The sequence below is a fragment of the Vipera berus genome, assembly GCF_964194415.1.
Source record: "Vipera berus genome assembly, chromosome: W".
In the NCBI taxonomy this organism is placed as follows: Eukaryota; Metazoa; Chordata; class Lepidosauria; order Squamata; family Viperidae; genus Vipera; species Vipera berus.
Window position 1 is genome coordinate 42240838 of NC_138210.1, and position 60948 is coordinate 42301785.

The 60948-nt window shown below is 44.2% G+C and overlaps 1 protein-coding gene across 1 annotated transcript; it reads right to left on the reverse strand.

Moving 5' to 3' along the window:
• Window positions 1-23557: 23557 nt before the first annotated feature.
• Window positions 23558-48322, reverse strand: LOC308676586 (NEDD8-conjugating enzyme Ubc12-like). Its single transcript, XM_081342465.1, has 6 exons — window positions 47919-48322; window positions 46717-46811; window positions 31784-31822; window positions 27872-27975; window positions 25703-25766; window positions 23558-25186 (listed from the first exon to the last, which is right to left on the reverse strand). Exons 1-6 carry the CDS (start codon window positions 48025-48027, stop codon window positions 25046-25048), a joined length of 552 nt encoding a protein of 183 aa, XP_081198591.1. The 5' UTR covers window positions 48028-48322; the 3' UTR covers window positions 23558-25045.
• Between the last annotated feature and the right edge of the window lie 12626 nt (window positions 48323-60948).

Sequence of the window (60948 nt, forward strand, 5' to 3'; positions counted from 1 at the left end):
TTCCAAAACTCACCATCTGCCCTTGCTTGGCCATTTTCTTGATGTCAGTAATGATTTTTTCCTCCTGGGTCTCCAGCTTCTGCTGCTAATTCTCACTTGGCACAGTTCAGAGCCCGCTGATTTTGCTGTAGCATCTCCTCTGGATTTTTCTGGCACTCATCCTGACAAAAAATGAGTCAACCTACAACTTTTGAGAAAAAGGAAGACTTGGAAATATAAAACACATAGGAGCAAAGTATCTTTGGATAAAAATTAAAAGAATCTCTGGCCAATACATCAAGAAACTATAAAAGACAAAACATTCACTGTTCTGGGAGTCAAGTAAGTGTGTGTGTGTGTGTGTGTGTGTGTGTGTGTGTGTGTGTTTGTGTGTGTGTGTGTGTTTGTGTGTTTCAATTCTATCATTTGGTAGCAGGCTTAAACCAGAGTTTTTTGCTGCAGTTTTTGTAGCAACTCTTTTTATTGTCTTAACTATGTATCAAAAATTCAACAGAACTACAAAAAAACTTCTGTTCACTCTTCAAAACCTTGCATTATATTGTTTTCATTTTATACTCTATGAATTGTTACATTATATTTTATTACATTGCTCTACATTATACACTCTTCAGTATATCTGATTTACTGTTCATAACCTATCTCACCTTTTTCTCTGTAGTTTGCTGCTTAGTGAACACAGTAGGACTGTTATAAACTGAGCAAATAAAAATGATCCAAATTAAGAAACATAATTTATATTTTAAGAAAGTAGGCAGAAGAACAAGAATGCAATTCCAGCTTGAGTTCCTGCCTAATTTCAACCAGCCTTATCCAGTTATCAAATATTTTAAAATCCATTGTTACCACTCTGAACATTTAGAGAACAACCTACACTTCTGAAGGAAGATCCCTCTATGGAGGCACAGATCTGCACATGTCTCACTGCATTGTACTGCATATACCATGTTGCTTAGTTTGTGTCTGGGTGTTTTATCCTTGGGGTGGACAAACTTCTGTCTTAGTATATTCTTGGGTTTAAAGTGTGCACATATGTTGTGTTGGCCGAAGATCCTCCTGAGCTTTTCAGATATTCCTGCAACGTATGGAATGACAACATTGCTTTGTTTATTGTTCTCTTCTGTTATGGTGGAGCTCCTGCTGGGTCTTTTTGGGGATTTGATGAATGCCCATTTGGGATAGCTACACGTTCTGAGGGCTTCCTTGATATATTTTAGTTCTTTTTCCTTCCCATCTCTGCTGGTAGGCAGGCCTTCAGGTCAGTGGTGTAGGGTTCTGATAACTCCCATTTTGTGCTCCAGTGGGTGGTGAGAATCAAAATGTAAATATTGATCTCTGTGTGAGGGTTTTCTGTAAACTATTGATATTAAGGCTTCTGTCTTCCTTAATGTGTATTGCACAGTCCAGGAAGGCTATTTTCCTTAACATCTTCCCACGTGAATTTGATATATGGGTCCATTGAGTTGATATGTTTGGTGAACGCTTCCAATTCCTGTGTTTTGATCTTGACCCAACATATGTGCACACTTTAAACCCAAGAATACACTAAGGCAGGGCTTTTTTTCTCATAGAACGCTCAGAATGGCGTTCCGGCACCTTTTTTTTGCAAAAAAAAAAAAAGCTTTGGCACAAGCTGTGCTGCTATTGGCTTAAACCTATTGCAGGCTTTGCTCTTTTATGACTCATGGACTTCAACTCCCAGAATTCCTGAGTCAGCTATGCTATTGGCTTTTGGAAGCCAATAGGAATTGCTGCTGAGCTTGCCAAGAGACCCGGCAGGCAAATGTTGCACAGGCAAGTTGCAGTGAAGGCAGGAAGTTTGCACTCCTCTCTGCTCCTCAAGTACACCATCTCAACTAGGTAAGTAAGATATTATTTGCAGATAGGATATCCAAGTATGACTCAAGGAAATTTTCCCTGCATGGAGGGAGTAGTGGTTTGTTTCACTTTGTTTTACTTTTCAAATTGCTGTAGGGAAGAAATGATGATTAGAAAAAGGCAGGAAGTTATTTTTATTAGGAAGAATTCATTTATCCCATGCTAGATCTTTGGGAGCTTAGTACCACCAGCACAGAACATTTGCTTTTCTGAAACTTCATTCAAATTCAATTCCTGATAGGGGCATTTGAAAAAAAAAAGTTATTTATTAAATTTATATGCTGACTATCTCACCAGGATGACTCTGAAGTCAAGGAGAGGGCTTGCAACTTCTGTTTGTAGTTATCCACGTTTCTGCACACTGAGATAATCGGCCATTGTACAAATACAGAGTATATCATGCTTTTATATTTATATGGAACAGATACATTACCGAAATTTTTGGAATGTGTAAAAAATTTGAACCAGCCCAGAAACTCATTTCCCATTGTTTGTGTATATAGAAAGTAAACCCTGAAATAGATTTGGAAAGAGCAAGGACTTTGATTAAATGGAAATGTTGATAAGCATAGAACTGTTGAGTTAATTTGCAGCTGTTTCTGCTGTTTTCTTTTTATGTGCTTATGATTTTACATCACATTTTAAAATCAGCCAAATTGAATAGGAAAAGATTGTGACTGAAAGAATACTAATTCTGAAATGTAGTAAATATCTTTAACAAGTAACGTTAAATTTAGCTTTAGTGTAATTTGCTTGTTTACTGTAGCTAAAACTGGAAATTATATTTCTAAAGCATTAGTTTGGATCATTGGAAAGAAAAAAGATTTAATATTTATTATTCAAAAATAAAAATATGTGAGAAACATGTTTTTAAAGACCTTTGCAGCTTGTTCTCATATATAAAAAGGTAAAGGTTCCCCCGCACATGCATGCTAGTCGTTTCCGACTCTAGGGGCCGGTGCTCATCTCCGTTTCAAAGCCGAAGAGCCAGCGCTTGTCCGAGGACGTCTCCGTGGTCATGTGGCCGGCATGACTAGACGCCAAAGGCGCACGGAACGCTGTTACCTTCCCACCACAGTGGTCCCTATTTTTCTACTTGCATTTTTACGTGCTTTCGAACTGCTAGGTTGGCAGAAGCTGGGACGAGTAACAGGCGCTCACTCTGCTACACGGCACTCGGGATTCGACCCGCCAAACTGCCGACCTTCAGATCGACAAGCTCAGCGTCCTAACCCACTGAGCCACCGCGTCCCTCATTCTCATATATACCCTGCCACAAAAGAATAACTAAAATTATGAAATTTAGAATCTACCAAGCTTCCCTCCCATGGACAGAAGACAATCCATGGGAAATGTGAATCCATAATCCATAGCTATAGCAGCAATAATAAATCTAATTATGCTATGCATATTTAAGTTAGCCAAACCCTGGAGCAGTGGTAGCAATCTTCTATCACAATGGCAAGCCCTTTAAGATTATATATTGTTAATCATATAAGTGAAGAAATGAAGAAAACTGTGGTTAAAGAAATTGTTTGATCCAATAATAAAATTTCATTGATAATTGATGAATCAACCACAATAAGCAAAAAAACTACCCTCATAGTATTTGTTCGATGCTGTATCGAAGGTATGGGAATAAATTCACTAGTAAATTTGGTTTTGGACTTGGTAGAACTTGAAAAAGTAACAGCAGAAGGAATATTTGATTCCTTACTCCAATGTCTTTACTCTTATGGGATGACAGAAGATTATTTGAAAAAAATATTTGATTTCTCTGGCATGTGATGGCGCTGCTGTGATGATGGGATGTAAAAGTGGAGTGAAAAAATTGCTGTCAGAATGTTTTCCTTCTATTATAGTTTGGCATTGTGCTAATCACAGACTAGAATTATCAGTAGGTGATGCTGCCAAGGAAACTTCAGGAATAAATAGATTCCAATCATTTATTGATAAACTGTATGTCATATACCATGCTTCACCAAAGAATAGCAGAGAGTCATGTGCAGAATTACTGGGGACTGAGCTGCTGAAAATTGGAAGAATTTTAAGTACCCAATGGGTGTCATCTAGTTTGCGTACAGTTTTGGCTTTATGGAATAATTTTGAATCCCTTGTGTATCATTTTGAACAAGCAATGCATGATCCTACAAGAGATAAAAATGATAAATGCACTTATGATGGCTTGAAAAGAAAAATAACATCTACAGAATTTTTATTGGACCTAGGATTGATGTGTGACGGTTTCCAAGAATTGTCAGACTTAAGTTTGGATCTACAGGACTGCAACATCGACTTGTATAAGGCAAATAAGAAAATAAAAATACTGGTACAAGTTTTTGAAGAAAGAAGACAGAACTTTGGGCCCTATTATAAATGTGCTGTTGCTGCTGTAAGTGATCTTCGCTTTCGTGGAGTTTTACTTCACAAGAGATTCAAAAAAGGATCCTCCCATTGACCCAAGTATATTTTATACAAAATTGAAAGAGTCAATTGAAAAAAGATTACTTGATAGCAAAGACGATGAGTTGGCGTATTGGTCTCGCGTACTTGATCAAAAACATTGGCCTGAAGATGTTAATACTCAACTGACATTTGGAGAAGTGGAAATTAGAAACTTATCAATCAGACTGCAACTAAATGAAAGAGAAATGATTTGTGGATTCCGTGAATACATTCTCGAAAAGACATATCCAGAAAAACTGTTGCATCTGAATACCATTCCTAGATGTGAACGTGGGTTTTCACAGATGAATCTAATTGCCACCCCAACAAGAGCTTCGTTAAAGACTAAGACAGTTTCAGCACTTTTGTTCATCAAACTTGTCGGACCACCTCTGAGACTTTTCGATCCTTCAAAGTACGTTGATCTGTGGTTACTCAGAGGACGACATTTGGCCATAGATACTAAGAGCAAGGAAAGGAGTCAAGAAGATTTGCCAGACGAGAATTGGACAAAAGTTTGGAATTTTCTATGAACATTTGCCTTAAATATAATAAATTAAATGTATGTTAAGAATTGTTTATATAATTGTTTAATTATATAAATATATAAATAAAATTATATAAATAAAAGATTAACAAGATGAGAGTTCCGGCACCTTTTTTTTTTAGAAAAAAAGCCCTGCACTAAGGTAGAAGCTTGTCCACCCCAATGATAAAACACCCAGACACAAACTAAGCTATGTGGTATATGCAGTACAATGCAGTAAGCCATGTGCAGATCCGTACATTGGGGAAACAAAACAACCACTTCATAAACACATGGCACAACATAGAACAAACCCATCAGGAAAAGATTCAGCAGTCCATTTGCATTTAAAAGACAAAGGTCACTCTTTTGAAGACAGCAAAGTCCACATTTTGGACAGAGAGAACAGCTGGTTTGAAAGAGGGGCCATCTATCATGTTTCCCCGAAAATAGGACCCAACCAGAAAATAAGCCCTAGGATGAGTTTTATGTTTGCATCTAATATAAGCGAAGTGCACTGATGCCGCCGCCACGAGTTGAAGCAAAGTAGGTAAGGAGGTAGAGGGACGCGGTGGCTCAGCGGGTTAGGACGCTGAGCTTGTCGATCAGAAGGTCGGCAGTTTGGCGGGTCGAATCCCGAGTGCCGCGTAACAGAGTGAGCGCCTGTTACTCGTCCCAGCTTCTGCCAACCTAGCAGTTCGAAAGCGCGTAAAAATGCAAGTAGAAAAATAGGGACCACTACGGTGGGAAGGTAACAGCGTTCCGTGCGCCTTTGGCGTCTAGTCATGCCGGCCACATGACCACGGAGACGTCCTCGGACAAGCGCTGGCTCTTCGGCTTTGAAACGGAGATGAGCACCGGCCCCTAGAGTTGGAAACGACTAGCACACATGTGCGGGGGAACCTTTACCTTTACCTTTAGGTAAGGAGGTGGAGCTGCCCCACAAGCTCTGCACCCACTTATCTCAGGGCCCCCACAGCCAGGCCACTCCCCACTCGGTGACCCTAACCCCCACCCGTTCAATGACATGGCTGCCGGCCCGCCTCTTCCCTTTCACTCCCCTTCCAAGCCGGACTGCCATGCTACAGAACATGGGCGGGGGAGGCTTGGTCACCTTACCCGGTCCCCCTACAGTGTTTTGGAGCCAGGGGGGGAATGACGGCAAAAGGCCTCCAGAACTGCACAACAGCATCATCCACCACTGTAGGGGCTTTCTTCCCTACCAGACCTGCCCCGCAGATTATCTGCCCATTGGTGGCCACCTCCTCTTCCTCTGCCTGCCGCTTGGGTCCTGTGTCACTGCGTTGCTCTGCCTGCTCCCTGTTTGCTGCCTGTATTGTATGGTTTTAATGGCGGCAGCTCTGGATGCCGGTGGTAGGCTCTGTGCATCGACCCTGGGATGGCGGATTCGGCCACCAGCTCCCTTCACAGATCTGCCCACACAGCCACGGGAGAGTTATACCAGGGCTGATGGGGGCACTCTGAAGACCGTGCTGCTGTGAGTCCAGCCACCAACTCTCCTGTATCTTGCACCATGACCAGGTGGTACAAGACTCCCCTGCTGCCTCCCTCTGCCTGCCAGACACCCACTGAAGACACCCAGCTGCTCCCTCCCACCGTCTGCTTGCCTGCAGCTTACAGGGCTTCCCAGGGCATTTTTGGTCATCAAGTTTTTGACACCTTACTAGGCGACTGGTGGTACTCGGATGTTGCCATATCCTAAAAGTGGCACAGTGGGTGAAAACGTTGAAAAGCCCTGTCTTAGGCAATAACAAATTGTAATACCATACTCGACCACAAGATGTCACGAACGCCGTTTAAAGCTTTTTAACTCCAAAATTTTTATGATAGTTTTTCAACTCTTACTTTTTTTTAAATAAAAACAAAGGTCTCCAGTAAGAAAAGGAACATTTTTAGTCCCCAAGTTTCAAAAGCATATACATCCAATTAGATTAAAATTGTTCTTATAGTTGCTCTGTTTGCCCTGGGTAGTTAGTCACCACTTTTCTTAGAGGCAGGGGTAGAAATACCCTTCCCTCTCTCCTCACGGGGAAAAATACTTTGGGCAGCTTTTACAGGAAATATACTTAAAGTCTTAAAGAGAGGGTCAGATCTCACCCAGTTTCAACCGCATTTCTTTAAAGGTGCTTGGTGGTGATTTTGACTTTGGCTGTCAGCAGCTTAGTGACAGGCCATATTGCTATGGCCGGTCTTTCCCCCGCTGGTTTGGAGGGCTTCCCCGGATCAAACGGAAGGGCTTTCCTTTGGGGTCCTCATTGGATCTCCATCCCTTTTCAGCAGAATTTCAACTTTCAGAGCTGCTGGGAAGTGCTCCATGCTGTACGTTTTGCAAGGGCTGCACCAAAAAAGGAGCTAGAGCCCTGATTGGTTTGCATTGTATTTGAACTGTATTTGGGGTCCTCGTTGGATCTCCATCCGTTTTCAGCAGAATTTCAACTTTCAGAGCTGCTGGGAAGTGCTCCATGCTGTAAGTTTTGCAAGGGCTGCACCAAAAAAGGAGCGGCCCACGCACCTAACGGCGCGCGAATTATATAACTAAATATCAAAAACAGCAGTGGTACATTCAGGGCAAGTGCATCTGAGATTCGTTGTAACTCAGTATGTCTGGCTTAGTTCAGTGCAACACCTGTTTTGCAGCTGTCTTTCGCAGTACCCTTTTCAAACTTGGAAACTGTCCTATCTGTAAACAAATCACTAGTCTACAAGGACAGATTATTTATCTAGGGTCTGTAATCTGTGCTCTTCAGGCCGAAATTAGGTGTCCAGTTCAGCCCTTCTACCCTATTGAGCCTCTGTGCTATCAGCCCCCTCTACCACAAAGATCCTGCAGGAGAAGGGCAGTGTGGACAACCGTGGGATCTGGCAGGGTGAGATCTGTGAACCATAAACTCAAAGCTTTCGCTGTGTCCCTGCACAACAGATACAGTGCTCTTTCTGACCTTAATAAGGACATTAAGGAGACAGGTAAAGGTATCTGTGATAATAACTCAAATAAGCAGGGGATCGTGGTTCAAGATGAAAGACTTGTTTTCGACAGGGAGAAGTGTGAATCTGGTATTACACACCAGTCATGCAAGAACAGAAAGGCATCCAAAAAGAGAAGCCACCTTCTGGTTGGTGACTCAATTATAAGGGATGTAAATTTAGGAAAGGACACAGAGGTTTTGAAAGAGGTCAGGTGTCTTCCAGGTGCTACTGCCAGTAGGGACAAGAAGCGTATTTCTAAAATAATCAAGAATGCCAGCAAGGACTGTGATGTGGAGGCTATTGTACATCTTGGCACTAATGATCTGTCCCAAAAAGATGTACTCTCTGTGCAGAATGATTTCCAGAGCTTGGGGCAGGAACTTAGCAGAATAGGCTGTAGGCTTACTTTTTCAGAGGTTTTACCAGTGTATAAGGAGCAAAATGGAAAAGGCCAGTGTATAGCAGAATTTAATATGTGGCTAAAGGAGTGGTGTAAAGGAGAAGGCTTTGGTTATATTAGTCATGATGTCTGTAGCTGGTCCAATGAAAAAAATGTATAAAAGAGATGGTCTGCATCCATCCAAGAAAGGGACTGAGTTACTTGGCAATAAAATCACAGCTTTTTTGGAGGAACATTTAAACTAAATAATGGGGATAGTGAGTTAATTGATACAGAACATCACTGTCCCCGGCAATCTAAGAAAATAGGGGAAGCCAGGCACCACACAAGTTATGCAGCAGGTAAACACAGGGTCAGTCATAAAGGACTCAAATGTCTATACACCAATGCACAGAGTATGAACAGTAAGCAGGGTGAACTAGAAATTCAGGTAAATGAGGGCAGATATGATATTGTTGCCATTACGGAAACATGGTGGGACGAAACCTACAAATGGAACACACAGCTAGAGGGATTTAAACTATTTAAAAGAAACAGACTAAACAAAAGAGGAGGAGGAGTTGCTCTCTATATAAGAAATAACTTTATCTCTACAGAAATAGAGCACAACAATGATGAAAACTGTAAACTTGAAAGCATTTGGGTCAATATAAAAGGGGGGGGGGAAATGACATTGCCATAGGTGTATACTATAGGCCGCCCAACCAAGCAGAGGAAATAGATGAACTTTTTGCTACTCAGCTAACTAAGGTATGTAAGAAGCACATCACAATAGTAATGGGGGACTTTAATTACCCTGATATCATCTGGGAGACAAACTCTGCACCAAGTGGAAGATCAAACAGATTCCTGTCAAACCTAGCAGACAACTTTCTCTCCCAAAAAGTAGAGAAGGGAACTAGGGGATTAGCCATATTGGATTTAATTCTCACAAACAGAGATGAAATGATAGAAGGTGTCGAAGCCACAGGAACCTTGGGGGGAAGTGATCATGCAATATTGGAATTCAACATTCTGGAGGCACAAGCAATAGAACACAGCCAAACTAGAGTCTTGGACTTTAAAAGAGCTAATTTCAATAAACTTAGAGAGACCATGGGAAGAATTCCATGGATGAGAATCCTAAAGGGGAAAACAACTCAAGAAGCTTGGGAAATTTTGAAAAGTGAGATAATAAAGGCCCAGTCTAGCACAATACCAGGATCTGGACAGACTCGAACACTGGGCACTATCTAACAAAATGAAATTCAATGGTGAAAAAAGTAAGGTTCTACATTTAGGCAGGAAAAATCAAATGCATAGGTATAGTATAGGTGGTACCTTGCTCAATAGTAGTAACTGTGAGAGGGATCTCGGAGTCTTAGTAGACAATCACTTCAATATGAGCCAGCAGTGTGCTGCAGCTGCCAAAAAAGCCAACACAGTGCTAGGCTGCATTAACAGAGGGATAGAATCAAGATCAAGTGAAGTACTAATACCACTTTACAATGCTTTGGTAAGGCCACACCTGGAATACTGCATCCAGTTTTGGTCACCACGATGTAAAAAAGATGTCGAGACTCTAGAAAGGGTACAGAGAAGAGCAACAAAGATGATTAGGGGGCTGGAGGCTAAAACATATAGGGAACGGTTGCTGGAATTGGGTATGTGTAGTCTAATGAAGAGAAGGGTGAGGGGTGACATGATAGCAGTGTTCCAATATCTCAGGGGCTACCACAAAGAAGAGGGAGTCAAGCTATTCTCCAAAGCACCTGAAAGCAGGACAAGAAGCAACGGATGGAAACTAGTCAAGGAGAGAAGCAACCTAGAACTAAGGAGAAACTTCCTGACAGTTAGAACAATTAACCAGTGGAACAACCTGCCTCCAGAGGTGGTGAATGCTCCAACACTGGAGGTTTTTAAGAAGAGACTGGACAGCCATTTGCCTGAAATGGTATAAGGTTTCCTGCCTGAGCAGGGGGTTGGACTAGATGACCTCCAAGGTCCCTTCCAACTTTATTATTATTATTATTATTATTATTATTATTATTATTATTATTATTATTATTATTATTATTATTATTATTATTATTATTATTATTGCCCCTACAGGGCAACTTTCAACCCTTTCCAGGGTCCCCCAGCGGGACAAATTCAGATGCAAAAGACGGGGCTCGTCTTCCTGCATCCGCGGTGCTGCGATGGCAAACCAAAAGTTGGTTTGTACATAACTTTCAATGTCCTTTTTCATGCCTGGCCACCAAAACTGCTGCCGCACCAAATGCAATTTTTAAAAATCCAAAATGACCGGCTTGTTTTGTATCATGACTACGTTGGAGGGCTTGAATTCTGAGGGAGGCTGGAAAGTACAGTTTAGAGCCCTTCCAGGCTAAATCATCTCGATAGGTCAATAGTGATCTAGTGTCGTTGAACCAAGAGTCTGTTTTTAGTTCCTCTTTGAGCTTTCACGTTAACTGACTATCAGCTTCATCGGATCTCCTCTGTTTGATCTCTTGTGGTTACTTGAGAGGCTGACTGGGGCAGAGGAATGATGGTATCAATGACCTCCTCACGGTGGCTCTTATATTGGGGCATTGTAGAAAGACCATCTGCCAGAAAGTTCTCCCCTCCCACCCCCCCGCCAGGGAGGTATTTGAGAGTGAAATTAAAATGGTTGAAGTACTGTGCCCACCTAACTTGCTTAGGGGATAACGTTCGAGGGGTTTTCAGTGCCTCTAAATTTTTATGATTAGTCCATACTTCAAAAGGCACTCCCTTCCAAGAAATGGCGCCAAGTTAATAAAGCCCATCTCACCATAAAAGCCTCCTTCTCCCAAATGGCCCATCGTCTCTCTGTTTCTGAAAGTTTTTGTGAAGTGTAGGTGCAGGGTTGCAGATCCCCCCCCTGAGGTTTTTTTTTTTGTAGGAGGACCCCGCCCACAGCAACATCACTGGCATCGGCTTGGATAATGAAAGATTCCTCGGGGTTAGGGTGTTTTAAGAACTGGTTCTGCTGCAAATAGTCTCTTTAATTGCTCAAATGCTGCTTGGCATCACCTCGCTTAGGCATCACCTTGACCTGGAAACTCCCTAAGGGGCAATTGAAAGCTGTCTTCCATTTGTCCCCCTCCCTGATTCACACTCGGTAATAAGCTTCCCTCAAGTCCAGTTTCGTGAAAATTTTGCCTTTGGCCAGGTGGGCTACCATGTCTTTCATCAGGGGGAGGGGGCACATATTTTCTACGCTGACAGCGTTTAACCCCTAAAAATCCATGCAGAGCCTCAAAGACCCATCTTTCTTTTCTTTAAACAACACTGGGGCAGCCACACACGATTTTGCAGGTTGAACGAACTCTCTGGCTAGATTTTTGTCAGTATAGTCCCACAGTTCCTCTAACTCCCTAGGCGTCATAGAGCAGGGCTTTTCAACCTTTTCACCCATTGTACCACTTTTAGGATATGGCAACATCCGAGTACCACCAGTCACCTAGTAAGGTGTCAAAAACTTGATGACCAAGAAAAAAAGAAAGGAAAAAAGTGATGAAGTACAGGTAGTCCTCGACTGACAACAGTTCACTTAGTGACTGTTTGAAGTTACAATGGCACTGAAAAAGTGCCCCCCAAGCCACAGCCGAGCAAGACACCTGCCTGCCTGCCCAGCAGGGCTCTTCCTCCTGTCCAAGGTTTTCATTGTTGAGGATTGGCAGCGGGGGTGGGGTAGGGGGGTGTTTGGTTTTTATTCCCCCCGTCTGCTGGGTGGTTGCAGCTGGTTTTGGTCACTTTACATGACCGTGGAACACTCTGGAGGGCCCGGGATAGGGGATATTCCTCTGTCCTGGTCCTATTAGACCTCTCGGCGGCTTTCGATACCATCGACCATGGTATCCTGCTGCGGCGTCTCAGGGGATTGGGAGTGGGAGGCACAGTTCTTCAGTGGTTCTCCTCCTATCTCCTGGGACGTTCGCAGTCGGTGTTGGCAGGGGGGCAGAGATCGGCCCCTAGGTCTCTCGTTTGTGGAGTTCCTCAGGGTTCGGTTCTCTCGCCTCTCCTGTTCAACATCTACATGAAACCGCTGGGTGAGATCATTCGTGGTTTTGGAGTTGGGTATCATCAATATGCTGATGATACCCAACTTTTCATTTCAACCCCAAACCACCCCAGTGATGCCCTCGCTGTGATGTCCCGTTGCCTGGAGGCGGTTCGGGTCTGGATGGGGAGGAACAGACTTCAACTCAACCCTGACAAGACTGAGTGGCTGTACATTCCGGCATCCCGGGACATTCAAAACGTTCCATCACTTTCTATGGGGGGTGAGTTTTTACCCCCCGTAGATAGGGCTCGCAACTTGGGAGTCCTCCTGGATGCACGGCTTACCTTAGAAGATCATGTAGTAGCCGTGACCAGGGGGGCTTTCGCACAGGTTCGCCTGGTGCGGCAGTTGCGGCCCTATCTAGACCGGGATGCCCTGTGTACGGTCACTCATGCGCTCGTGACCTCTCGTCTTGACTATTGCAATGCTCTCTACATGGGGCTTCCCTTGAAGACCACTCGGAGGCTCCAACTGGTACAGAATGCGGCCGCGAGAGTTGTCTTGGGAGTTTCCCGGTACTCCCATGTTACACCTTTGCTCCGCGAGCTGCATTGGTTACCAGTTGTCTTCCGGGTGAGGTTCAAGGTCTTAGTGATGGTTTTTAAGTCCTTACATGGCATGGGTCCGGAATCCCTCGGGGACCACCTGCTGCCGGCGTCGACTCCCCTCCGCCCCGTGCGTTCCCACAGAGAGGGCCTCCTCAGGGTGCCTCGTCAGAGAATGTCGACTGGTGGCCCCCAGGGGGAGGGCCTTCTCTGTGGGCGCTCCGGCTTTGTGGAATCAGCTGCCGGTTGAGCTCCGGATGGCACCGGATCTCCGCTCCTTCCGGCGCGGGTTAAAGACCCATTTATTTGAACAAGCTGGCCTGGCCTGATGGGGAATTACTTAGGGTTTTAATATTTATATATATATATTATTGTTTTTATTGTGGGCAATAATTTAATTCTTTTTTAACTTTTGTACTTTTGTAGTTTTAAGATATGCCCTGTTCACCGCCCTGAGTCCTTCGGGAGAAGGGCGGTATAAAAAAAAAATTTAATTAAATAAATAAATAATAAATAAATAAATATGAATCAGTTGCCAAGCATCTGAATGTAAATCACAAGACCCTGGAGAAGCTGCAACATTCCAGCTAATCGGCGCTTCTTCTGGGCTCAGAAGCACCAGGATCAGCGCCGAGCTCCTGCTGGAGCCTGGCGCTTCCACTGAGCTCTGACAGCCCCCAAGAAGCACTGATCTTGGCGCTTCCGCTGAGCCCTGACAGCCCTGCAGCTCTAGCCATCTCGCTCAGGCTTGTGCGATGCTGCCACCGGTTCAGCTCATTCCCCTCCCCCGCTACTTTTCTAGGATGGTCGCGTACCACCTGCCAGGTGCCAATGTACCACAGGTGGTACCCGTACCACTGGTTGAAAAGCCCTGTCATAGAGTACATTTTGGGCTTTGGGAGCTTGGCTCCTGGCAGTATCTCAATTGCGCAGTCGATAGCCCGATGAGGGTGTCACATTCCTTTTTACCAAAAACTTCTGTCAAATTGTGATACTTGATGGGGATAAGTTGGATCCCTGGCAATTGTTCCACAGCAGCTTTTAATGTCTTGATAGGCTCCCCCTGAGCTTCGATGGCAGCAGCCCACTTTATCTCACTGAGGTCGGTTGGTGGGAGAGGTCCCATGGCTAATCTCAGAGTTCGCACACCGTTCTCCCACCAAATATTGGGACACCACTTGTCAAGCCAAGACTAGAATCACAGTCTCTTTCATCTTAGGGACCACCACAAAGCGAATGATCTCCCAGTGCTGTCCCATTTCCAAATGCAACAGCCCTGTTAGGTGCGTTGCTGGGGAACCTCCGATAAGCGACCCATCTTCCTGTTCAAACTTCATGGCTAGGGGCAACAATTTGACGTGAATCCCCAACTTAAGAACTGTGGGCAAGTTAATTAAGCATCTGGTGCAGCCTGAGTCTTATTAAAACGTCTAAATCGTCTTGATAGGCTCCCCCTGAGCTTCGATGAAAGCAGCCTGCTTTATCTCACTGAGGTCGGTTGGTGTGGGGACGATGAGTCAGACTCTGAGGACTCACAGATGGACGTCATTATAGATGCTTTAGAGCAGGTCAGAGGGAGACAATACGGCAACTCCAAGGGAGGAGGAGAAGGCATTGAGAAGCCACGCCTTGGGGCTGCTTAATAAAAAGGGAAGGTGTGGGCGGTGCTGGTTGCTGAAGGCAACTGTTTGTAAAAAACTTCAAGAGAATCATGGTCTGTTTGTTTTACCAGTGAGATTCTTGTTTTGCTTTTTGAACCAATTATTCGTTGGAAAAGTATTCTGTTGTTTTTGTTTTGAGGAAATAATTATCAGGACTGTATATGAAATAAAAAGGGTTGGTTTTTCCAGCCTACTGATAAAAAAGGGGCTGTTCTTGTGACGCAACAAGAACGGTCATAGGCTGGGACAGAACAGCGTCACCGTCCAAACAGGCGCTTTTCAGGACCTCACCTTGGCTTCGATTTGATGGTAGTTGGTCTCTTGACATAATCCAGTTCGATGTCCAAGGTTACTGTCACGTTATACCACTCTTGCACCTGGCTCGGGATCCCTCGGTAGATGCATGCTTGGAGCAGGTCACGGTTCAGCCCTTGTTTGAAATAGTGGATCAGGGACCTCTCTGGCCACTGTCCCAGGCAACCAGAGACTCTCCGGAACTCTTGGACATATTCTTTTGCCGGGTGACCTCTGCTTCACGCAATGGATCTCCTTTTCTGCTTGCAGGGCTTGGGATTCATCCTCAAATCTTGCCATCAGCTGTTCCATGAATACATTCGCATCCAGCAATTCTGGAGCCCCTTCATCATGAAGGTTGATCACCCACTTCGCTGCTTCCCCTTCCAAGTTGGCTGTCACTGCATTCACCATTGTGGCATCATCAGGGTAGGCGTAGGCATAACGATCCAGGTGGGCCCACACTTGGTTTAGGAAGAACGGCAACTTCTCAGGGTCTCTATCGAGAAGTGGGCTTGATAGGTGGTGGCTCCAGGTGTTGTGGTGCCAGGTACACTGGTTGCTGAGCAGCTTGCTGATCTTGGGGCCAAGGCTGCACCACTCTCCGGAATCCTCTCTGTTGGGCACCTGGCTTGCAGAGTGAGGTTGCTGCAAAGGGCTTTGCTGGGATTGAGAGCTCAAGCCTGTGGCTGATGTAGGAGTGGGCGAAGCGGCACAGGCACCAGCAACAGGACTGGGACTTCGTCGAGGGGGTGGAAGCGATGGATAAGCCTTCGCCTTACCCCCCTTCGCGCACTCACATTGGGCTGTAGGAACCCCTTTTGACTTCCAGCCGGTCAAATTTCTCCTTTAGCTGCTCGACCAAAGAACTGTGAACTGCAGTCTGGCACTTCCAGTCAGCGGAGTTATCCCATCCAGTCGATCCCTTCCCTTTCTTCTGCACTGCAGAAGAACCCTGGAGCATAATTAACAACAGCTCCTCTTCAGCAGGCTTAGGGGTGCTTCTGCGCTCAGGGATCGGTTCCAATTGATAGAGGTTCACCAGGATGGTGGTTCCTTCTTGAGGCATCAACTTCCCTGACTGGATTATCTGGCTCTTAGGCCAGGCCCATCATCAGGGCCTTTTCGGTGGCCGGAGCAGTCGCTTGTGTTCAGATAGCTGAATCCCCGCTGTGACCAGCGGCAGATTCCTCTTTTTTCTCCATAGCAAGGTCTTCACTGAGTCTTTGTTGTCCTCCCAAAGTGGTGGGTAGGCAGCTGGAGCTCAGCACCCCAGGAAAGATAGCATTTTGAATGAGACTTGGTTTAATGTCAAGGTTCCGACAGACAAGACCAAATAAATCAGAATTCCGAGGCTTGAGATTTCCTCAAAGAACATGTTTATTGGTTACATAGTATCGGGACGGTGAAAAGTGAAACGAAGTCTGAAATCCCCTTCAAAGAGAGACAATATTACAAAGTTGAACTTCCCACCCCAATGCTATGCAATCAGCTACGTTCCCCAATAGAAGAGTTTGGTGGGCTTTCTAACCAGATGCTCACGCACCCCCATCTAACTGACAGAAATGACCTTGGTTCCCACGGGACAGTAAAATGTTTAGACTAGTAAAAATCCTCCACACCCCGTCCCATTCTTGTGGCAACCTAGAACGAGTAAAATGGCTGCAGCTAGGTTCGTTGCAGAGTTGACACTTACTTGGTTGACGGGGCTGCTGCTGCTGCCACCGCCGCAAGGCGAGGCGCGTGGCAGGGTGTGGGTGGCCTGAGGGGGCAGGGCGCAGGGGGCAGCTCCAGCTCCTCCTGCCTCACCTCAACTCTTCCCCCGAAAATAAACCCTAATGGGCCCTTTGTGGGAGACCCCACCCCAAATATAAGACCCTGTCTTATTTTCGGGGAAAGACGGTACATAAAAATTGAACGGCCCTATCTCAATAGAGGGGGAGGGATACGATGTCATCTATCTCCAGTCCTTTCAGCAGTTCCAAGAAGGCTGCACACCCATTTGCACCACTCAGGTGACCTTGAGGACACAGATAAACCTCCAAGTGGCCTCAACGACTCTCTAAAAGAATGCAAATGACCAGCTGTCTGCAAGGAATATAAACCCTTCCATTCCCCACCATCCAGTCAGAGCTTCTTGGATGAGAATCAAAATGTCTTCAAAGAAAAACAAGCCCAGTTGCCTCTTGAAAATGCACCTTTGGGATAGCCATGACGTGGATGACTGAGAATCTCCATAGACGCTGCATTAAAATACACTCTTGTGATATTGCATATGGCTTGGATAGATAACATTTCTGGTTCCATCCTTGTCACTGTCAATTTTCTTTGAAAAGACATTACACTACAAGTCCTAACATATCCAGTCAGCTATATTGATAGCTGTGCTGGCTAGAGATGGTGGGAAATGAAATCTCAACTGCACCAGTCAGTCAGGCCTGGGTTATGCATAAACAAGAATACACATTCATAAGTGTACTGGCCCTGTATGTTTATGTTGGATCAAGCCAAGGGTTCAGGATGCACATAGGCACAGTGATTTCATTAGACAGGGCGAACAGGTACAATAGAGTGTTTTGTATGACTGCAGCGCTAAATGCAAGTATGATAATTAAGAGCTAACCAGAAGCTTTGGGGAATCTTGAAGCAAGGTGGTGAAGACAGCTGACTTTTCGTATTGTCCTCTTGGCTCCCAGCATGTGCCATAAAGAAACATGCCTTATACCGTACCTGTTCTGTACCAGCCTGCTACCGGCCTTGCAGAAAGGCAACCCCTGTACAAACGGCAGAGGCTGGAGAGCGTCTGAGGCTGGAAAGCGTCTGCCAAGGTTTATTACACAAACAACAGAACAAGAAACGAGATACCGGAACTTTGATCCTCAAACGGAGCGGTTGCTTTCAGCAACCAGCCCTTCCCCAAACACTCCTTTTATTAGAGTTCAGGGCGTGGCCTCCCTGTGCCTCCTTCCGAGGAGTCCCACAGCCTTTCTCTGCTTGTTCCTGCTTGACTGCCTCCTGCGTCGGGCGTCCTTGAACAGGGCCAGCTGTGGGTCATCATCATCCGCACTGTCGGGCTCGCGCAGCTGAGAAGAGGGCCCTGGCTGGGGGCTCTGCGAAGCCTCCAAGCCATCATCAGCAAGTTCGTCTTCAACACCCTCCTCCTCCCCCTCGTCTGAGTCATCCGAGACATCCGAGCCGGCTGCCGGACCCACAGGCTGGCCCTGAATCACAACACTATCCCGCACCGCAGGGCCCTTCCCCCGGGTCTGCCGATCCGGATGCGGTCGGGATGGGAATTGTTCGTGAAAAGCAGTCACCAACGCAGGGGCATGAACGGCGGTCGCGTCTTCCCAGGTGAAGTCCTCCGGTCCGTATCCTTTCCACTCGATCAGGTACTGGAAACGACCTTTCAGCCAACGGGAATCCCTGATCCAACTTCCTATGGCCAGATAGTCCACCCAATTGTCCTGCTGCAGGTTGACGTAGCAGCGCAGATACTGTTCCAGGATACCGATGACCTTCTCAGTACCCCCGTCAGTTTGAGGATGATGCGCGGACGAGAGGCAAACCTTAATGTCCAACGCACGCATCAACTCCTGCCAGAAGCGGGCTGTAAACTGGGCCCCCCTATCGGAGACGACTCTATCGGGGAGGCCATGCAGCCGAAACACCTGTTGGATGAACATACGACTAGTGGCGCGAGCTGACGGTAAGCCGCGACAGGGGATGAAGTGCGCCATCTTGGTCAGCATGTCCACCACCACAAACACTGTCGTGAAGCCGGAGGATGGGGGTAAATCCGTCAGAAAGTCCATGGACACAGCCCCCCAGGGTCTCTTGGGTGTTGGCAAAGGCTGCAGTAAACCAGGCGGGGCCCCTGCCGCTGACTTGGCCTGCCTGCATGGGATGCAGGAGGTGACATAAGACTGGACGTCGTGTCGAACTCGGGGCCACCAGAAGGTACGGGAGACCAGGTTCAGAGTCTTGAACAGGCCAAAATGCCCCGCTGCCGGGTTATCATGACACTGGCTGAGGACGAGTCCCCTGAGTGGCCCTCCCGGAACATAGAGCCGGTCACGATAATACAAGAGTCCATCCGTGACCGTCCAAGGCTAATCTGGCCCCACCTCCTCCTTCCGCTGAGCCACCCACGCCTCCTGCTGCTGCGCCTCCCGGATCCGAGCCCGTATATCAACCGGCTCCCGCACCGCAGCAAAAGACTCGACGGGGATCACTGTCCTGGGCAGAAGCTTGTCTTCCACTCGGGTATATTCGGGCTTCCTGGACAGAGCATCCGCTCTCTGATTGTGCCCGCTTGGTATGTACCGAACCCGGAAGTCAAACCTCGCAAAGAAAAGGGACCACCGGATCTGGCGTTGGTTCAAATTCCGAGCGGTCTGCAGGCTTTCCAGATTCTTATGGTCCGTCCGGACCTCGATTTGATGCCGCGCCCCCTCCAGATGATGTCTCCAAGCCTCGAACGCTGCCTTGATGGCCAGCAGCTCCTTCTCCCAGATGGTATAGTTGCGCTCCGAGGGGTTCAATTTCCGAGAGTGATACGCGCAAGGGAAAAGGGTACCGCTGGGCGTCGTTGCCTGGAGTAACACGGCCCCAATGGCAATGTCGGAGGCGTCCGCCTCCACGACAAACGGCCGTTGCGGGTCAGGATGCTTCAAGATGGGCTCCTTCATGAAGGCTTCCTTCAAAGCCTGGAACGCCTGTTGTTCTGGTGCGTTCCACTGGAACCGAGTCTTCTTCTGCAGGAGCCGGGTGAGGGGGGCTGTCAAGGCAGCAAAGCCAGGGATGAATGTTCGATAGTAGTTGGCAAATCCAAGAAGTCGCTGAACATCCTTCACGCGACGCGGGGGTTGCCAACTCTGCAACGACTCAACTTTACTCGGCTCCATGGCGATGCCCTCAGGAGAAATGCGGTGACCCAGGAAATCGATGGTCACCTGGTAGAACTGGCACTTCTCCAACTTGGCAAACAGCCGATGTTCCCGGAGGCGCTGCAGGACCTGACGGAGATGCTGATGATGCACTTCACGCGACGGGGAGTAGATCAGGATGTCGTCCAGGTAGATCACGACAAACTGGTCCAACAAGTCCCGAAAGATGTCGTTCATAAAATGCTGAAACACAGCGGGGGCGTTGGTCAGGCCAAACGGCATCACCGTGTACTCAAAATGTCCATAGCGAGTACCAAACGCCGTCTTCCACTCATCACCCGGCCGAACCCTGACGAGGTTGTAAGCTCCACGCAGGTCCAGTTTCGTGAAGATCTTAGCCTCCCGGAGTCGGTCCAAGAGCTCGGGGATGAGGGGCAGCGGGTAACGGTTGCGCACCGTGATGGCGTTGAGTTTCCGGTAGTCACAGCAAAGCCGTAACTCGCCCGACTTCTTTTTGACGAAGAGCACGGGTGCAGACACTGGCGAGGACGAGGGCCGGATGAAACCGCGAGCCAAATTCTTCTCCAGGAAGTCCCGCAATGCAGCCAACTCGGGCTCCGACATGGAGTACAAACGCCCCACTGGGAGTGGCGCATCAGGGACTAAATCAATGGAGCAGTCATAGGGCCTGTGCGGGGGTAATTGATCCGCCTCTGACTCGCTGAACACATCAGCAAAGTCGGACAGTTCGGGAGGCAAGGAAACCCCTGGGGAACCCTCCACCTGGCCGGCACAGATATGGCGGGAGTGGTCCACGCACTGCAAGCTTGGGAAGGTGACCAGGTTCTGAGACCAATAGATCTGTGGATCATGCGCCCGGAGCCACGCCAGTCCCAAGACCACGGGGAAGTGCAGATCCGAAGTGATGTAGAACTGGATGGCCTCCACATGGGAACTGATGGCCATACATACTGGTTGCGTGGCGGCCGTAATAGGCCCGGACAGGAGCACTCGACCATCGATAGTCTCCACTAACATGGGCGGATCCACCGGACACTGGGGAACAGCCCATTTGGCCACAAAGGCTGAGTCCATAAAGTTTGTGGTAGCCCCAGAGTCAATTAAGGCATGGACTGGAATCCCCTCTGGCTTGCCAGGAAGGATCAGACGTGCCTCCAAAATCAAATGCCGTGGAGGTTCACAGGCACCATCGGAACGGCGTCGCTCAGTGTTGTTGTTGTGGGACGCCCGATCTATCACACCGTCTAGATCGGGCTCGGGGCGTTTCCCGACAGAAAAGTAGGGGACTTTCTCGGGGCAGGCTTGGTCACTGATGCCCGCTGACGCTTCTTTGGGCAAGAAGCAGCCAAATGTCCAGGGTCCCCACAGTAAAAACACAACCCCCCCGATCGTCTGTCCATTTCCGTCACCGATAGACGAGACCTGGCGGCACCCAGCTCCATTGGCTCCTCCCTTTGGACTGGGGGCTCACGCACAACAGGGGCGGCAGGGGTCTGTGGGGTGGCACGGCGACTCTTTCGCTGCTGCAGCCGGGCATCGATCCGCAGGCAAAGATGGATCAGCCCATTCAGGTCTGAGGGAATGTCCACGCAGGCCAGCTCATCCAACATCTCCTCCGACAATCCATCCTGGAAGGCATCCACGAGCGCAGCCTCATTCCAGGCGGAATCCTGGCTAAGCAGCCGGAAATCGCTGATATAGGCCTGTAGGGGGCGTTGACCCTGCCTCAGAGCTTTCAGGCGTCGGGTGGCAGTCTGCGTCTTAATTGGGTCCTCGTACATTAGGCGCATATGGTCACAAAACCCCACAAAGTTATCCAACAAAGGGCTAGGTTGTGCCAGCAGAGGCGTGCCCCAACGAGCTTGCAGTTGAGCCACCTGAGCTGCCAGCAAAGTGAGTTGCTGAGTAAGCTGAGCATTCTCGGCACGTAGCTGCTCCATCTTAGTAGTAAGGGGTGGGAGGCTGAAAGCAAACTGTTCTGTACCAGCCTGCTACCGGCCTTGCAGAAAGGCAACCCCTGTACAAACGGCAGAGGCTGGAGAGCGTCTGAGGCTGGAAAGCGTCTGCCAAGGTTTATTACACAAACAACAGAACAAGAAACGAGATACCGGAACTTTGATCCTCAAACGGAGCGGTTGCTTTCAGCAACCAGCCCTTCCCCAAACACTCCTTTTATTAGAGTTCAGGGCGTGGCCTCCCTGTGCCTCCTTCCGAGGAGTCCCACAGCCTTTCTCTGCTTGTTCCTGCTTGACTGCCTCCTGCGTCGGGCGTCCTTGAACAGGGCCAGCTGTGGGTCATCATCATCCGCACTGTCAGGCTCGCGCAGCTGAGAAGAGGGCCCTGGCTGGGGGCTCTCCCCCTCGTCTGAGTCATCCGAGACATCCGAGCCGGCTGCCGGACCCACAGGCTGGCCCTGAATCACAACAGTACCATCACAAAAGGCGATAAGAATGACAACTGAAAGATGGAAAGTGGGGAGGAGACAGAACAGTAGCATTTCTGTTTTACCACCAGCAGTTAAGCAGCATCTTGATAGGGCTAGATTATGGCCATGGCCTATTAGCTACCAAGACATTCCAGGGCTGAATAGACAAGCATATTTTAGTCTCTAAATCATTTTTATAGGTTATAGGTTAGAAAAGTCTTTGCCTTTCTGCAATCCTGAATCCTGAACTATTCCCAGATTATGACACCTCTAGATTAGGTGAACAGAAAGTGCAAGTATGACTACCTCTATTAAAGCTGAAGTTTTAGGAGTTTGCTGGATTCCAACATTGAGGTGTGTGTTAACACAATACCAAAGAGTAAAGACTTCAGCAATAATCCTAGAGAAGCAATTGTTGCTGCCCATCAATCTGGAAAGGCTTATCAGGCCATTTCCAAACAATTTAAAGTCAATCGTACTACACTGAGGAAGATTATTCACAAATGGAAAACATTCAAGACAGTTGCCAATCTTCCCAGGAGTGGACATCCCAACAAATTCACCCCAAGGTCAGACCATGCAATGCTCAGAGAAACTGCAAACAATCCAAGAGTTACATCTCAGACTCTACAGGCCTCAGCATGTTAAATGTTAACGGCCATCTGTCCGACAGCTAAAGCTTGGCCAACATTGGGTCGTTCAACAGGACGATAAACAAATGCCCACAAACCTCAATGAACAGAAGCAATGTTGTAAAGAAGAGCGGGCTAAAATTCCTCCACGATGTGAGGGACTAATAATCATACTGAAAATGATTACTTCCAGTTATTGCTGCTAAAGGTGGTTCTGCAAGCTATTGAATCATAAGGCGACTTAGTTTTTCCCACATGGCTTCTCCATTTTGGCTTTCTTTTTGTAAAATAGATGACATGGTGTAATATGTCATGTGTTGTTGCTCATCTGAGGTTGTATTTACCTACTTTTAACAACTGCTAAAGACCAGGTGATTTTTACTATGTCCCGATATGTAATACCATAGAACTCACAGAGGGTGTACTTTTTCACACGACTGTATATGCTTAGAACCAATAGGCAGTATCACTGTTAGGTAGAGAAGTGCATTTTTCTAGAGGGAGATCGTGAAAGGGATCTTGTAAGCAAAACAGGATATATATAATGGTGGAAAGTCAGCACCTTTGTTAGATCCTACCATAGAACAGTCATACAGGCAGTTGTATTCGAAGGACTACACTGAGTTGTCGATATATGCATAGAGTATTCTGTATCAGTGACTATGCTATCCTGTGACCACAGTTCCAACCAGTACACATCACCTTTCCCTACCCTCTCCACCCATGCACCAACCAAGGAAGATGGAAACAGAAAATGAGAGGCAAAGGGCAAATTGGATATGCTAATATTCCCATTTAATAACCCAACACAGTAGAATTACAGTGGCTTTATGTTGGCCAGTCTTCCAGGAGTCACTGGACAGGCAGAGTACAGTTCATTGTTGGCCAGGCCCTCGTAGAGAACAATGGGATCAGTAGTGTCCGTTACTTTTATTACTACCATTAGCATTGGTGGGATTGGTGGTGTGAAATGGGACAACTCGCTGCCAGCACCTCGCCGTGGGACAGAGATAAAAGTCTCCAAGCTCAGCATGGTGTGGGTGTCTCTGTGTCTGTGGAACAATGATGCTTGCTGAGCCCGCCATTTGTGGAGTGTGCTGGAACGCGAGGCAAGAAAGCCTTCGGAGAAGGATTGCAGGCGGGCTATGCAGAGTCACTGTTCTGGACTGGATGCTTCAGAGGGAAGACGCTTTGCAGCAAAGACTGTTGGGAGCGAGTTGCCCTGTCACCCTCCCTGCTTGCCCCTCTCCCTGCCTGGGAGCCATCAGGGTCCAACGCAGGACACCGAAGGAGAGCTGCCTCTCCCCAAGCCTGGGCATGATTGGCAGCTCACCAGCTTGGGTGCGGATAAAAGTCCCCAAACTCGGAATGGTGTGTGTCTGTTCATGTAACAACGACTCCCACTTAGCCCGCCTTTCACGGGGTGTGTGTGTGCCTGGAAAGCAAGGCGAAGGAAGCCTTCGGAGAAGGAGTGCAGGCAGGTGGGAACTTTCGCCTCCCTTAAGCCAGGCCAGCTTTGGAAACCAGAGCGGAAGGCCCATGCTCGCAGTGAGTTGTCCCAGCGGCGTGTTGTCCGGGGCGAGTTGTCATAGACCCTTGGTGTTAGTGGTGGCTTTATCAGCTTTTCCTTAAAAACTGGACATACAAGTCAGTTGATCCTAAAAGAAAAGGCCTGATCCAGCCCCTCCCCCTTGAGTTGCAATGCTTGGGGTCTAGTGGAGGGAGCGGAGCATCTTGCTCCAGCCCTCAAGTGCCTCCCACATTTAATAGTTGCAGTCAGAAACCCTGGTACCCAGCAGGGGAGGAAAGGAGAGGCAAATGGCCTGCAGATCCCACAGCTGAATAACACTGCAGTGCAATCAGGAAATGCCAGAGCACATAGGGAACCTTCTGTTCTTAGCTGCAAAACCACAGCTGTCAGAAAGACTGATGGGCACCAGGAATGGGGTCTCCCACACACAGGAACAGGTAGTTAACCCAACACAGTGGGTGAGACAAAGAAGCAACAGTAACCTCACCCCTTCGCCCCACAGCAGTACAGAGAGAGCAGTGAAGGAGGTACAAGGATCTGGTGAGACAGTGGCTGCTGAAGACCCAGGCTGGCAGGGGGCAGTAGGGTGGTGGGGGGAGAGAAAGATGGAAGGGGGCCTCTACCAATTCCTGACTCCTGTGCCCCCTTGATGGCTGATGAAAGCAGTGTTGGCAGCGTCCCTTAGAAGAACTAGAAGGGAGATGAGGGGAGGGGGAGCAAATTTGTGCCTGGAGCTGGTCAGTTCTATTTGAGGCAGCGCTCAAAGTAGGTGGAACCAATGTAGCCGCCCCGCATTGAGCGCTGGACGTTCTGCTCAAACAGGCGTCTGTTGTTCTGGAGGACTTCAGCAGCCTCTTTGTTCAAGGGGTCTTCAGGGTTTGGCTCCTAGAGAGGGAAGAGAACACCATTAAATGCCAGGGTTTTGTGGCAGTTTAAGGATGAGGACCTTGGATCCTTGGATGAGGACAAGGAGTCCATTTTAATCAGGCTGTAAGAATAAGTGACAGCATCTTACTCCTTAGATTCTTTATCCCCTAAAAAGTCAGTTTTCACCCACTATAATTTTGCCCTGTATTTGCCAACTAGCATAAACACTACTCTGAAAGGAGGGACCCTTCCCAAGTTATTGGGCTGTAAAAGTTAGGTCAGGAAGAATTGTACATTGAGACTTGCAAGACTGATGTCAGCCTCACCCGGTAGATCAGACAGGCAGTAATGACACCAACTTGTTTTTATTTCATTCACTTTCCTTCTAACATAGAACACTAGATTCCTCAGGAGCACACTGTGCTTTGCTTTCTGTATCATTTCTCCCCCAATCTTACATTCATTCTTCCTGCTCAGACTGAGAAGGAAGATAGTGCTCCAGCCTTAATGCCATGGCTTTCCACATATACTTACCAAGAAGAGATACTGCAGGCCATAAATTATAGAGTTTATTGTTAGTACAGGCTTCCAGTCCTCTCTGTGGGCCAGAAAAATAATGAAAAAAATGAGCTCGGGTTCAGGAAAGTTTACCCAACTAAAAAATAACTAATCATGTTTTAGATTCACATTGTTAAAGAAAAAGCTTTATGAAGATTGATCCAAACTGAAATATGTTTAATATCCCAAATCCTTAAAAAAATGAAGTCAACAGTTCTTAGAATCAGACCTTTGAAATACCGTGTTTCCCTGAAAATAGGACCTACCACAAAAATAAGCCCTAGCCCGATTTTCACGCCTGTGCCAAATATAAGTCCTACCCTGAAAGTAAGCCCTACTTAAGGGCCTTTGCAGCCGGCCACCTGCCCATTCTGTCTGCTTGCTACCGAGATGAGAGGGGGCTGCGGCCATGAAGCGAGGCGGGGGGGTTGAGGACAAAGCGAGGCGGGGGTGTGGAGGTGCCCCACACGCCCAGCACGGACTGACAGGGCCCCACAACCAGGCTATCAATGTGCCGACAACTGCCTGGCCTCACAGCGGCGGCTCCAGCAGCCCCATGCAGGATTGCCGGCCTGCTTCTTCTCCTTACTCGCCGCCGTAACGAAGCAGGAGGCTGAGCAATGTACCCATGCCGTGACCACTAAGTGAGGTGGGGGGTGGGTAGAGGACGAAGCCCCAACAGTATCCTTGGCCACCTGGCCTTCAGAGCCAATGCTGGCAGAGTGAGGCAGCGGCGGTGGCCGGAGCAGCCCCTTTCCTGTCTCCCCTCGCTTCCCCAAAGAATCCCTTCACTAATCTGCTTTCCAGCTCGTTCTCCGCCACCGCGTGCAGGGCAACAAAAGAAGCCTGTGAGACTACTGGTAAAAAAAAAAAAGTTCAATCAGACCTTCCAACTTTGCAAGATCTTTTTTGTTTTGCGAGAAGTTGGAAGGTTGGATTGATCTTTTTTTTTTAGTCCCACAAACTTTTTTTGTTGCCCTGCATGTGGAGAATGGAGCTAGAAAGGTGGTTAGTGAAGGAATGTGGTTGCCCTGGGGTGGGGGTTAGGATTTGGCATTGTGGATGCCCTGGGGTGGGGTGGGGGTTAGCATCTTTACCCCCACCCCACCCCCAGGGCATCCACAGGTGACGGGATGTGGGTTGCCTGTCTGTGGGGGCCCTGAGGTAGCCCCCCAGCTGCCTTGCCTCAACTTGTGGCGGTGGCATCGGTACGATGCGTGCTCTCCTGCCCCGTTGTGGCAGCGAGCAACCAGATGGTGGGATGGAGTGGGCAGGCTCTTTACTAGGGCTTATTTTGGGGGGGTAGGACATATATTAGGCGCACAGGTAAAAATCATAATAGGGCTTATTTTCTGGTTGGGTCTTATTTTCGGGGAAACACAGTAATTAAATTGTGGTAAACTGTAGAATTTACAGTAAAGTTTTATGTCTTTGCCTTAAGATGGTAAGAAACTGTGCCACCAATTTTCAGCAATGGTCAAAGGAGACTCTGGGGGCTAAAGAGAAAGAGTTCATAGGCAAAGGTTTGCCTGCTCCTTATTTCCTATGATCTGTAAATCATGCTTTATTCAGTAAATGTAGTTGAGCAGTCATTGAATACACATTTATACAAGCATTTTGCTCACTTCAAAAAGAAAATATTTCATAAGTTGATACTTTAAGAACAATGTTTGTTCTTAAAACTTGCTCTGATCCTGCAAGGAAGAAGATAATAGGAATGAAAAGAGAATATACAGATAGTCCTCGACTTACAGTTCATTTAGTGACCGTTCAAAGTTACAACAGCACTGAAAATAGTGACTTATGACCTTTTTTCACACTTACGACTGTTGCAGCATCCCCCTGGTCACGATTAAAATTCAGATGCTTGGCAAGTGGTTCATATTTATGACAGTTGCAGTGTCCTGGGGTCACATGATCCCCTCTTGCAATCTTCTGACTAGCGAAGTAAATGGGGAATCCAGATTCACTTAACAACGATTACAACTTAACAAATGCAATGATTCACTTAACTGTGTCAAGAAAAGTCATAAAATGGGGTAAATTCACTTAACAAATGTTTCAGTTAGCAAAATAAATTTTGGGGTCAATTGTGGTCGCAACTCGAGGACTACCTGTATTAGAACAACAGAACATGCTTTGTACCTGAGGATATTTAGGCAAACATTGCCTTCTAAATCTATGTTTGGGTGATATACCATAGTCTCACATTTGACTTTTGGGGGGTCATGCGGGTAACCTTGCCCCACCTGCAAATAAAACACAAAACAGAAAGACACACTGTTAGTTTTTTCATGTTTATTATGGTCCATTCAATATTCCACCCAAAAATATGGGGCCATCCACATAGCGATCTAAGGCTTTCCCATTCTTCACTAATTTCCTGCCAGTAGATTTTGGGTCTTGCCATATCTCAATGGTTGTTACTGTTGTTCAGTCACTAAGTCATGTCCAACTCTTCGGAACCCCATGGACCATAGCACACCAGCCCCCCCCCCCCCCCCCCGTCCTCCACTGCCTCTTGGAGTTTGCCCAAATTCATGTTCATCTCAATGGTACAAAAGATAAATTATATTTTGAAGTATACAATGCCCCAAACTAGAATGGGGAAACAGGCGAGGAGTTCTGTCTTCTCCATCAATGTGTACAATGTAACGCGTCCAGATAATTGATGTCCACTATTCAATCTTGGGAAGATTTCAAAATGCGAAATATTTGTTTGTATTGATGTTTCAATTACTTTGTTTTCTTTAAGAACTTGATTGTAGAGCAGTATGAAAACAGTTGCTACAACTGAGTTGCTGAGATCATGAGCTCCAAGTCCTTATGAGTACAAACACTGACAAGGATCCAAATGATAACCGTAGTGTAAAATAATGAACCATGCATACTACTCTGAAAATTTGGAAGGATGCAATAAAAATGAAATGTTTTAAAGACAGTAGCTTTTTTGCATCACGCCTTAGTGCTAAAGGCAGGAATCTTAAATACAGGTAGTCCTCAAGTTATGAGTGTAATGGAGCTTGCATATTCCACTCGTAACTCAAAAACTCGTGGGAGTGAATCTCGTACCTCGAACAAGAAAACTCCCTGCTCGTTAAAACACATGTGGCTTGTTAAGTGCACATGAAGCATCTCAGGGTGGGGAAGGTCTTGGGGGGGGGCTAGTGATGGAACAGGCCCCCAAGGCCTCCCCGACCCACTAAGATACCTCATGCTTCCCCCTCCCTTCTTGCCGTGCCAGACTCACTTACCTTGAAAAGATCTGTCTCCTTTCTGCCGCAGTTCTTGCTTTTGAGGGACAGGAGAGTTGATGGAAGCCCCTGGGTGCCGTAATATTGCACGAGTTCAGGCACCAATCCTCTTTCACAGAGAATGGGTGCCTGAACTCACACTGTTTGCGATGCCTGCCTCCTGCTTCCCTCCAACTCTGGAGCCATGCGGCCACCGCCCCTGGAACAGAGATCAGGGGAGGCTTCTGTATGCCTCCGGAGGTTGGATCCAGGCATCAGAGGACTGCTCTAAGCTGCTGCTGCCTGGAACAGAGCTTCCGGAGGTTGGATCCAGGCCTCAGAGGGGTCCTCCAAGCCGTTTGTGCCCGGAACGGAGATCGGGGGGGGGCGCTTCTGCATGCCCCCAGAGGTTGGATCCAGGCCTCAGAGGACTTCTCCAAGCTGCTGTCGCTCAGAACAGAGCCTCTGGACCTCTCCTGACCTCTGTTCCGGGTGGCAGCAGCTTGGAGGACCCCTCCGAGGCCTGGATCCAATGTCCTCCATTCCGGGCGGCTTGGAGGAGGCCTCTGAGGCCACTTTCTCCCCCAGCGCAGTGAGCTCTGGTGGGCTGGACGCAGGTGCAAGGGGCCTGGCCTTCTCCCTCAGTTGAAGGCTTCAGGCCTGCCCTCAGGCAGAAAGGAGTTGGGGGCAGGAGCAGGAGACAGGCACCTTTCGCATAGACAATGAAAGTTTCTGAGGTCCGTGATTTGGCGCAACTTCAAACACTCGTGTGAGCTCACGGACTCCAGAAACTTCCATTGTCCATGTGAAAAGCATTTCAAAGCTGACTCTCCTCTCCCTCAAAGGGAAAGAAACTACGGCAAAGAGGACTTTTACAAGGTGAGTCCGGCACGGCAGGAAGGGAGGGGGAAGCAGTTGTGAGTAGTAATGGGGGGAAATAGGGTGAATGTTGCAGCGCCACTGAAGTCGCTCGTAAGAACGACTGCCGTGGGGCTGCAATATTCGTAATTTTGAGACTTGCTTGTAAACACTAGGGGGAGCTGATCGCGTAACTTTGAACAAGCATTCAAGTGAACGCTTGTAACTCGGGGATTACCTGTACTTTCAATGAATTGAAAGTACTGGGTAGTTTTGAAAACTTTCCAAGACCCTTCTCATAAGAATCCTTCCCTCTAATTACTTTATTTAAAACTTTTTTAATACTTCATTTTTGTCTCTTCTCAGGAAGGAGAGACCTCTCCATGAAATTCTCAGCAGAAACTTGAATATTAGACCTTTTCCTTTCTCTTCTGACAAACAGCCCCGCCCCAAATATCCTAATTTCTACTGATAGTAAAGAACTGCCAAAGACAGAAATGGCAGACTTTGCCACAGCATGAGGTTTTTCTGCTTTCTTAATCTCCAGTTAAAGAGACAGATTTTCTAAAAACCTACACACTGCATTTTTTCTGCATTAGCATTATTTTAACCCAACTGTCTTGAGCAGGGGGTCTTCAAACTTGGCCCTTTTATGACTTGTGGACTTCAACTCCCAGAATTCCTCAGCCAGTGTGCCTGGCTGAGGAATTCTGGGAGTTGAAGTCCACAAGTCATAAAAGGGCCAAGTTTTGAAGACCCCTGGTCTTGGAGGTTTTCATAAATCACTTTTTCCCTTACACAGTGTATGCATATTTTACCCTAAGCATTTTTATTACAAAGATTGGCAAAAGTTCCAAACAATTTTGGGCTGTCCTGTGCTTTGAGCAACCTGCGTATTCAGACATGTATTAATATTCATTACAACTGGATTTTCTTTACATGAAATCTGAGGCTATTGGGATGTCAATACATATCTATGAAGTACTGTATATACTGAGGATAGACTAACCTGTATGCAACCAAATCATTAGAAGGCTATGGGATAACTAGCAAGCCAGCCAGCCTATATATTTCAGCCATGCAATATATCAAGGAAGCAATTTCTTCAGGTATTTTTTAAGAAAAACATTATAATAATACAATCGGATTTCTAATCTCATAATTTGTGCAGAAAGTTGTGAAATCATACAGCATGGTTGTCACCGAGATGCATCTGCACCTCAGGCCATTTTGGGGACATGTCACTTGAAGCGCAATATTTTAATTGTAGCAAACCACTATCAAATAATCCACAAGCCTTAAGTGTTACATGTAGCTGTATAATATTTATTCCAAACACAGAATGTCCATTTCTTTGATATCTAGTTAACTTACAATTAATTTTAAAACACAGTTCATTTCAAATTTCTGAAAATCCATACATAGAAGCCGTTCCAATGAGCCGCAGACAGTAACCATTAACAGTTGCTTTCTTCCGTAATAGTTCAGTACTATTTCTTATTATTACTCTTTTCAACATTTATATCATTAACACCCTCTAATAGGCAAAATATCTAGGACAAATGTTGTTGACTCCTCCCCATCTTTAATCATACTTCCAAGCATACTTGGGACTCTGCAAAATTTGCTCAGTGAGTAATCAATCTACTGCTTGGAGTCCCAAAAACCTAAGAGACTTTTCCTAGTTCAGGAGTAAAACCCAACTCAGCTCTAGGTAGAAAACAGTGAAGCACCCAAACACATTTGATTTTTGCAACCTACAGTTCCCAACCTTTGCCCTGAATTGGTCTTATATTAACTCTTATGTTGACACTATTCATCCATATGTTGCTACCCAAATTACACAGGGAAGGCTGAAATACACTGAATGGTATTATCCATATCAAGTTACTGTGTGCACCAAGAAAAGCCAGATATATAGTATTGCCCCATTAGATGTCTTAGAGAACAGAGACAGATTGCTTACCTTAAAACTGAACACAAACTTCCCGCCTTTATAGAATCCCTGTAAGGCAAGCATTGTACAGTTTAAGCAAGTATGGCTCCAAACAGAAGGAAACAACTCTCAGAAATATCAGTTGTGGGAAAATGGGAGGTGGGCAGCATTAAAGTTACAACAAAGTAATTCACTTTCCAATCCATCAACACAAACCATCAACTTCCCCACATTTGTCATTTCCACATACATCTACTTCACACTCCCAAATTCTGGAAATACAGTCAGCTACCCAACCTAGAATAGGCTTAAAAGATACAGAAAATGGGAAATTCTTAGCTGCTGGGTGCATCTGTGCAAGCAGATGTAAAAATGGTAGTAGACAGACAGGACATCATGCTCAGAAGAGGAGAGAGTCTTTCCTAATGTTCTGACAAACAAAAAACCCTGGGTATTTGGATCAGGCAAAGCTAGAAAGTTTTCATTGGGAGCCTTGAATGGGATTGTGCTTCAATATTCTGGACTGGAGAGCAATTTGGGAGGGTTTCCTCCCAAGGAAAGCAGTCACAGAGATCCATCTTCTGTACCTTTTGGACTGAGAAGTCCTCCAGACAATTATTCATGTTTGAATATTTCATGTGGATGTACAAAATGTGCTCAACATGACTTTGCTCTTGAAGACTACTCCATTTTGGACATGCCACGGGGTGCCCATGTAACACCTCAGCTCTGTGAGCTGCACTGGACACCAATGGGCTTCCAGATGTTATTCAGGTATATAGGGCCTACCTATCTGAGGAATAACCCTATAGTGTCTGCAGTTGTTTGAGCTGAAAAAGTTGGCATGCTTTAAGCCACATTGATTAAACAATGTCATCTGATGGGAACCCGGAAGGCCACCTTCTGTGTTGTAGCACATACCCTCTGGCACAGCATCATCCCAGAGATTCATATTCCTCTTACCCTGGCCTCATTCAAATGAGCCCAGAGCCCTGGTTGCGCAATGGAAGATGTCTGGGGGCACAGTGGCGGCATGGGACAATTTGGTGCAGGCAGCTCACCATTGCCGAGTTGCCTCTGCCAACTCACCGCTGCCAACTCGCTCCAGGGACAACATGCTGTAGATGGATGGAGGGAGAGCTGGGCAGGAGAGTGGGTGGGCAGAGTGCCGGGCAGTGGCAGCTGACGGGGGCTTCCCATTTTCACTGCCACCAAGCTCCAGGCTGAAGAGGGCAGGGATGGCGGTGGTGGCAGGGCAGGTGGCAGCGGCAATGGATGGGGTGGGCGGTGGGGGCTTCCCATTTTCACACCACCACCACCACTGCTGCTGCCATGCCCCAAGCTGAAGAGGCTAGGGATGGTGGCAGCAGGCAGGGTGGGTAGCCCCATTTTCACACAACCTTGCTGTCGCAGCAAGCTCTGGGCCAAAAAGGCTGGGGATAGCAGTGGCAGCAGTGTGTGAAAATGGGATGTCCCCAGCCATTGCCACCTCCCTGCCCACCACCACCGCCGTCCCTGGCCTCTTCGGCCCACAGCTTGGTGGCAGTGGGTGTGAAAATGGAAAGCTCCCAGACGCTGCCACCATTGTGTGTTCTGCCCACCCGCTCTCTGCCTGACACTTTCCCTCCAGCTGCCCACTGTGAGTTGTCCTGTGGTGACTTGGCGGCAGTGAGCTGGCTGTGCTGAGTTGTCCTACACCCATGAAATGGTTAGAATGCAGTTTTGCAGGCTAACTCTGCCCACAGTCTGGAGTTTGATCCTGATGGGGCGGGAGGTTGACTCAGTCTTCCATCCTTTCAAGGGCAGTAAAATGAGGGTCCAGATTGTTAGGGGCAATATGGTGACACTGTAAACTGCTGACTGTGTGCTGTAAAGCACTATGGAGTGGTATATAAGTCTAAGTGCTATTCCTATTGCTATTGCTATTGCTATCCCTTAAAGCCAGACTCTGCCCCAAGGCCTTGGGTTAGGTTGAGTGGCAGGTCCCTTATGGGTATGCGATATGGTTGAGAAGGTGCTGGTTTTATTTTCTCAGGGTATTTACTAGTTTTGTTCTATTGTTGTTAATTTGTTTTTAATACTGTACTCTTCCCAGAGTCATCATTGAGTCAGGCAACTTTACAAACGTGATAAATATTTCAAGTTTCTAAATTTTACATATGCAGCATGATCAGTAAAAGGAAAACAATGAACTGGTGACTCATCAGTTCAATCTGAATGTACACAAGCCACTGCAAGGCAACTTTCCTCCTATAATATTTAAATAACATGAATCACAATTTGCAGACCTTTTTGGCTCTTGCCTTAAATAAACAAAATAGCAAAAGCCACTTTATAATGAACATATGCCAACAGGTTTATGATTCATGTCACCAAGTGGCAACTGCAAACAGTCTGCTGAGCTTGATTAACCTACTATAAGTTCCTAGATAATATAGGAACTAAATTAGATGTCAGATTCAGTGTTTTATAATTCTAATGGTCAAAAACTCACTTAACTCTCAAGTGGTAAGATGAAAGCTGCTCCCCCAAACATAGTGAATGCAGCAGAAAAACTAAATTTAAATTACATATGAATTAAATTTAGTTGATAATGATCACTCTCCAGTGTTGTATTTAATGGTGTCCATTTCTGCCACATTTAAAATTACAACATGGTAACCATTTTTGGAGATCTCAAGGTCTACAGCTAAGACTTTCAGAAGATAAATATAACCTGGTAAATTAGGTTTTGCATCTCTATTTAATGGTCCAAAGAGACCTATGCTGATTGACACTCTTCTTTTTCCCCTAACATCTCACACCTTTGAACCATGACAAGGTAGAATTAAGATACCAATTCACAGACGAATTAATTAAAAATAGAATACGTTAAGGTTCTCCTTACCCTCTTCTAATGCCAACCATCTCCCCATATTAGAATAAGTTACTTTGCAAAGACATTTTTGCCTACCTTCAGAGCTAACTTATGTAAAAAATGGACCACATTGCATTCAAAAAGTGAATTTTAAGCAATAATGATGGACTTAAAGCACAAAAGTAAAAATATCAGACATACTCTATACTGATATGTTAATATCACAGGAGACATTGGCCTAGTGAATCACCCCACTCATGAAGTTTCTCCAAAGTAACCAGTTATGGATATCATGCTACTTAAGACCATGCTTCTGAACAGGTGACACATTCATGTGGTGTGGCCATAGCCATTTAAATAAAAAAAGCCACACTGACTTCTGAACAAGTAAATTCAAAATTCAAACACAGTAAATAGATGATTTGGGGAAATAGATGATTTGGGAGTGGGAGGCACAGTTTTACAGTGGTTCTCCTCCTATCTCCGGGGACGTTCGCAGTCGGTGTTGGCAGGAGGGCAGAGGTCGACCGCGAGGTCTCTCATTTGTGGAGTTCCTCAGGGGTCGGTCCTCTCGCCTCTCCTGTTCAACATCTACATGAAACCGCTGGGTGAGATCATTCGTGGCTTTGGAGTTGGGTATCATCAGTACGCTGATGATACCCAACTTTTCCTTTCGACCCCAAACCACCCCAGTGATGCCCTCAACGTGATGTCCCGGTGCCTGGAGGCGGTTCGGGTCTGGATGGGGAGGAACAGACTCCAGCTCAACCCCGACAAGACTGAGTGGCTCTGCATACCTTCATCCCGGGTTTATTCGGATGTCCCACCTTTGGCTATGGGGGGTGAACTATTACCCCCCGTAGATAGGGCTCGCAACTTGGGAGTCCTCCTAGATTCACGGCTCACCCTGGAAGACCATATAGGAGCTGTGACTAGGGGGGCCTTCGCCCAGGTTCGCCTGGTGCGCCAGTTGCGGCCCTATCTTAGCCGGGATGATTTGTGCACGGTCACTCATGCGCTCGTGTCCTCTCGTCTAGACTACTGCAACGCTCTCTACATGGGGCTGCCCTTGAGGACCACCCGGAGGCTCCAACTGGTACAGAATGCAGCCGCGAGAGTTGTGTTGGGAGTCTCCCGATACTCCCACGTTACACCGTTGCTCCGTGAGCTGCATTGGTTGCCAGTTGTCTTCCGGGTGAGATTCAAGGTACTGGTAACAGTGTTTAAAGCCCTTCATGGCATGGGGCCGGAGTACCTTAGGGAACATCTGCTGCCGGCATCAAGCTCCCTGCGCCCTGTGCGTTCCCACAGAGAGGGCCTCCTCAGGGTGCCACCGATCAGAGAATGTCGATTGGTGGTCCCCAGGGGGAGATCCTTCTCTGTGGGCGCTCCGGAGCTGTGGAATCAGCTACCGGTAGAGCTCCGGATGGCGCCCGATCTTCGCTCCTTTCGTCGCGATCTCAAGACGTTTCTGTTTGTTCAAGCCGGCCTAGCCTGATGGGGATTGGTGGGGTTTTTAGTCTTGTGTTTTAATTTTAACTTGGTGTTTTAGAACTTGATTCCAACTGTTTTAATATGGGCAATTATTTAATCTTGTTTTAACGTTTGTATTTAGTATTTTATTCTGCCCTGTGAACCGCCCTGAGTCCTCAGGGAGAAGGGCGGTATATAAATATTATTAAATTAAATTAAATTAAATCTTTTACTATAATTATCCTAAAAACAAAATATAAGAAAAGCTGAGCAGACAGGTTTAGTATTTATGGTGCAGTGACAAGCTAAGAAGGATACATATAAGAAGTAAATAAGAAATATGGCAGGATGCAATGAACAACATCGAGGGAATATCCCAGGACATTGATCCCTTCAATGTACTACAGGTAGTTCTCGATATATAACAGTTCATTTAGTAACCAAAGTTACAGCACTGAAAAAAGTGACTTATGGGGACTGAGGTCACAGCAGGCAAGCGGGTCCTGGAATATCTCTTCGGATCGCAGCTTGTTTTCCCGATACTGTGCGGCTCTACATAGCCATCGCCAGCTGGGGATCAGCAGGCAAAGAAGAGAGGACGCTCCGCAATTGCAGGGAACTTGCAAAATCCCTGCTTAGCAGTGAGAAATCCTCCCGTGGTGCCGGTATTGAGAGAAGGCACCTGAAGAATGGCTGCCCTGGAGCTGTGACTTAGCAATTTAGAAGGAAGCTACTGACGTCCTAGGCCGAGTTAAGAGTGAATATTAAAAGAGAATGAGAATCCCCCCTTTCGTTTGATGATCGTTTGAGAGGTGAGCAGCGTGAAGTATTATCCAGCCTTAATTGATTATAGCGGCAGACAACAATAGAGGCTTTTAACAATAGCCGCCTTAGAGAGACTCACAGGCTGATTTGAGGATTCCAGTTACTTCCTTGGTGTTTTTCTTCCGTGGATAGACTCTTTCTTTAAATTTTGATAAGTGTTTTTATTTTTTCTCCTTTTGAAATATCTGGGATCTGGATGGTGATTTGTTAATTCGTTAATGCATAACAGCCTGGAGACCCGCTTTTCTATTCGATCTGGCATCGGATTTTTCTTTCTGCTCCTTTCTTGGAGGTTTATTTAGTTGGATTGTAACATCGTAATATTTGTCAGCAGAGAAGAGGAACTGAACTGAACTGAATTGGACTGCCACGCCTGCTTGAAGAATAAGGAATTTAAATATACTGAACTAGGTTACATCTTCCCCCCCCTTTTTTGAATATTGGCTTATCCATATTATTACTTATTCCCTTTTTTGCCATTGATAGGGCCTATTTACTATATTCTCTATATTTTTCCTTTTTATATCTTATATAATAACAACATATTTAACCCCTACTTTAATAAACTTTGCTGTTGTTAGCTGCGAAGTCGTGTCCGACCCATCGCGACCCTATGGACAACGTTCCTCCAGGCCTTCCTGTTCTCTACCATCTTCTGGAGTCCATTTAAGCTCACGCCTACTGCTTCAGTGACTCCATCCAGCCACCTCATTCTCTGTCGTCCCCTTCTTCTATTGCCCTCAATCTTTCCCAGCATTAGGCTCTTCTCCAGTGAGTCCTTCCTTCTCATTAGGTGGCCAAAGTATTTGAGTTTTAGCTTCAGGATCTGGCCTTCTAAAGAGCAGTCAGGGTTGATCTCCTCTAGGACTGACCGGTTTGATCGCCTTGCAGTCCAAGGGACTCGCAGGAGTCTTCTCCACCACCATAGTTCAAAGGCCTCAATTCTTTGGCGCTCAGCCTTTTTTATGGTCCAACTTTCACTGCCATACATTGCAACTAGGAAGACCATAGCCTTGACTATACGCACTTTTGTTGACAGGATGATGTCTCTGCTTTTTAGTGTGCTGTCTAGATTTGCCATGGCTTTCCTCCCCAGGAGCAAGCGTCTTTTAATTTCGTGGCTACAGTCCCCATCTGCAGTGATCTTGGAGCCCAGGAAAATAAAATCTGTCACTACCTCCATTTCTTCCCCATCTATTTGCCAGGAATTGAGAGGGCCGGATGCCATGATCTTGGTTTTCTTAATGTTAAGTTTCAACCCAACTTTTGCACTCTCCTTCTTCACCCGCAACAAGAGGCTCTTTAGTTCCTCTTCACTTTCTGCCATTAGAGTGGTATCATCTGCATATCTTAGGTTGTTGATATTTCTTCCGGCAATCTTAATTCCAACTTTTGATTCATCTAGCCCTGCCTTTCTCATGATGTGCTCTGCATATAAGTTAAATAGGCAGGGCGACAGTATACAGCCTTGCCGGACTCCTTTCCCAATTTTGAACCAATCAGTGGTTCCGTGTCCAGTTCTCACTGTTGCTTCTTGGCCCACATATAGGTTTCTCAAGAGAGAAATAAGATGGTCTGGTACTCCCATCTCTTTAAGAACTTGCCACAGTTTGTTATGATCCACACAATCAAAGGCTTTAGCATAGTCAATGAAGCAGAAGTAGATGTTTTTCTGGAACTCCCTAGCTTTCTCCATGATCCAGCGTATGTTGGCAATTTGATCTCTAGTTCCTCTGCCTCTTCGAAATCCTGCCTGTACTTCTGGTAGTTCTCAATCCACATACTGCTGAAGTCTAGCTTGTAGGATTTTAAGCATGACTTTACTAGCATGAGAAATGAGTGCAATGGTGCGATAGTTTGAACATTATTTGGCACTGCCTTTCTTTGGAATTGGAATGTAAACTGATCTTTTCCAATCCTGTGGCCACTGTTGAGTTTTCCAAATTTGCTGGCAAATTGAGTGTAGCACTTTTACTGCATCGTCTTTTAAGATTTTGAATAGCTCAGCTGGAATACTGTCATCTCCAGTAGCTTTGTTGTTGCTCACCTTTTCTAAGGCCCACTTCACTTCACATTTTAGGATGTCTGGCTCAAGGTCAGTGACCACCTCATTGTGATTATCAGGGACATTAAGCTCATTCTTGTATAGTTCCTCTGTGTAATTTTGCCACCTCTTCTTAATCTCTTCTGCCTCTGTTAGGTCCCTGCCATTTTGGTCCTTTATCATGCCCATTTTTGCATTAAACGTTCCCTTCATCTCTCCAATTTTCTTAAAAAGATCTCTGGTCCTCCCTATTCTATTGTTTTCTTCTATTTCTTTGCACTGTTCATTTAAGAAGGCATTCTTATCTCTTCTAGCTATTCTCTGGAATTCTGCATTCAATTGGGCGTATCTTTCTTTTTCTCCCTTGCCTTTCACTTCCCTCCTTTCCTCAGCTATTTGCAAAGCTTCCTCAGACAGCCATTTTGCTTTCTTGCATTTCTTTTTCTTTGGGATGGTTTTGGTTGCTACCTGTTGTACAATGTTGCGAACCTCTGTCCATAGTTCTTCAGGCACTCTGTCTATCAGATCTAATTCCTTAAATCTATTTGTCACCTCTACTGTATATTCAACAGGGATATGATTTAATTCATACCTGAGTGGCCTCGTGCTTTTCCCTACTTTCTTCAGTTTAAGCCTAAACTTTGCAATGAGAATCTCATGGTCTGAGCCACAGTCAGCTCCTGGTCGTTTTTACTGACTGTATAGAGCTTCTCCATCTTTGGCTGCAGAGCATACAGTCAATCTGATTTCTGTGTTAACCGTCTGGTGATGTCCATGTGTAGAGCCGTCTCTTGGGTTGTTGGAAAAGAGTGTTTGCTATGACCATCGTATTCTCTTGACAAAATTCTATCAGCCTGTGCCCTGCTTCATTTTGCACTCCAAGGCCAAACCTGCCTGTTATTCCGGTTATCTTTTGGCTTCCTACTTTAGCATTCCAATCCCCCATGATAAGAACATCATTTTTCGATGTTAGTTCTATAAGGTGCTGTAGGGCTTCATAGAACCGGTCAATTTCATCCTCTTCAGCACTCGTGGTTGGGGCATAGACTTGGACTACTGTGATATTGAATGGTTTGCCTTGGATTCGAACTGAGATCATTCTGCCATTTTGAGGATTCGTACTCTTTTATTGACTATGAAGGCTACTCCATTTCTTCTGAGGGATTGTTGCCCACAGTAGTATACTTGATGGTCATCTGAATTAAATTCACCCATTCCTGTCCATTTTAGTTCACTGATACCTAAGATGTCGATGTTCAGTCTTGTCATCTCTTGTTTGACCACGTCCAGCTTTCCTTGATTCATCGATCTTACATTCCAGGTTCCTATGGAGAAAAAATCTTTACAGCATCGGACTTTCCTTTCACCACCAGACATATCCACAGCTGAGCGTCCTTTCGGCTTTGGCCCAGTCGCTTCATTCTTTCTGGCGCTACTAGTACTAGCCCTCTGCTCTTCCCCAGTAGCATATTGGACGCCTTCCGACCTGAGGGGCTCATCTTCCAGCGTCATATTGTTTTGCCTTTTGGTACTGTCCATAGGGTTTTCATGGCAAAGATACTGGAGTGGGTTGCCATTTCCTTCTCCAGTGGATCACGTTTTGTCAGAACACTCTGCTATGACCTTTCCGTCTTGGGTGGCCCTGCACGGCATAGCTCATAGCTTCATTGAATTACACAAGCCCCTTCGCCACGACAAGGCAGTAATCCATGAAGGGGATTAATAAACTTAGATTTGATTATTTATTTTTATAAAGGAAATAATTCTTCCATAAATTTATAAATTAAGTGATTAAAAATAATTAATTTACTAATATATTAATCAGTTTTTGATTGGTATTATGGTTGAGATTTAGTATTGAATTGTGTGTATGGATAATTAATTGATTAATTGGCATAATTTGATAAGTTTTGATATAACTGTTTACAGGAATATTTATAAGTGAATATTGGTTAAATATTAGGGGTTTAAAAAGAAATTGGGTGATTAGGATAATATTGAGAGTACGAGGTGCTTGGGGAGGAGTCTTGGAGATTGGGTAAGTGTAGGCTATTTTGGAAGAGCACCAAATAATAACGGAAATGGCAACCATAACAACTTTTGCCAAGAAGACGACCATAGTGCCTGTGCCCACACAATCCCCGTCAATTACACCCGACAGCTCGCAAATTTCCGGATGAGACAGTGACAGGGAATAAAGACGCTTTATCTATACAGGGAGTTCAGGATATGTTCAAGTCACTTGAAGACTTAATGTTGAAAAATCAGGAAACTACAGCTATAGGATTTGAAGAGTTAAAGCGGGAAATGAAGGCTTAGATGGGTAACCAGATGGAAGGTTTAAAGGGAGAAATAAGGAGTATACATACGAAGCTCCAGGAAATGCAGACAATGGTAGTGAGTCAAGAGGAACGGATCCAGGTGGTGGAAACGAGAATGGATAAGACAGATGTAAAAGTGGAAAGTATGGAACACCGGCTGGTGATAGCTAACAAACGCCTGGAGGATGAAATAATTGCCCTTGGATAAATCTGCCTTCTTCCTATGTTTACAAAACATTGAAGAGGACCGAGGAGCAGTTGGAAACTATTGTGACAGAGATTTTGGCTGGAGTGCTTGAGGTGAACCCACAAGAGATGTTGAGGGATATAGATGACGTATTTCGGGTTTACACTAGTTATGCACATCGAAACAAACTCCCGAGAGAGATACATGTCCGACTGAATAAAACATCAGTGCGGGAGCAGGTCCTAAGGAAAGCAAGAGAGAAGACTATATCCTTTAAAGGAAGATCGGTAATTATTCTTAAGCAGCTACCAAGAAGAGTAAGAGATCAGAGGAAAAAATATGATTTCCTAACAAGTCAGTTTAGGAAATTTGACATTCGCTACCGATGGCTGATTCCAGAAGGATTGGCTTTTATATGGCAGGACAAGAGATATCGTATTGATAACTTACAGGATGCCCATGGTTTTTTTGAATCTCAGTTCAATCAGGAGAGTGAGGAGGAGTTAGAAGGCAAAAGCCAGGAAGAAGTCCAATTGGATTTCAAGGGGAGAAGTGGAGGATTAAAAGAAAAGAAGACTATAGATAAGGAAGATGCTGGGGAATTGGGAGGCTCGGGCCCTCAAATGGAGACACGGTTAGCGAAAAAAATAAAGAATACAGTGAAGCAGTGACATTCAGGAAGAGGTTTGCCTTTTTCTGTCAATATTAACGGTCTTAATGCTCCTATTAAGAGGAAAAAAACTTGGTCCAAACTTTGTAAATTAAAATATGATATAATTTGTATCCAGGAAGTCCATATCATTAAAAGTCAACAGAATGTACTAGCGTGCCCAAAATTGGGGGAAGTTTTTGTGTCCCTGGCAGAACAAAAGAAAAGGGGAGTAGTGATTTACGTCCGGCGAAATATTGAGGCCCACTGGGTGTATTCAGATACAGAAGGTAGAGTAGTGATGGTAGAACTTCGATTGGCTCAGAAGAAGATCTTATTGGTGAATGTGTATGCACCAAATTGTAATCAGCAAAATAATAAAATAAATAATAATAATCAGTGTGCCTTTTTTCAAGGTTTATATAAAGTAATAGCAGGGTTAGAATACAAGCATATATGCATTGTAGGAGACTTCAATGCAATAGTAGATGTTGATAAAGACTATACCCCGGGGCAACATTTACTTAAAGGGGTAAAAAGAACATTGCCTAAGGTGTGGGATCAAGTGAGGGAGGAGTTAGGTATATGTGATATATGGCGAGATTTTCACAGGGAAGAGAGGCAATATACTTATTTCTCCCCCAGGCATCAAACATGGACTCGAATAGATATGATATGGGCATCCCATGAATTGAAAGAGATGGTTAGGGAAATAGAGATTACAACTAATGACTGGGCAGATCACAGCCCGTTAGTTTTGGTTTGGAAAGGAGAAAAGAAGAGGTATAGATGGACAATGAGAGCAGCTCTTTTAAAAGAAGAACAATTCAAAAACTTGTTGAACCAGGAAATGGGATACTTTTTTGAGGAGAATAGAAGGGAAGATACACCAATTCAAATTATATGGGACACTGCGAAAGCAGTGATTCGAGGGATAGCAATTAAGTATTCGGCACATAAGTGGAAGAAAGAGAGGGTTAAGAGATTGGAGTTGATGGGAATGTTGACAGAGGCCGAGGAGGCTCTTCAGAAAGACCCATCCTCAGTAATAGCGAGGGAGAGAAAAGATATTACGCGACACGAGATTTCCCTCCTGGATCAACGTGAATTAGCATAGAAAATTCAAAGGAATAAACAATTTTTTTTGAACATGCCAACAAGGCTGGAAAATGGTTGTCCTATAGGCTTAGGAAGCGAGCTATTGTGAGAAAAATAGAATGGTTACAGGATGGGATGGGAAATATGGTGGGATCAAATGAACAAAAGAAAAAGGTGATTCAAGAATTCTTTACTGCATTGTATAAGAAAGACCCAATTTTAGAAAAAAGGATTGGAAGTTACTTAGAAAGGGTGGACTTACAGGAGGTTCCTGAGAATGTAAAACAAATTTTGAATTCAGAAATCTCAGAAGGGGAAATAAAGGAGGCAATTAAGAAACAATCGAATGGGAAAACCCCGGGAACGGATGGACTCCCGGCGGAATTATATAAAGAGATGTTGGAAACGTTTAGTGGCCATTTAAAAGATTTATTTAATGAGGTTTTGAGTGAAGGGAAAATACCCCAGTCATGGACAGAGGCTTATATATCTTTGATCCCAAAGGAAGATTCAGATTGTACCTTGGTTAAAAATTATAGACCCATTTCGCTATTGAATGCAGATTATAAAAATTTTTCCTCAATTCTGGCGGGCAGGCTTAAAGTATTCTTAAGAGAATTTATACATTCAGATCATAATGGGTTTCTTCCAAATCGGCAAATAAGAGATAATTTTAGAATAGTGATGAATACGTTGGAATACTATGAGATGCACCCTAGTAAACAGTTGGCAATGATGTTTCTTGACGCTCAGAAAGCATTCGACATGGTTAGTTGGGAATTTTTAATATGTCAGATGATTAAAATTTGGACCAAATTTTGTAAGAGCTATACAAACAATTTACACTACGCAATCTGCCCGAGTATTATTCAATGGTGAAATGACTGGGAAAATTGATATACAAAAAGGTACGAGACAGGGATGCCCCCTTTCACCTCTGCTGTTTATTCTGACTTTAGAACCACTATTGATTATAATTAGGCAAAATAATAATATTAAAGGATTAAAAATAAATGATCAGCAATATAAGCTTCAAGCTTTCGCTGATGACTTAGTTTTTATTTTGGAAGACCCATTGGAATCAGGCCCTAAATTACTGGAGGAAATTAGTGCCTTTGGAGAAGTAGCAGGTTTAAAGATTAATCGAGATAAAACTAAATTTTTGGTAAAGAATATCGGAACTGAATCCAAGGTACAATTACAAGAGGTGATGGGGATCCAAATAGTTAAATAAGTTAAATATTTAGGTATTTGGTTATCTTCAAGGTGTCCATCTATAAAGGAGTTAAATTATCAAAAATTGATGACCGAGATGGAGAAGAAATTAGACAGCTGGAAAAACATTCAACTCTCAATCCTAGGACGAATCGCAGTGATTAAGACTCATATTTTGCCAAAGTGGTTATACCTATTCCAAACTGCTCCTGCAAAACTAGGCAAGAAATTTTTTTAAAAACTAGAAAAGATAGTTGGTAAATTCATATGGAATAATCGAAAGCCGCATATTAAAAGGAGAACGCTGCAGGAGCACAAAACAAGGGGAGGACTGGGGCTCCCACATTGGGAGCTGTATTACCATGCCTCTACCTTGGCTTGGATTAGGGACTGGGTTGTGTTATCTAGAAGGAGGGTGTTAACTATTGAAGGATATAACTTAACGCAGGGATGGCATGCCTATCTTTGGCCAAGGAAGGATAGTCAATATAAAGTTTTCTCTAATCATTATATTAGGGATGTATTGATAAACTCATGGCGTATGGTGAGAGGGTGGATCTATACAAAGATACTTGGCTGGTTTACTCCTTTGGAAGCTGTAACTTATTCGACGTTACACAATCCAGACAGAAATTATAGGTATAAAGATCTCATAGATCTGAGAGGCAATCTTAAATCCAGGGAGGAGTTACATTCTGGGGGTATAGAGTTGGATTGGTGGTCGTATTCTCAAATGAGCTCAAGGTTTAATAGGGATAAGCAGGAGTTTGGAATCGATATAATCCCACAAGAATTAGACAAGATTTTATGGGGAAGTGATGTTAAATTTTTATCTAAGACCTATAATCTCCTTTTGTTTTATGGGATGGAAGGGGGAACAATAAATGATGTAATGATTGCCTGGGGGAGAAATATTGATCGCACTATAGAATTAGAGGAGTGGGAACAAATTTGGAAGAAAAATATAAAATTAACGTTAGCAACGGCATTTAAAGAAAATATGTACAAAATGTTGTATAGATGGTACTTAGCTCCCGCACGAATTTCAAAAATGTTTCCCAATGCAAATGACAAATGTTGGAAATGTGATTCTGCCAGGGGCACTTTCTATCATCAATGGCGGACTTGTCCAAAGGTTAGGCGTTACTGGACCAATATAAAAAAATGGTTATTTCAAATAACAGGATATGATTTTCAATTGGACCCAGCTATTTTCCTCTTGGGGATGAAGCCACAAGAAGTACCAAAAAATGGTATCTATTAATACATATTACAACAGCGGCGCGTATGACTTATGCGCAATATTGGAAGACGAAGGAAATCCCAACGGACTATCAAGTAATAGAGAAAGTATTACTAGGCGCAGAGTCAGATCGAATGACATATATTCTCAAAGGGAAAAGTGAATCACTTTTTAATAAAAGTTGGGATTCCTGGTATTCATGGTTACAAAATAGAATATTTAACTTCAACGGGGGAAATACCAGATGATTGTGTATTATTATTTGAGGTATAGAATCTGGAGATATATACAATTATAGATTTCTAATATTTGGTAATTAAAGGTTACTTAGCCTGGGATGTACGAGAAAAAGAAAATTAGGGATAGTATTACACTCCCCGGTCTTGTTTAATGTTGTTTTTGTTTTTTGGTGTATAGGGTGTTTTGGTGTTTTTCTATTTGACGCACTTTTCAGTACTTTGTAATAATGTTCTTGTTGTTTTTATTTAAAACTTGTTTAATAAAGTATATTTTTTAAAAAAGTGACTTATGACCATTTTCACACTTATGACCGTTGCAACATCCCCCTGGGTCACATGATCAAAATTCAGATGCTTGGTAAGTGGTTCATATTTATGACGGTTGCAGTGTCCTGGGGTCACATGGGGAATCCAGATTCACTTAACAACCATGTTATTAACTTAAGAAATGCAATGATTCACTTAACTGTGGCAAGAAAAGTCGTAAAATGGGGCAAATTCACTTAACAAATGTTTCACTTAGCAACATAAATTTTGGTCTCAATTGTGGTGGTAACTTGAGGACTACCTGTACTCTCTACAATTTCAACTACAAGAGCCCTAATGATTAAAGCTATTTTCAATAAGTATTATTACCCAAACCAAGTTCTATCAATCATCCCTTATACAGAGAAAACCACAAAAGGGGAGGTGGGAAAAACTCAGCCAGCACTGGGCACAGCCTAACGCACTGATTATGGGGCTCAGAGATTCAAACAGCACAGTATGCAGTGCCATGTTAAACATTTCCTTCCTATGCCTACATCACTCACCTCATCAGGGCAGATAAGTAGCTTGAAGTTGAGAAGATTGTCCTGGTCTGAAAAGTCTATTTCACATGTTTTTGGCAAATTAAGTTCGTTTATATCTGGCAGGAAAAGAAGAAATTGTCAGTTTAGAGAAGGCAGCTTGTTACAGGTTTGTGACCAAATCAATAGAAAAGCCTCTATTTCAAAACCAAAATATATAATTGCTCTTTATTTTGATCATTAGCTCAACACTGATACATTTCTTTGAAAAGTTTTAGAAAAGGGAAAAAACCCTAAGTCAACAGTTTCTTGACTACAAGACAGGAAACTAAACTGGCAAATTTGATCCAATCTCATGATGTTCTAATCTTCCTAAAATGGCTCCAGGATAGCTTGTTGGAAATTTTGGTTCACTGTATATCCTACAAAAATGAAACAAAATATGTGCAGGTGCACAAGAACTGACAACTATTAAGGGACAATCAAATTACTGTAATATAATGAAAATGCAAGTTATAGGCATGGATTATTCTGAATGAGGAGTTATTTTAAACAGGATATTTGAAATTACAAAAAACTGCATGTGTCCAAGATTAATAGAAAACACTTCATAGCCTAGTAGTCTAACTCCAATAGTTTATAATAAAGCATAGCCAAAACTTTGTTTAGGAAGGACAAGAAAAAAAATCAGCAATATACAGTTTGAGGTTTTCATGTACCCACAAGTTACTTTAACCTATTATAGTGTTTATAACTTCATCCTATGAAGAAAATCAGACTACCATAGCTTTGTGAGTTTGAAAAGCCAGACTCCTAATATCCAAGAATTCTGGAAGTAAAAGAAATTAGGACCTGCCTAGTTCAATGATTTGACATGAACTCATCAAGCAGCCACTAGCAGGAAGGGCTTTTCCAGTCACACTTACCAAAGCTTGGCTGCTATGATCATCACTAAATATATTGAGAAAAATCGAAGCACTAAGGCACCACACGAAAATGAAAAAAACCACCCGTGATGGTCATCAACGGGAGCAACTGAGAAAGCAAGCCCTCGGTGGGCGAAGTCTTAATCCTGTTGTCGACAGGAGGTACCTACAATAATGCTAGCTGATCCTTGCGGCACGGAAGAAAAAACAGGAGCACCACTGCCCTCAACGGCCTGGCTTTGTTTCTTTCTCCTAGAAATAAATGCAGGTACCCATCTGTCTCTCGACCTTCCCTCTAACCTTTCTGGATGCGGAGCTGCGCGGCAGACGCTTTCTTGCTGGAGCCTTTGGTACCGCCAGCCGATTCCTCCTCCTTCTTCTGCTGTTTCAGCGAGAATAGCTTGATCATATTGGCTGGCTCCTGGTGGCTTCCTAACTGTTCTTTGGCCCTTCCGGCCCCGACCTCGACCTCTCCCAGTGGTTACCGCAGCCAGGCCCAACACAATACTGCCCGGCTCTTAAGAAAAGAGGGAGCCGGGGGGGGCAGCGACTCCCGCGGCCTGGCCCCGCTTGGCCGGCCGACAGAGACGGGACGAGGAGGGCGAGGAGGCCGAGCAAGGGAAAGGACCAAGCAACCGGGGGAGTCCCACCTCAGAGAGCCGCCGCTTCTCCTATTGCTTGCTCCGTGTGTAAGTCTGAATGCAGCACACAGCCTCCTTCGGCCCTTCCCGGAAGAACGTCGACAACTTCCGCCATACAAGCTCCGCCTACTTGCCAACTCCCTCTTGGTTACTTTCGGTGGAGACAAGTGAAGCTTATTGAAGTTCTCGGCCTTTCCAGTGCAGGGCTCGGTCCTCCTTGACGAGTCAAAGGAGCTGTAGGGGCTTTCCGATTCGGCTTTGTTTTCGGTTCCGGCTGACGAATCTGTGGCAGGAATTTCTGGCTCTCAAGTTAGAATTCTGGGACTCCAAGACTTACAGGCGTCATGGCGCTTTTCTAAGATGTCAGGTTCCCAATTGAATATGGCAATATGCAGGGCAAGCAATGTGGAGAAAAAAAAATCTTAGTTTCATTTCAGTGTAGTTGTTTAAAATCTCGTCTCAGTAAATGTCCTATGAATTCTGGAAGAGGAGTAAAGATACTTCTCTGAGCCCCCTTTCGCACAGGGCGTTTTCCCCCGCATAGAAAAGGCGTCCACGTGCATAACTGAAATAAGGGTTTCCGGGAAACCTCTTGCTTTGTCTCTTTACATTCAATGTGCTCACGCCGCAGTTACCAGAAAATGTTTCTGTTTCAACTGGATAAACATTTGGATCTGGCAGACGCAGCGGAAATAAGTTTCCACAGAAATCCGTGTACAGGTTTCGTTTTTCTGCAAATCAGCTTCCCAATTTAACAAAACAATGTTATCACGGTGTGAGATTTAAAAACCCAAAATTTGATACAACTCAAAGACAAGTCTGGTTAACAAAAACAAAGATTTATTGAAAAGAAATTGAAAATAATAAAGAAAATAATAAAGAAAGAAAGCGTTTGCAAACGCGGCCTCTTAGACCTTTCCCAAGTTGGATTGGGTTCAAAGAGCGCGCCCAGCAAGTTTCAAAGCAAGCATTTATACTTTCTTTTCTCAATACATGCCCCCCCAAGAAACTTAAGTTAGTCTTTGAAGTCATTTACATTTCTAAAAGATCTTCTTTGAACCTTTACTTCCAAAAGACTTATTGTAACAACTTCCTTACATTCGTCACTACACTATCTTGTTTTACTCACCTTCTTGAGGTGAGTATCCTTTTTAACATTTCAAAAGAACTTTGTTGATTACCATGTGTGAATTCTCTGTCTAAGTAGGAAATAGATGGCCCCCACATCTTAGTGTTACATTTGATACAATTCATTGGTGTTACATTTGGTACCATTTATAAAAGAATAGCCTTTATTTATTTTCCTTTAGCGGGTACTTAAGTTATACGGTCGTCCATGAGCGTCCACTAGTTCAAATCTATTTAAATAGCAACTTTATTTTCAAGGCTTTTTCTGCTGCTTTCTTGCAATTTTCTACATGTCTTCAACAGCTTTAATGAGCCTTCCACTATTAGTGTAAGCATTTTGGAACTACTGTGAGATTTAAAAACCCAAAATTTGATACAACTCAAAGACAAGTCTGGTTAACAAAAACAAAGATTTATTGAAAAGAAATTGAAAATAATAAAGAAAGCGTTTGCAAACGCGGCCTCTTTGACCCTTCCCAAGTTGGATTGGGTTCAAAGAGCGCACTGAGCAAGTTTCAAAGCAGGCATTTATACTTTCTTTTCTTGATACATGCCCCCCTAAGAAACTTAAAGTTAGTCTTTGAAGTCATTTACATTTCTAAAAGATCTTCTTTGAACTTTTACATCCAAAAGACTTATTGTATCAACTTCCTTACATCCTTTACTACATTATCTTGTTTTACTCACCACCTTGAGATGTTCCTATCCTTTTTAACATTTCAAAAGGGCTTTGTTGATTTGTTGTTGTTGTTAGTTGCGAAGTCGTGTCCGACCCATCGCGACCCTATGGACAATGTTCCTCCAGGCCTTCCTGTCCTCTACCATCTTCTGGAGTCCATCTAGGCTCACGCCTACTGCTTCAGTGACTCCATCCAGCCACCTCATTCTCTGTCGTCCCCTTCTTCTATTGCCCTCAATCTTTCCCAGCATTAGGCTCTTCTCCAGTGAGTCCTTCCTTCTCATTAGGTGGCCAAAGTATTTGAGTTTTAGCTTCAGGATCTGGCCTTCTAAAGAGCAGTCAGGGTTGATCTCCTCTAGGACTGACCGGTTTGATCGCCTTGCAGTCCAAGGAACTCGCAGGAGTCTTCTCCAGCACCATAGTTCAAAGGCTTCAATTCTTTGGCACTCAGCCTTTCTTATGGTCCAGCTTTCACTGCCATACATTGCAACTGGGAAGACCATAGCCTTGACTATACGCACTTTTGACAGGGTGATGTCTCTGCTTTTTAGTGTGCTGTCTAGATTTGCCATGGCTTTCCTCCCAAGGAGCAAGCGTCTTTTAATTTCTTGGCTACAGTCCCCATCTGCAGTGATCTTGGAGCCCAGGAAAATAAAATCTGTCACTACCTCCATTTCTTCCCCATCTATTTGCCAGGAATTGAGAGGGCCAGATGCCATGATCTTGGTTTTCTTAATGTTAAGTTTCAACCCAAGTTTTGCACTCTCCTTCTTCACCCGCAACAAGAGGCTCTTTAGTTCTTCTTCACTTTCTGCCATTAGAGTGGTATCATCTGCATATCTTAGGTTGTTGATGTTTCTTCCGGCAATCTTAATTCCAACTTTTGATTCATCTAGCCCTGCCTTTCTCATGATGTGCTCTGCATATAAGTTAAATAGGCAAGGCGACAGTATACAGCCTTGCTGGACTCCTTTCCCAATTTTGAACCAATCAGTGGTTCTGTGTCCAGTTCTCACTGTTGCTTCTTGGCCCGCATATAGATTTCTCAAGAGACAAATAAGATGGTCTGGTATGCCCATCTCTTTAAGGACTTGCCACAGTTTGTTATGATCCACACAATCAAAGGCTTTAGCATAGTCAATGATTTGTTGATTACCATGTGTGAATTCTCTGTCTAAGCAGGAAATAGATGGCTCCACATCTTAGTGTTACATTTGGTGTGACATTTGGTACCATTTATAAAAGAATAACCTTTATTTATTTTCCTTTACTACTGTACTGTAAGGTTTTACACTTTGCCTCACAATTGCCCCAGCATTACTCAGGAATTTAAAAGAGCCAAAAGAAACTCCTGAGCCGAGGTTTCAGCAAGCAAACAACTTTTATTTTGATCAAAATAGAGTTGGGTGGCCACATCTCTCTTCGTGGCTGATAGAGAGATGAAGGCAACAACCAGGAAAGATGTCTTCCACCTTTTATACCTTTCCAGAACAAAGAGATCTGGTCTTGGTACTAGGAACCAAAAGGTACAGAAAAATAATTCCTAGATGATGACTCATACACAACAACCCAGGTTCCACCATAACTCCTTTTCCCCCTCCCCTTACCATGCTCTTTTCATGTAAGCAATCACCTGTACCTAAAGCATGAAACATTTGCTTTTATATAACTAACTTCTCAACACAAAGCACCTACAAAGCTGCTTGCACATAAACAAAGATATACTGTATATATGATTACAAAGTATCACTACCAATATCAATATTACTAACATCAAGTTTAAGTATAATAAAATCCCTTCATTCCTCCCTTTTTAATATAAAAGCCAAATAGGCTTAGGGACCTGAAGAGGGGAATAGTCAGAAGGTAAAGGGTTCAAAATCATTGCTTTAGCTGGTTTATCATTATAGATATGAGTGGCAGCAAAAGTTGGTCTGGATAGAGTGGATCTAACAATTCATTAAATAAATGGGATAAGCCATGATAAACACAACAACCCTCCTAAGGCCAAAAACAAAATGAACAATATTCTTTTCCAATTATCAAACATTCCCAAAAACCATCCTCCAACATCCAGTGCTCCTGTCCATGTCTGGACAGGGACATGAGCCAACTTGCGCATTCTGTCAGTGACTTCTTTGACATATTCCTTACGTGTAATGTCGGACTGGGGTCTAATTATACAATGTAGGGCCACAATGATGAAATAGAGGACCCATTTGGTTGGAGAGTCCTTTTCTTTCCAAGTCAAATGAAAATAAGAAGTGATGTTCTCTCAAGCTTCACATTTAAAAATTGTGGTGGTCTCTCATGAAAAAAGACAGAGTCTTTCCTGCCTCGGGATGAGAGCCCAGAGCACTGTCCAAAGCTCTCTTTTATTCACAAAGACAAACACTCATTGGATTGAGCTCATGTATAACAAAGAATCCCACTTCCCATTGGCTCTGAACCTGCAAGATACTCCCCTGGCTTGGTTATGACAGCTGTATCTTAATAGCCAACAATTAGCTGATTCACCTTGTGCTGAACAGGTGGTTTATCATGGCTTGTTTCAGGAGACTGAAAAACAATTGTTTCAGCTGCGCTTCTGCAGCCTGCAATAATTTCCCTACATCTCCTCCTTTTTTGTTTAACTGCCATACAGATCTTAAAGTTACTTTGTAGGCGTATAACACCTCTTTCCAGGGTGGTCATAAATCATAAGTTTGGTAAGCATTGTATACAATAGCACAAACCAATCAGCAAACATATAACTCCAATTATGATGGGGACAATTTGTCGCACCCATCCAAAATCAGGTAGCCAAGACCATAACCAATCCCAAGGACTTGTCACTGCAGAGCCAGTATAAACTAAAGAATTTTTCTTTAACCATCTTTCCCATAACATCAATTGTATGAGCAATATTAACATGAAAATCAAAAATATAAACACAACAGTGACTATAAATTAAAGCACACACCCCTCTTTTTGTGGCTAACATAATATCTAAAGCCATGTGATTCCACAATACATCTCTAATGTCTGAAACCTTTTGTTCTAACAATTTAAAGTCTTGATAGTTTGGTTAAACATAGCTACAATCCAATGATTCAAACAAATGCAAATCTCTATAATTCATGGCAACTTCTGATGGTGGTATAAGTCCTCTTGCCATTTGCATTCCAATCCTTCAGCTTATTGGACTTTGATCAAAGTTCACGTTTCTTCTATTTCTTAAACGACCAAATGGGAACTCATTCATTATGTAGATTGAAGGTGCAACACATATACATTATTTCTCCAGGCTCCTTGCTCCGGTTCTTTTTTTTTTTCCAGTTGAACTGAATAAACATTTACTTCATTACACAATATACCCAAACAAATCCCAAATATTATACATATAAAATTAACAAACATTTCAATTTTAATTTCCTTCTCCACATCATTTCCAAGAGTTTTCTCCTTATGCGATACAGATTGTTCATTCTGAGGTGGAATTTCCTTTGGCATTTTGATTGTTATCCTTTGATTTTTTCGGAAATCCGGAATAGGATCGTATAACCCTTGATGCCATGGGTTCATGATATGGTCTTACACACCTGGCTGGAATCCAGACTGGACCTGTTGGAGCAAGCACAGCAGCATATCCTCGCCCCCATGTTAACAAAGGCACAGGACCATGCCAAATGGGATCAGGTGGAGTTCTATACCAAACTTTAGCCTTTTGCACCTCTAACTGTTGACCAAAATGTCGGTCCACAGCTGTGGAGTCCAAAACTGAATCTAATTTTGAAATATTTAAATGATTTAAAGTAAATAAAGTTAAAGATAACCATTCCTGCAACACTGGTAAATTAGTCACATTTCCTCCTTTTTTGTTTTTATGTTTGTCAAGAGCCTCCTTTAATGTCCTATTTGCTCTTTCTACTATTGCTTGACCCTGAGAATTGTAAGGAATACCAAATTTATGCAAAATATCCCATTTATCACAAAATTCTGCAAAAGCCACACTGCAATATGCAGGTCCATTGTCTGTTTTAATTTGTACAGGTTTTCCCATTATTGAAAAACTTCTAATACAATGATTGATCACATGTTTTACTTTTTCTCCTCTTTGAGGAGAAACAAAAATATACCCAGAACACGTATCAATAGAAACATGTAAATATTTCCAAGGAGCAAAAGGAGGATATTGAGTAACGTCCATTTGCCTGATTTCTTTTTTATAACGAAGATAGGAGTGTTAAATGGACTTGTTGTGGGTTCAATATGACCTGCTGATAATTGCTCTGCTACTAAGTGATGAAGAGCTTCCAATTTTTCCCTTGGAAGAGGCCATTGTTCAACCCATACTGTTTGTGTTTTGTCCCATTCTAGTGGTAAAGCTGTTTTTGTGATGTTCATTTTAATCTTGTAATTTTATAACTGCATCAAACTGTTCTAACAAATCTCTTCCCCACAAATTAACATGAATTGGCAAAATCACTGGTCTTAATTTGGCTGTTCTGTTTCCTCTTTCCGTTGTCACTTGCAACCAACGCTGACTTTGGCGAGCAGCTTGAGAGCCACCCACACCCCACACAGACGGTGCAGAAATGGCTGGCCACTCCGGGGGCCAGTCAGATGAAGCTATGACTGACACATCAGCTCCAGAATCTAAAATTCCAGAAAAAGGCCTCCCATTAATAAAACAAATTTGCCTAGGTTTCTCCTTTTGTAAATTTTTTATAATAGCTAAGATTTGAGGATCCACAGTATCTGTAGAGCCAAACCCTCCAGTTCCTCGAATCCGCTCAGAATTTCCCCCAGGTGTTACATAAGGAAGTAGTATTAATTGAGCCACGGAGTCCCCTTTACTTGCTAATTGAGGAACTTTCACCATTATTTGAATCATAATTTGTCCTAAATAGTCCGAATCAATTACTCCAGGAATTATGTGAAACCCTTTTTTTGCTGCTGAGGAACGAGGAAGGACTAAACCTACTGTTCCTTTAGGCAATGGTCCCCAAAGTTGAGTTGGCATACAAGTCACAACATCAGGAAAATCCAAATTAATATCTTGCTGATTAATCAAATCTATACCTGCACTACCCTTGGTGGCTGTGGGAACGTTCTGAACAGACAATTTTCCACAAATAGTGTTGCCCTTATAACTTTGTTCATTTTGGCAACAAGCAGCTTTACTTCCTGGGCTAGCTGCTAGCCCGCATCCCAGTTTCCCGAAGTTTTAACATTTCTACATTGGTTTGCCCAATGAAATCCCTTCTTGCATCTAGGACAAGGTTGTTTCGGGCGAACTCCAGATTTATTATTTCCCTGTCTGCTTCCAACACTATTCCCTCCTCCTGGAGCTCGACATTGTGCCTTAAAATGACCAGGTTTCCCACAGTTGAAACAATTACCCGTTTGTTGACCAAATTTTCCTTTTTGCAAAGCGTTAGCTAAAGCACTCATATTCCACACCCCTGTTCCCACAGAGGAACATGCTCTTAACATATCTGCTATTCCATAAGTTGGTTGACTCACTATATTAGTTAGAGCTTTTTTACAGTCTGCGTTTGCAGCTTCATAAGCCAATTTCAACAAAAGTTCTTGAACTGCTTCTGCATTATCAATTTGTTTCTCAATAGCCTCTTTCAATTTATCAATGAATTCTGGATAAGGCTCAGTTGGCCCCTGTCGGACATTAGTAAAAGACTTAGTGGGTTTGCCTGACTGAGGTACTTTTTTATACGCGCTTATCACACAACGGCCAATTACAGGATAAGCAGCATCAGGAATTCCTCCTACTTGTTGTAAAACAGTGGTATATCGACCAGAACCATAAAGTTGATCTGGAGTGTAAGCCCCTCCAGAGTTATTTCCAGCTACAATAGCATTACGCTGATATTCAGAATCCCAAACTACATACTGTGCTGGTGTTAAAAGCATTCTCCACAAATCCTTCCAATCTTGTGGAACCATATTATATCCTGTAGATATCCCTTCTATGGTTCCTTGCACAAAGGAGGAATGCAATCCTGTCTCAGTTATACTTTTCCTAATTTCTCTCAAAATAGAAAAAGGCAATGGCTGCCAACGATATTGCCTATTTCCTTGACCATCTATATCCACTGTTACAGGAAAAGCCTCCAAACCTTCTACTAATTCCTCCGGTGACAATAACCCTTTCCCTTGGGCTTCATCAAATCCTGCTCTAACTACCCCAACTGCCCCTTGACACTTTAAACTTTTTGTACTTGCTTCATCAACTTTTTTGGAACCCTCCAAATTGTTAATTTCAGGTAATGATGTACATGACTTGGATATTAACTTAATGTCCTCCGCAGCCTTTGGGGTTACTAAACGAGGCATTGGAGTTAACACATGAGGTAGTGGGGCAGAAAGTTCTGGTGAAAGGAACAAAGGATTAGAATGTGCTATTAAAGCTTCCAAAATTTTCTCCCAAAGAAGTAAATGATTAATTGAGGCTCTTGGTTCCTCATGTAAAATTTTCCCTATCCTTTTCCAATCCTGAACTTCTAAAGTACCTTGTTCAGGATACCAGGGACATTGAGCTGAAATAACCCTGAGTAAGTTTTCTATGTCTTCTAAACCTACTTGAGAAAAAGCAGGAAACGTATTCTTTAAGATCTGGCGTAACTCCTTCGCATGGAGTGTTTGTGACGCTGAAAAATCATTCCCCATACTTACTGAATATTCGGTCCCGTCCTGCAAGATCCGATGAAGTGCACTATGCCTATGCCAGGCGTAAGTCTGAGGGTCTCAAAGAATCACGTCGGGGTCACCACATGTGGTGGTCTCTCATGAAAAAAGACAGAGTCTTTCCTGCCTCGGGATGAGAGCCCAGAGCACTGTCCAAAGCTCTCTTTTATTCACAAAGACAAACACTCATTGGATTGAGCTCATGTATAACAAAGAATCCCACTTCCCATTGGCTCTGAACCTGCAAGATACTCCCCTGGCTTGGTTATGACAGCTGTATCTTAATAGCCAACAATTAGCTGATTCACCTTGTGCTGAACAGGTGGTTTATCATGGCTTGTTTCAGGAGACTGAAAAACAATTGTTTCAGCTGCGCTTCTGCAGCCTGCAATAATTTCCCTACAAAAATGAAACAATTCTTTTGGGCCAGATCAATAAAAAGAAGTCTTTGATACTGAGGGAATCTCATTTGTGGTTTCCAGTTCAGGAAGATCAACTTGGACCCATATTTGTATCTGGTTCAATTGATAGCAAGTTCAAATGATGCTGAAAAATCCATTGGTCTGGTTATCTTGAAGCACACCAGGTTGCAGGAATCCTTTGATTATGCCAGGTTGGGTAGGATGTGCAAACATATTTGGCATTTAATGAGTAGGCCTGCCTCCACACTTAGTCCATTTAGCTTATTAGTCAATAGCTTTACATGCATAAAAAAAATTTCTGGCACTTGTCCATAAATCTCATGTTATTCTTCCCCCAAAGGTAATGTCTGTATGTTCCTCCATATGTCCAAATTTAAAGTTGTTGGTAAAGCTGCACTATATTGATAGGAGCATAACAAGTGACCTTGTTGCCCCTTTGCAAGTGGAATACGTAGTCTTGTTATAAACACAACTCCCTTTTTCCGCCATAAAGTTTTGGGCCCATGGTCCTTCCTTCTACCAAAGAAGGTACGAGGGAAACAACAGTAGCAGAAGAAAAATATTGCAATACATAGTGCAGGTTCCAGGAACATGATTTCCAGGGTAGTCCAATCCATTGATGTTTTTCTCGTACTTAGATGGAAACAGTTCAACAGGCGAGGCAGGTTGAAATTTCATTTTCAGGCCATCCAGCTGCGGAGCTTGTTGCTGGAGAGGGAATGATGGGACTTTCCATGGACTCACGCCTTGATTCCTTAAATCAGGAAGACTTGGCATGGTTGAGACAACTCAGGACTGGTATTTCTAGGTGACAGTTCTTTTCACCTGAACCCTGTCAGAAGAGTAAAAAACTCAGAGTGATGAATCGTGGTTCATTTTGATGCGTGGTAAACAAAGAAAACCCGAAGCATATATTCTACTATTAACCTTTTAATTACAAAGAAACTTGTAAAAACACAGAAAGACTCATGGCTACATATCTATCTCCCCAGGGAGCACAAAGAAGAGGAAAAAGAAAGTAACTTTTGTTTTAGGCATGCGCACACAGTAGTAAACTGGCTGAACATGTGACACTCACCATGGTTACAATTTATTTATTTATTTATTTATTTTATTAAATTTATATACCGCCCTATTCCCAGAGGACTCAGGGCGGTGTACAGGGAAGATTAAAACAAACATACAAAAATTAAAATCAGATTAAAACAATTAATTAAATAAAGTCCCCGAAATTTAAAACTAAAGCCTAATAAAAATTAAAACCCCTCAGCCTGGGCCAGACAGCTCAAAGATCCAAACCTCTTGCGAAATCTGGCATCTTCTTCAGAACACGGAAACTGGCATGACCCAATCTTCTATGCCACTTATGAATACACCTGTAATGCAAAGGTTTATCTGTTAGTGAATTCTAAACATTACCATGTTTATTAGGAACCTCAGGCTTGCCGTGAGCAACCTGTATCTTATTTGTCTTCCTGTTAGCTTTAGGAGCCTTTGAAATGGCAACAGGATCTCTCTCTGGAACATTTCTCACCGGGCCTGCACTCCCCCTTTTTGGAGCTTGTATACTTGCCTGCTCTTGCTGCTTAGACTTTGGCTTTAAGTAATAAACACCACCAATCAACATGGTTTCAGCAACAATATCTCCGTCTTTAACTACATAACTTGCCTTTTCAAGATGATGAACCTGGAATTTTGATACCCTAGACAAGTGACTCTGACGAAGCAAATTACTATTAGCTGATGGTACATAATAAACATCAGGAATGTATGCATCGAGCTCTTCAATATAAACAGTTCCTTTTTCCATGACCCGAACAGGATGATTTGAAAAAGAGTAAAGTTCACGAAGTTCAGGTTCAGGCTTGTGCATCTCTGTATAAAGCTATTTTCTATAGATAACATGTAATGCTGCTCCACTGTCCAAAGTCCAAAGAAGTCGTCTGTCGTACTCTGGTTGAGATTGTGGATCGTTGGTTAAAGCCAATGTGGCAAGTGGAGCTTGTGGATCACGCCTGGGACCACGGCCACGACCTTGTCATCTGCCTCTACCTCTGCCTCCTCTGGAATCTGTTCCTCTGGGCTGGTATGTGGCGGGCGCTGAAAATCGTTGGGGACAATCCCGGGTGGCATGTCCCACATTATTGCAGATGTAACATCTTGGCATCCTTGGAATGTAGGCTCTTTCACGGAAGAAACACCTCGCTGGAGCTCTTGATACAGGTGGTCCTCTCAAATGTGGCGTGGCTTGCATAAGTGCCTCTTCTTCGGTTAAAATTCTGCATACATGATCCACTGTGCGTTGAGCAATGGGCACTTGATTAATCTTGGTAATAGCACCTTTCCATTCATAGTTCAATGAGTTAATAATAATGCTGATCATTTGAAAGTCATCAATAGGATAGCCATTTTCACCCAGTTCTCTTCTTATTCCTTTCATTTTAGTTAAGTGTTCTCCAATATGTTCACCATGTTTTAATCTAGAGCCATGGAACTTGGACAAAAGCAAACATGTAGACTCAATTGATGTAGGCCGATAACATGCTTCTAACTGAGTCCAAATTTGTTGAGCAGTTGCATCTTGTGAAAACGTAAGCTGCAATTCAGTGTCCATTGACATCAATAATGTTGTACATGCTTTATTATTCAAGTTCCATATATCAGGAGTCCATGGCTGGTCAGGAGGATTAAATACCATGTGATGAGTACCTTCTCTGCGGAGCAGAAGTCCAACTTCACTGACCCATGCCCTGTAATTTTGTCCTGACCGTTTCAATTTCAAGTCACCAGCCAGTGGTACAATAGGAGATGCCTGTTGAGGAACATGCATTTGAGGTACAGGCTGTGCAGGCTGTGCCATTCGGACTTGACCTGCAGGAGGCACCAGTGGCGCCTGTGCTAAGAATTGGGGCAGATGCATTGGGACTGCCGCTGGTACCGGTGCTGGCTGTGGTTGCACTTGAGCCGCAATTCCACTCTGGCCAGCAGGAGGCACTGGCACTTGAGCTGCAACATTAAGTTGGCCTGCAGTTGGCACTGGCCTTCGAATTTGAGAACCCAGTGGTAACTGCACTTGGGCTGACTGTTTCTGTGCTCTATCTGGGACAGGAACCTGGCTAGTAGCAGTATTAATAGGAATTCTAGCACCATCAGCTTGGAGTAATGATTGATGAAAACGCATTTTGCATTCTCTTAATTTGCTCTTGCATTCCATGTAATAAGTCATTTCTATCTTGTAAAACAAATTCACCAGCAGATGGTGCTATAACATTAGATTCAGGCATCACTGTAGCCTTGCGTGCCATTTGATCTTTCTGTTCCCCTTCATCTAACATAACAGCCACTGGTGGGTGTGGCTTTGGCTTGGGAGAAGAAGGCAATATGGCCGACTCTGGGCTTTGAATAAAAGCAGATTCCCTCTCATGCTGCGTAAACATTGAGGCATATGCTTTAGCCTGTTGTAGCCTTTGCTCAAAAACCTCAATTTGTTCAAAATAACTTTTAACAGCCTTCTCAGGCAGAGTTTGTTCAGGGGTACAAGGAGAATAAAAAATTACATCCTGCCCACGTTTCACTGGTCTGGCACGGAAACACTCATATTCAGCATGAGCTCCTTGAGTGTGAAAACTTTCTGAGACGGCTGCATTAGAGCTTGTAAAAATAGAAGATGGTGTAACTGACCTTAAATCTTCTCCAAGACGCGTGGCAGAAGCAAGTAAAATCTGTTCTTCATCAGACTCCTCTCTGTCTTCCTTTGGCATCGGCATTTTCAG

Coding starts and splice junctions, on each gene's coding strand:
- LOC308676586 (XM_081342465.1), bottom strand. CDS start 48,027: ATGATCAAGCTATTCTCGCTGAAACAGCAGAAGAAGGAGGAGGAATCG. Junction 46,812..47,918: donor GCAGCTCCGCATCCAGAAAG/GTTAGAGGGAAG, acceptor TTTTCCTGCCAG/ATATAAACGAACTTAATTTG. Junction 25,187..25,702: donor GCCTGCAGTATCTCTTCTTG/GTAAGTATATGT, acceptor TTCCCTCTCTAG/GAGCCAAACCCTGAAGACCC.